This window comes from Pleurodeles waltl, chromosome 3_1 (assembly GCF_031143425.1).
Source record: "Pleurodeles waltl isolate 20211129_DDA chromosome 3_1, aPleWal1.hap1.20221129, whole genome shotgun sequence".
NCBI lineage: Eukaryota > Metazoa > Chordata > Amphibia > Caudata > Salamandridae > Pleurodeles > Pleurodeles waltl.
This window is the reverse complement of record NC_090440.1, coordinates 200,560,983-200,633,071: the sequence shown is the minus strand read 5'-3', so window position 1 is coordinate 200,633,071 and position 72,089 is coordinate 200,560,983.

The window sequence follows — 72,089 nt, the reverse complement described above, 5'->3', positions numbered from 1 at the left end:
CCACCCACAGCACTATAAAACACACACACACATCACCCACAACCCTTTACGAATACAAATCATTGCCACCAGACTGACATCAAGACCACTGTGACAACTAGACACACACACCCATACATCCCTCACGCACCCCACTTTGCACACCCAACCACAATACCCAACACCCACACACTTACACACAACACCCATGTCCCCACAAATGCACCCCGTTTCACAGATGAGGAGTTGCTTGTCTTGGTGGAGGAAATAGTCAGGGGAGAGCCACAGCTGTTTGGAGCACAGGTAGGCCAAAAATCCATTGCCAAGAAGATGGAGCTATGGCGGAGGATCATGGACAACATCCACGTACAAGGGACGACATCAGGAAGAGGTGGGATGACCTACGGGGGAAGGTACATTCCAAGCAAGCCACCAGCTCGCCATACAGATGACTGGCGGTGGACCCCCGCCTCCTCCCCCACAGCTCACTGCATAGGAGGAGCGAGTCTTGGCAATACTGCATCCTGAGGGACTCACTGGAGTTGCAGGAGGACTGGACACTGGTGAGTCAACATTTACTACTTATCACCCCCCATTACATGCACGCCATCTCACACCCCTATCTTCACTCCCATCACTCCACTCCATCCCACAAACTGCACCTACACATATGAATAACCCCAATGCCAAGCCCAGCATGCTATACCACTGCATGGGCAGCCCTCCGAGCCCTGCATGGACACCCATCACCAAAGCATGCACAGAATGGAGAACTAACAATCACACAATACATCACCATACACAAACAAAGGTGGCAGGGCAACAACAATGATAGAGGGGAAGTTAAGGATGTACAATATGTCACAGACATGAAGCATAGCACATCACTTACATCCCCACAGGTGCCCCAGCCAATCTCAGCTGAGAGGAGGTGCCATGACTAATCAGTCCCCCAGCAGAAGATGCCCCCAGTGATGACAGTAACTCTGGACTTCAGGATCTGGCTGAACTACCTGGCCCGTCAGTCAGTCACCCCAGCCCACTCACAGTCAACCACAGAGCCTCCCCCATCTGTATCCAACACCACAGCACCCACCCAGCGTCCCCACACCTCTGTCCCCAGGACATGACAATCAGCAATGTGCCCACTTGTACAGGGACCCAGTCCACATCTCACACCAAAGACAATCAGGGACCTGGGGTCAGTGGCAGTGGGCACACCATTCAGGGGACACAGGCACAGGGCAACAGGGACACTGGGAGGACAGCTGTGCGCCGGGGGAGGACAGGCCCAGCAAACTGACTCTCTGGGAGGCACTCACCAATGTCCTGGTGGCCTACCAACAATACCAGGACACAATGGGCCAGATCCTCAACAACATGCAGGAGAACAAGCAGCTGCAGGAGGGACACCATCAGGAGATCAGGGAGGACTTGCAGGGTCTCAACACCACCATGATCTCCATAGCATGAGTGCTGGCCAACATGGTCAACATCATGAGGGAATGGACAGCACACCAGCGGGCCCCTTCCACTAGCCAGTCTATTGACCAGCCGTCCACTTCCGCTGCAGCTAGTGGGCAGGAGAACACGCCACAGGACCAACAGGCCACCAGCACCTCTCCCCCTGCAGAAGGTGAACTACCCCGCAAATGTTTCCTGCGACCCAGACAGAAGCCAGAGACACTTGCCAAGACCAAGACCACCGCCAGGAAATGAGACTCTCCTGATTGTCCTCCTTATGTCCCACCCCGTCACCTTGTCCACTTTTAACTTCCTTTGCTCCCATTCCTATGGCCCCTTGAACATTGGGCCTGTGCTACAAACAGAGTGGTGACAATACCCTGCACTTTCATCTACCATCACCCCATTCCATTGCAATTGCACTTTTCAATCAATTATTTACATTACAATAAACACCCTTGAACACAATATGAGTGACACCGTTTTATGTGTTGAAAATGTGCATTTATGGGAACAATCACATCTAGCGCAAATGATCTGAACATTGTGATAGCATACAAATAATGACCTGTAGCTGTCTGCAGTAAACACATCAGGACACTGTTGTCATATCATCATTATCTGTAGAATGACAAGCCATAGGTGACAGTAAGTTGAGATGCAAAGGACGTGAATACCTTCATGCTACAGCCACCCAGAAAACATCAATAGTCAGAGTAATGGTCAGTTGCAGTCTCACCTGTGTCTCATTGGAAGGATTGATGTATAACTGATGTTCTTTTGTCCACATATTCATCCTCTGCCTCCTCATCCTCACTGTCCTCAGGGTCCACTGCTGCCACAGGGGCATCTCCAGTCCCCTCCTCCTGCAGAAAGGGCACATGTCTTCTTACGGCCAGGTTGTGCAGCATGCCACTACTATCTGGCAGACCTTCTCGGGTGAGTAGCATAGGGATCCACTTGTCAGATGTAGGCATCTGAACCAGGCCTTCAGGAGGCTGAAGGTCCTCTCAATTATTCTCCTGGTTCACCCATGTTCATCATTATAATGGTTCTCAGCCCCTGTCCTGGCATTCCTCACAGGGGTCAGGAGCCACAATAGGTTTGGGTAGCCAGAGTCACCTGCAAATAGTGAGGGACAAAATTTAGCATTACACAATCCTATGGGTATAGCACTTGAAGGCATACACTGACATACAGTGGGTGGGCACTCTGGCTCACCTATTAACCACACCCTGCGCCTCTGTAGTTGGGCCATCACATTTTGGATGCTGCTATTCCTCAGAACTAAGGCATAATGCACCGACCCAGGATACTTGGCAGTGACGTGGGAGATGTACTGGTCTTCCAGACACACCATTTGCACATTGAGTGAGTGGAAACTCTTGCGATTCCTTAACACCTGTTCATTCTGGCTAGGGGGGACGAACGCAATATGTGTACCGTCAATCGCCCCAATAATATTGGGTATATGTCCCATTGCATAGAATATGGCCTTCACAATGGCCAAATCATCCACCTGGAGGAAAGAAATGTAGCTGCACATGTGTTTCACCAACGTAGACAATACCCTTGCCAGCACGACTGAGAACATTGGCTGTGACATTCCTGCTGCCAAGCCCACTGTCACTTGGAAAGAACCAGTTGCTAGGAAATGGAGCACAGATAGAACCTGCACAAGAGGGGTGACCCCAGTGGGATGACGGATAGCTGATATCAGGTCAGACTCCAATTGTGCACACAGCTCTGTGATTGTGCCCCTGTCCAGTCTACAGATGAGTATAATGTGACTGTCCTCTAGTGTAGCCAAATCCACAAGAGCTCTGTACACAGGGCTTTGTCTCTTCCTCCTATTCATTTGCAGTGATAGGTATCTAAGGGACACAAGAGTGAGTAGGCAGTCAAAATTTGGACAATGAAACCGCCAGCTCAGTGTGCATACAGCATTAATGTGATGGGACAGTCGGAATGGCATTGTATGTGCAAATGGCGGCAATGAAGCAGTTAGGGAAGATCTGTATGTAGTCCACTACCATGAAATGGTGACCTCCTGTTCTGTACCTAGGGACAGCTGGAAGTGAGGTAACTCCGCTGACGTTGGGCGTTGTGGCGGAAGTCGGTCTTGCACCGCTGTGCAATTCCTCATTGGCTAATATGGGTCTCATTGGAGTACAGTTGCCAATGGGGATCAGCGTCAGCGGTGACGTTGTACACCGCCACAGATGTGACCACCATTTTCTGTCTATAACCTCACTTGATTCCTGACTTTCCACAGGAGAACACCTACACTGCGTGTGCTGCTCTGACCTGTGTCTGGAACCTACCATGGCCTGTGTGACTGGGGAAAGGGCCCCTGCCTTCACTTCAGAGGAGTTGGAGCGCTTGGCGGATGGGGTCCTACCCAAGTATGGACAGCTGTATGGGCCTTCAGACCAACAGGTGAGTACACCTTGGGCACAATGCATGTTGGAAGGTTGCATGGAGATGTGTGTGCAGACATCATGTCATTTGAGGGGGATGTCTGTAGGTAGAGTATATGGTGGGCACTGGGAGATGTGTGTGCCAATGGATTTGGAAACGAGATTTGTGGGCCATATGTGTGACAGGCTGGATTGTATGTGTAATGGTGTCCTCCTGTCTGCATTCCCTCTGCAGGTCTGCGCCCATCAAAAGAAGGGATTGTGACGTGCCATCACCAAGGACTTGCGGACCCTGGGGGTCTACAGCAGGGAGAGCACCCACTGCAGGAAATGGTGGGAGGACCTGAGATGCTGGACAAGAAAGACCGCGGAGGCCCAGCTGGAGATGGCCTCCCAACGAGGAAGGGGTGCCCATCGGAACCTGACCCCCTTGATGGCCTGCATACTGTTGGCGGTCTGCCCAGAGATGGATGGGCGCTTGAGGGCATCACAGCAGCCACAAGGGGGTGAGAACAGTGGGAATTACTACAATAACACAGGTGGTGCATGTGAGTTAATGGGTGCCCCTTAATGCCAGGCCAGACATTGCAGCGTGATCCAGCTCAAGGGTAATTGGTGTATGGCAAATGCAGGTAACGTAGCTCGTTTGCATTCCATGTCAGTTAGGGCTTTGTGGGTCCCAGGAGGTGTGCAGTTGGCGGTGTTTGGCCCTCATCTTACTGTGGCATCTAGCCAAATCAATGCCAGCGCAATGCAGAGTTCTTAATCCTGATCCCAGTGTGTGACTGTGCTGTGTTTGGCAACTGTGGTGTTGGTGCTGTAACTGACCCAGTGCTCCCTTTCTCTCCCCCCCTTTCTCCTTCTGTCATCCTGTCCATGTGTGCATTAGCATCATCTGGCGGAGGAGCAGGGACACCTGTAACAGAGGGAGATTCATCCCACAGGACCCAGGAGGCAGAGTCAACCGACGTTGGGGGAACCAGTGGGATGGAGGGCGAGGGGAGCACCATGGCAAAGACAGGAGGTGACAACACTGACTCAGATACCTCCTCTGATGGAAGCTCCCTAGTAGTGGTGGACACCTCTGTGACCTCCAGAAAAGGGAAGGGTCCCACGCCAGCAGCCAGGAAAGGGGAGGATCCCATTTCACCAGCCAGGAGAGGTAGGGTTCGCACTCAACCACCAATGCAAGAAAAGGTTCCCACGCAACCACCAATGACAGGCAAGAAGCCCTCAACTCCAGCTGGGAAACACGTTAAAAAAATCCCTGTTTTTCTGAAGATGAGTTAAGAGTCATGGTGAATGAAATCATAAGAGTATGGCTAAAATTGTTTGGAGCACAAATCCAGTACACTCCTCTCTGTAGAAAAATGGAAATGTGGAACAGGATTGTCGAAAGAGTGAATCCTGTAGGCACTACCCTGCGCACAAAGGAGGACATTAGTAAGAGGTGGCAAGGGCCATTCCCTGGCCTCTGGGCACCAGCTTTAGGCCAAAAAGACTGGTGGTGGCCCTCTGAGTGACCCATTAATACTTTTTCCATGGGAGGAGAAGGTCTTGGTCATCCTGCATCTTGAGGGCTTGACAGGAATACCTGGGAGAGTAGAGTCTGGTAAGTCACGCATGCCCACAGCTCACCTTTACCAACTATCTTGTTCATGTACCTCCCCAACACTCAATACCCAGAGATCTGAGTTTAAACACTCTCAATGTGTATCAGTGGACCCACCATCACAGTTACCAAGACCAATCACATGCAAGGATCTATTGCACGTCCCAAAATGACAATGTGTGCTCAAACATAAATGCAGCCTGCATACAGAAATGTAAAACACAACAGTTGTCAGGTATTGGGGAGGGGTGGGAGTGACCTGACTGCAACTCCCAGGAGGCACTGTTTCAGCAACTCCAACCGCCAGCCCAGTGTTCTCTTGTCCAAGTTCCCCTGTCTGTTAACTCACATACAATGTTCACTCACCTGGGGGGGATAACATTTGTATAGTGTGTGTGCAGTATAGGTAGTTACCAGGAGACACTGTTTCAGCAACTCCAACCACCAGCCTAGTGTTCTCTTGTCCAAAGACCCCTGCTTGCTAACTCGCAAATGAAATTCAATCACCTGGATGGATAACATTTGCCAAATGTGGGGAGTATAGTTAGTAATCTATCTGCAAAGCACAATAAGCTTGGTTCCAATAACTCCAACCACCAGCACAGTGGTCACATGCCCCAATGCACCTGTTTGGTAACTCTCAAATGAAGTTTACTTATGTGGGGGAATAACATTGGCCAAGTGTGCGTGGTAGACAGAGTACTTGACTGCAACTCCCAGGAGGCAGTGTTTCAGCAACTACACCCACAAGCCCAGTGTTCTCTTGTCCAAAGGCGGCTGTTTGTTTACTCACAAATGAACTTCACTTACCTGGGGGATAACATTCGGCAAGTGTGTGTAGTAGAGACAGTGGCCTGATTGCAAAGCACAGTAGGCCCTGTTCCAGTAACTCCAACCACCAGCACAGTGGTCACATGCCTCAATACATCTGTTTGTCAACTCTCAAATGAAGTTCACTCACCTGGGGAGGGATAACATTGGTCAAATGTGTGTAGTAGAAAGAGTGACCTGACTGCAACTCCCAGGAGGCAATGATTCAGCAACTCCTACCACCAGCCCAATGTTCTCTAGTCCAAAGACCCCTGTTTGACAACTCACAAATGAACTGCACTCACCTGGGAGTGATCAAGCACAGATCATGCTCAAATCAGAGATGTATCTGTCTACCTAGCTCAATCTTGACTTGCTAACCCAAGATGAAACTTTTGAGGACAGGAAGGACAGCTTACAGAGGGTGTGCAAAAAGTACTCCTAAGATCCCAAGATGCGTCACCAGATTGGCAGCAGCAGCAGACGCATTGAAACAGCACTGTGCGGATGATGAGTCCAGTCACATATACAACAATGTCCTTGGTCTGCCTGCATCCCACTCAACTAGTCCTCTATAGGGTCAAAGCCATTTCTTGCACATCCACTTGTGTTGGCTGCACTGGTGGCAAGATGTCATTTTCAGACCATCTTCACAAGTGCAACTGATCCGCACATCTCAGCAGCTGCTTGAGTCTCAATGAGTTGCCATGCTTCACACATGTCATGTCAATTCACCCAATACCATTGTTACCTGGCATAATTGGATTAACTACAACTTCACTTTGTACAAGGTCTCTACTTACAGTAACTCTAAACTGTTGGAGGTAGATGTCACAATACAACAAGTAATATTTTATGTTTTACATCAACAGGTGGAGCTGCTGCTGGGCACACAGAGGCCACAGAACAGACTGCCACTACCCTCCTGGATGAAGCCTTCATTGATGACAACACTCCTAGATATTTGGATGTGGAGGACGGTTCTGGACCATCTGGGCTACCTGATCAGACACCTACAATGAGTCTCACTGTGCCGACGACGTCTTCTCCCAGACCTGTTGCTTCAACATCACAGGCAACCATTCGCCCCCAGCCTGTGACCAGAGCTCAGTGTCTACCAATTTGTGCTCCCAGTCCTTGATCCTGAGGTGAAGTGCAACACTTCGGACAATGTGAGTCTAGGACCCAGTTGAAGGGGGCACCCTGTGGCAAGGGCACAGGCCTGTGTGGGTAGGGTGCATGGGAGGGATGCTGTGGGCCAACGGGGTGGGGCCAATAGGGTGCTCTTGGCCAGGACACCATCAGCCACATTTTGAGGGTCTATCAGTAGTCCTAAGGGGTAATGGGCTAGTTGTTGACCGAACTCTGGGAAATCTAGGAGTTCCAGAGGGACACGCGTAGGGACGTGCGGGAAAAGATGAAGGCCCACAATACCAACATGGCACCCCTAACAGCGCTGTTGTGAGCCATAATACTACCCCAAGCAAGGCTTTTCAACAGCAGTCTACCCCTTCCTTTGGGTAATCAACAGCAGGCCTAGCAACCTCAGTGCCAGCCACTGCACTGTCAGGGAGGACTTTCCAGAGGAACAACAAGGCCCAGACACCTCTGCCTCTGTAGCAGCAGATACCTCCCTTCCTTCATGCAAGATGAGAAGTCCAGCAAAGAATCCAGGAGGTGCAGATGGCAAGACACTCACCACTGCTAGTAATAACCATCTTCCTTAAGGACCTCCTTTGTGTGTTACACATTCACTCTGGACTGATCCTGAGCCACCTACCATTTCCAATGAGAGGAGTACTCTGGGCTGTTGACTCTACTCCAATGATTTCATTCACCGGGACTGACCCCTTTGCATTTGATTTTGTATTTGGTCATGTCACATATATTTTGTTTTAGTCATTGCTGCACAATAAAATCACCCTTCACTGACTCTTTGTCTGCTGATTTTGATTTCATATTTAGCCATGTAGATATGTCAGAGCATGTGAACCACACAATGATGATCCAAGCTACTTGTTCAAGATGGGATATGTTGCTTGTACACAGTGTCCAGCTAAGGATTATAACCCTCCCACACAAACACATACAAACAGGTGTATGTTCAAACAAAAAAAATAATTACAGTGTTCGGAACATAGACTGTCAATCTGTCAGGACTATTTGAAATAAAAAATTATTGACTCATACTGAGTAAATGAACATGTTGACAGGTACAAACCTCCAGACCACGGAAGGAAGGGATTTGTCAGACATTATCCTGTAGAATAGGCAAACCTTGATGTTGTTGAAGTCAGCAGCTGAGCTTTATCACATACCACACCAAAGTAATTCAAACTCATGTAATCCAAGATACAGACATATGGCAGTACAACAGTCCCTGATCACAGGGCCATCATAATTCAAAACCCATGCATCTGGTGATATGACACAAACATATGGCAGTGTTGTGGCACATGCACTGTGGCCTACACTGATGAAACACATCTACAGCTACACACAGGTCATACAAAAAGAGTGTTTAGCCAATGTGAAGGAAAAATGACTTGGTTGTAAGTTTGCACTACATATTGTATGCCCGCATGATGACACACATGATGCATCAGGCCCACCACAATAGACAAAACAAGTCCAATGGGAGCTTCTGAACTTCCACCCAAACACTGTACAAGCTGTCTTGGCACAGGTCTCATGCACCCAAACTCTGTGACCTACATTACCTGGAACAATCCATGTCCACTTCATATGTCATAACAGCATCACACACCTGCCAATGTCACTACTCTGAAATGCACACATGAAGATATCATGGTGAAGGTAGCTGTACAACAATCAAAACAAGGAGTATAGGCTTTAAACCATACATATGACACAAGTCATATAGCACGCATCTGGAAACCAAAGTAAATTGCAACGAAAGTGACACAAACAAAACAACATCATTAAGGTGGGGATGTTTCAAAAGCTGTGTCATCAAGCAGCCTTTGGCTGATTATTACAGAGATTTAGCTCCCTAGCCATTTCCAAAACACTCAACTGAAAACATTCTCACTACTACAGTTCATTATACAGTCGCAGTCATGACATCACAAGACATACTTACTCATGAGAAGTGGCTGTGGCAAGTCAGCTCCCTCCTCTTCACCACTGTCATCCTACGTTGGCATTTCAGGATTCTTACCTGGTGACACTGCAGACTCACCCTCCTCTGGGATGTACAGGATATTCCTCTGCAGGGCAACGTTGTGGAACATGCAGCATGCCACAGTGATCTGACACACTTTTCCAGTTGAGTAGAAGAGGGCTTTGTCAGTCCTGTCCAGACTCTTAAATCTGGCCTTCAGGAGCCAAAAAGCCGGCTCCACTGCCAGCTGTGTTCTTCCATGGGCCTCATTCAAGAGGACTTCACCTGACATAGTTGGATTCCTCAGTGGCGTCAACAACCAAGGATGGTCTGGATATGCTGAGTCTCCTGTTAAGGAATGGGACATGAGCGAATCAATGGGTCCCTCACTTCATGATTGTAGCACCTGACATTGATCACACACACACTCAGGGCAGACGTGACTTACCAACCAGCCAGGTCCCCTATGGGTGCAGTTGTGACATCAGCTGGGGTTGCTACTGTTCCGCATTATGAAGGTATCATGTGCTGATCCAGGATAACGGGCACACACATTTGAGATGTTGAGAGCCGTCAAACAGACAACTTGCACGTTGATGGAATGGAAGTTCTTTCTGTTGTGATAGACTTGTTCAGTGGCCTGCAGTGGCACCAAGCCAACATGTGTGCCATCAATGGCCCTCCACATGTTGGAGGAGGGTGTCAGAAGATTACCCATTAAATCAAACTTCCACAGGAGCAGATGCCATTTACGAAACTCCCTCCAACAGATGCGTGCTCAGACTTTAACTGATTAACTGAGCCCTGCATCCGCTGCGGGGAAAGGAGAATGGGAATAGAAAAAGAGAGACCACCTCCAGATCCAGTTCCAGACTGTGTTTCCCACTTGAAGATAGGATATTCAGTGTGTGTCTCTGAAAACCTGCACCTTTCTTCTTATTGGGGTTTCTTTAAAGGAAGGACCTGCAGTCGGGTGATAAGAGCATAGATAAGTACATTCCTACCGCGCATTCAACTGTTCAGCCATTCACATACAACCACTTCTATCATTCTCCTAGCCTGGATCTTTTGAGAGACTAGCCTCTCTCTAAGAGAACAATGTTTACTTAATATATTCTTTTCTCCAGGAGTCAGAGGTTTCCAAGTTTCTCTGGAGAACCGTCCAAAAGTTCACAAATATACAAACTACTAATGTCTTTTACAGGAAACAAAAACTCCTTCTCAAGGTTCAGTTTTCTCAATCACAGTCTCTAGGAATTAGTCTGAGCATTGAGGTTTGTCTCTAAGACTGACAAGTCTGCAGATCAAAGAGTTCTTGAATATATATGTACATATATATATTGGCAAGTCTGGAAATCATGCAAAAGGATTCCTTACTGCAGTTGGATCTGTTAAGCCATAACAAATTCTCCTCAGAAAGCTGATAGCCAGTTGTTGGAAGAAGGAAAAAATTCAGCTTCTTCAAAAGGGAAAAAGTAGCTGGTGTGCACACCGTAACAAGAAAAAAAATTAAATACTCAAAACTGGAAGAATTCTCTCTGGAACGAAGTGCCTCAGGAACACTGTTCATTCTCCTCAGGGTGACAGTTGAAGTGCAGGGCTCCCAGAGAGAAACAGCTTGGAGGGAAGCTTCAGCAGGAGACTAAGGTAGAAACACTACAGTGCTGGCCTCACTAGGATTTGCAGCCACCATCTTGAGTGGCAGTTCAACCCGAAGAAGCTAGTTCTAAGAACACCCTCCGCAAAAGCCATCAGGAGTGAGGACGCCGCTGAAACCAACGTGGGTACAAGCAAAAGGGAAATCGTCTTTGCTGAGGGAAGAACTTAACAACCCTGCAATAGTTTTTCTGACAGAGGGCAAACCATTCACATTGGCTAAATACTCATGTTGGGGGAACCTGATTTAGCTCTCAATGTGCTTCAGCATTGCTGAGAGGAAGTCCTTCAACACCAGACTGAACATAGGTTGGGACATACCAGCAGATAGCGCACAGTATGTTGAAAGGACCCTGTGGCCAGGAAGTCCAATACTGACATGACTTGTACAATGGGTGGTTTGCAGGTTGGTTTACTGTTAGCTGGCATCAGATCTGGCTCCAACTGATGGCATAAGTCAACTGTTGTTTGCCTATCCAGGTGGTATAACATAATAATATGCAATCGCTCCATGGTCTGAAGGCCTGTCAGTGGACAGTAGACATGAGGCTGTCGCATCCTCCCTCTCCCAGAGTACCTATTTGTGACAAGACATGATTTGTAACATTAGCTAGTGTGTCAACAGCAACATACATGATGCATGACAATTATATCATATGACAAAGCATGTCTGACTGGACAGACATGACACACAGTACACATCCCAGCTGGCAACTAAACAGCTGTAACATGTGGGTTAATTTCAGACACTCGTCCAGCTAGTAATATTACAGTTCATATATTTCACAGTATATAATCAGTATTCATTGTAAGCAATCTCATTGTTCAATCCTCTATACCAATATATATTATAACTACTATTCACAAGCGTCTGGTCTTATTATACCACCCCTACAAGTTGTTTCATGTAGTTTTTATTGTAGTTTCTCACAGTCCATATACATGCCCATGTGGCATCCACAATGATCCTTGTAATTTTTTGAGAGTCCAACATAAATCCTTTAAGTATCCATCCAAATTCAAATCATATAAACTTCACGTTAAATCTCCATGTTACATCAGCCTTATATTCAACAGATCAGCCAACACGTGTTTCGTCTGGGAAATCTCCCACTAGACTTCATCAGGGCTGTGATAATATATAACATAGAATTCAATTAATGTAACCAATATGTAATGTTACTAATTTAACTAACCACGCGGTGTTCAGCGAGTGACAATCGGATAAGTCCAATATTTTTGTTGAAAATATATCTGTGAAATATTCCCTCTGTGTAGACTCTATGTTAAATTACAAAATAATGAGTGCTAAAAGGTGGTTTTATTGCTAATATCTTAATTATATTGTATGAGGCTTATACTAGTTTCCATACACTTATTTGTCCTGTTTCCAAATTAGTAATCACCCTGTGTACATGCACACACCTGTGAATATTGCCATGTTTATTTATAATATAAACTGACCTTCATTAGTTATTAGATCCCTTATTTCCAAATGGTAATCCTTATGCTGTCGTGAATTCCTTGTTCATAGTTGATTGGCCACCATATTCTACCAAAGTTTATTCTCCATAGTTTATATGACTTTACATTATCTATAATTTGCTCAGAGTCCTAACTAATGAATCAAAATTTAAATGTAAATCGATCTGTCACCATCGAATTTAAACATAAATAAAGTAATTTAGATCGTTATATCCATAATACCACTCGTGTTTATGGAGCCTCTCCAGGTATCCACATTAAAGTATGTAATCATTTTAGCCCCTCAGTATGATTCCAAATCAGTCTTAAGGGTTATGCTGCTAAGATTATATTTATGGTTCCCTCAAATTAATCATGAATATAATTTCTAGCTGGTTACATCCCTTTTTTTGCTCATGTAATTTTAGAGCCATTCCAAATGCCCAAATTGAAGTATGCGATCAATTTAGCTTCTTAGTATAGTTATATCCCAGTTCCAAAGCTTTACTGCTAAGAATATATTTATGCAGCTCCAACCGCTTATGACCAATATCCTGTCATTTTACACCATGCGATGCGAGTACGCTCATCAAACGAGCGCGATAAACACCTGATGTTTAAATAACCGTTTGCAAGTGTTACGCGCGTAAGCTGGCACCTAGCTTTGCTTTGACCTACTTCGATTTCTTTGTCTTTCCACCAATCATGACAGCAGAAAGAGGACTAGATCACGTTTCCTCTTCATGTGTACTAAAATTATCTGTCTCACCCGTACATAAATACATTGACTATTGCCACAAGTTTACATCGCAAACCAAAATAGTCAACTGTTCAAGATAACGATATTAACGATATTTAGTAACTGTGAACAGTAAAATTAAATATAAAATGTATTATCCTTTGGATTCCTACTGTGATTCATGTGTATTATTCTGTTGCCTACTCTAAATCATGTTACCAAGAAAATGAATTCAATAAAAATTATTGAATAAATATATTTCAAAATATACAGTAATAATCTTGTTTTATTCTATTTCATGTATCTGTTACTACAATGGCTAATGCCTGCAGGCATTAATGATAGTGAATATTGACCTAATCTAGATATATTAATGGTGCATATATATTGATTATGACTACAGATTTGGCTAAGATAAGGAATGTGTGTGCATGTGTTCTGATTGACTTAAAGTATGGGATTTTTTAAAAATCCTGCATTTCTGTTCCCAAGAAATATTCCAGCTCATGGTCTGTGTTTAGACCCACCTCCACCGCTTGTAGTTTCATAATCCATAATGATTCCTTACATCTTAACTGTAATTCCCTGTTACCTCCTCTGGGGTCCATAGGAATATATTCTAAACCAAAGAATTTTATATTTGCAGGGGTATTTTGATCAGTGCAAGACAGTATATGTTGTACAATTGGATATCTCTCATCCATTTGTTTTAATGCCCTCAAGTGTTCACCAATTCTTACTCTCAATGGACGTATCGTGCTGCCAACATATATACGTTCACATTTACATTTGATGATATATATTACATATTTTGTGCCAAGGGTCATATATAATCTTAGTTGATATGTATTTCCGCTATAATCGACATATTCTGTTATGCCATGACAAGCCCATTTACACACACCATAATGACCATGCCAGCCCCTTCATTGTCACTCAAGGTGATGTCTATACTATGGAAGTTGCCTGTAGGGACTCTATGCAGAGAGACATGCTCGCAGAGTGTGAATGTGTTGGTCCATTCAGGCCTAAGGAGTTTATCCTTCAGAAGCCACATATGTGTGTAGAGTTTCATTGTGGTCACATCACAGTACAAATTTCTGAAGCATTGGCTGCTTGATGTGAGTCGGCGTGCTTAGTCATTGTAGTAGGTCAGTCTGTAGATGGATACAAATGCCTGTAGTTATGTCCTGTACTTACTGGCTTGTGTGCTTTACTCTTGTGGAGTGTTGACAAATTGAACATTTTTAGCTTGGTGTTTCTGATGTGTGTGACACAACCATTTGTGCAATAACTTGTGATTGTAATCACCTGACTTGTCTCTTGCATCCATACAGGTAAATGCCCATCAGAAGAAGGAGATATGGAGAGCCATCGCCCGGAAGGTGCAGACCCTGGAGGCCCACAGCCAGCAGAGTGTCTACTGTCACAAGAGGTGGAATGACTTGAGACGCTGGGCCCAGAAGATCACGGAGGTCCAGCTGGGGCTGTTCTCCCAACGTGGGCGTGGCATGTTGGACCATTAACTCCCTCCCCTACTGGCCCGCATTCTGGCAATGGTGTACCCAGAGGGGAGCACAGCAGCCACAAGGGGGTGAGTACAGGACATATTCCTGCCTGTCACATTGCCAAGTTAATGTGTCAGGTTCTTACATTCCCCCTTGATGATTGGAGATGAGCCATGTGTGACACAGTAGATGAGTAACTGTGTAGATATGTCATGTGGTGCATAATGATGTGCCTTGCCTATTGGCCCAGGGACGTAGGACACAACTGGGTACAATCCACAAACAATTTGCTCTCCAGGGACAGCACATGGCTGCGTACATCGATCAATCAAGTAATGTTTGTTGTTTGTTGTTGTGGGTGTACAATCTATGCTACAGACCACTACTCCTCAGAGTATAGGTCAAAGAAAATGAAGTTATCGATCATTGTCCTTAGCTATGTGTCTGGGAGAATTAGTATATTGTCATCTGCTCCCCCAGAGGCTACTTGTCATAAGTGTATTATGAGTGCTGGTGCCTCACTATTGTCTGTGATGTGAAGAAGGCCATCATACATGTGACAGGGCACACGTTGTTATTCGGCTCAGGCACAGATTAATAATTTCCCTTGGTGAGTGGGGAATGTCCATTGACATGATTTGTGTGCCATGACTTCTGCCAACATTCCTTGTGCCTACATGTTAGCATGTGTCCCTTTCTCTTTTGACAAAATGTTTACACTGCTGTTTCATGCATGGTCTACCTGTGCCATGGGATGATTTATATATTCCCTCACATATATGTGCATGCCAACCTGTGTTTGGAATAGGACATTTGAAATGGGGGTACATTTTGTGTGGTGTCACAGACAGAAGTGTGCACCCATTGATTGTTGGCTGGCACATACCCTCACCCGTCATTGCATGTAATTTGGCAAGTACAACATAGGTAGCAATGAGGAACATGACAAGTATGACTAGATGTTTTAGCTACAATGTGCATTCCCATGCAATTAATGTGGCATCATGTGGAAATGTACACTGCACATGTGTAATTGGGAAAGTTTGCAACCTGAATTTTGGCATGGATCATGGAGTGACTTGCAATTATGTTTGAATCATATGTGTTTGGGTACAATCATTCATCCACAGACATCTGGGTTTGTAGGACCAAAATGGAGACAGTGATGTAGCTTCCCACTGGGGAACATGTTAAGAGCCTTCTACTAGTACTTGCAACTATCTGTGCCTCTCCAACATACAAAGGGCTTATGGAGTCTACTGATGCAACCAGGGAATGTCATTGTAAGGGGTGCCAGACATTAGTGGTGATTTCTCTGGGGCTTGCTGATTCATTGTGTTGGGGATTTCATGGGCATAGTTCCCTGACATTTAGCACATTTTGTCTACAGTATCCAATTCCATGTCAAATGTGTAGCACATCTGAGCAACATTAGTACGACCTCCATTACCCCATTAGGACACATTTCACATGGTGAAATGTGCATTGTTGTTATGTTTCCAGTGTTACATGTCACCTTCTCCAGGCTACTGTACTGTTGTTAGCAACATGGCATGTTGATGGCATAATTTCTTATTGTTGTGTTATTGCGTGTGTGACAAATAAATGTCTGCATGACCTTGCGTGGGATCTGTGGGAATGAAGTTGTGATTGGGCTACTATTGTATGACAACAGGTAACTGAAGTATGCTCCATGAGGCGAAGCATTGAAGGTGATGTGGTCTCCTACTTGTTCAATGATTACTGTGATTGTACAACTTCAGCCATGCAATTGTAGTTGTCTGAGATTCAGATTTTCCTGTGGGTAACTGTTGACAGTTCAGATGGCATGCATGCATATGATATGTTACATGTAGGAGCCACTTTGATGCCATTTGTTGCTGGGGCCTTCTTGATGTCATGGTAATGTTTGCTAATCACAGCTGCTGTTCAAGTGTGTTCAGAAACATGTGGTGACCCTATTCCTCTTTGTAGTTGCAGCATCAGCCCAAGCATGCAAAGGAGACAGGGCACAACCAAGTGGGGAATCATCTGGCCACGGTACCTTTGGTGATGACACCACCAGCACGGAGGGACCCAGTGGCCTGGAGTGTGAGGAGAGTGCCACGCAGGAGACAGGATCAAGTGCTCATCATCAGATTCAACCACCAGTGGCCACCTCCTAGTGGTGGCTGACCCATCGGGACCTACTCCTGAATCATGTTTGTTCGCTACCCCCAGTTCTATCGCCACCCTCCCTGTTGTTTCCCACCCAGTTGGCCATGCCCTCTCAACCAAGATGGTGGGCATCTCTTTTGCCACAGGCAACTCCGTCACAGCCCCTGTTACCCCTGTTGCCCTGAGTGAGAAGGCTATTGACCTCCTGAGGAGCATCTCTGTGGGGTAGACTGCCACTGTGAATGCCATCCAGGGGTTGACCAACCAACTTCAGCAGACCAATGCTTTCCTGCATGTCTGGCTTACAGAGATCTTTTCAGGCTCTGGGCTCCTCACTGATGGCAGCCAGTCACCTCCTACATTCCTCCCCCTCCACACCCCTCTTCCCAATCCAAATTCTGCATTCCCCTATCTATCCCAAGCACACTGACACATCTGCACGCACCCACCTCAAAACCCAAGCAGCACACATTGACACAAACACTACAAGATACACCTGCACACAAGCACTCAACATACATCCACAAGTACATCAGCCACCACTTCACCAGATACACTCATCACCCCCACTGACCCACACACCACATCCAACATACCCACACAACAGCCAGTGACACATCCACCACACCCACCATGCATGCCCAGCACAACACACACAGACACATCCACCACCTCCAGCATACCCACAGATACCACCCCAACACACACACAAACATCTACAACATCCAGTGTACCCACAGACACCACCCCACCAGATACACACACATCCACCACTCCCACATCACCCAGCCTCTACACCTCCCAGCCCCCCAAGACACGTATACCCCCACACTCAAACATGCAACCGACACCACCCAAACAGAAGCATACCTTACACATGCGTAACCCTAAGACATCTACATCCACACACCAGACAGCCACTCCCTCAACTTTCAAGTCCCCAGCCCCTTCTGCAGACTGTCCCCGTGTTCCCAAGGAGAATTTCCTTTTCAACCTTGCCCTTTCCCCTGTTAGCTCCAAACCCCCTCCCAAACCCGAGGCCCCCACCCACATCCCAACCCATCCCTTCCACATCCAAGTCTTTCCCTGACACACCTGCCCCCGCAAGCACCCATACCCTTCCTCCCCAAGAAGAAGCCCACCCCTCCAAAGAAACAGTCGACCTCTCCCAAACTCACCCATCACAAATCTGACCCCATACCATTCAAGGATGATCCCTGAGGTACCTGCCTGCCCACTTTATGCCCCTTCCTGTGGGGGTTCCCTGGCAGTGATTGGAGTCAAGCGTGGGGACAGTATGGGCAGAGACTTTCAAGTGGACCAGCCAATGGCCTTTGATTCTCATTATTCTGAATTGAATAAACCCAAGTTGTTGTTTTTTGGGGTACACATTTGTCCTGAAATTCCTTTTCTACCTTCATGTTGTTCCTGAGTATTGTATGTCTACAGTTGTGGGTGTTTCACCATGATTGCTGATCCATTTGCTGTTGTTTGCAATATCTGACTTTGTGGGTAGTGTTGGTGTCCCCCAAGACAAAGGTAGATGATGACTGTATGGCTATGTGAGTGTTAATACAAATGGGGTGTTGCTGCATTGTGTTATGTTTGGTATGGTAAGTATTTCATCTTGTGTGGTCCAATGTCAGCATGTATGGTGTTAGACGTGTCCCCCTGATACGGATTGTAGATATGTCTCATGTGTGGAAGCTGGAGTTTTGTTTGTCTACACATGGAGGGTGTTCAATTGTGCTAGATTCCTTTGCATTTGACTGCGCATGTGTCCATGTGTACCTCGCAGCTACTTTATCTAGATATATGGCCCATGTTGTTGCATTTGTATGTGTTTTTCTGACTTGCACTTCCACACTATGCAGATGGGCATGCCAATTGCCCTCTAGTATTGTTTGTCCCTGAGATACCTTAAGGACCAGTTCCTGTGCACATGTTGTTTTAGGGGCATGTGCAAAGTGTAATGTGTCCCAGGGTAGCATCCTTCCATGATTGCTCCTGATGCCCCATCCCTATTGTGGATGTATTGTTTGCGTAGTGATCTTTGGATATTTGTCTATGTGATTATTGCAATAAGGGTGATGTGTGGATCCACTGCAGGGCTGTTTCAATGGAGGGGTGTTTGTGTTCCATGACACATCCATACATATGTGTGTTCAATCTGACGACAGTCCGTGGCATGTGTGCAATGTGAGGGGGTCAGATGTATTGGTAGACATAGGCCCTCATTATGACATTGGCGGTAAATCCCACTTACCGCCATGCCGACTGCCGCCATCATACCGCCACCGCTGCGGATATCCGCCAACCATATTATGACACACACATTCCAATCCTTCACTATACAGCCACACACCCAAGTCCGCATCCCAAAGGTCAGTGATAAACTGGCGGTATCAAAACCCACACCGTTACGCCAACAGAACATGGCCCACAACATTATGACCCACGAATCACCAATGGCGATAAACTATTGGCGGTACATACAGCTGCGCTCAAAATACACACACACATACAAAACAACACTACATTGGTCAATTCAAACTACACACTCCTGACACACATACACACACCACACTCACACACCCACACCACTATAAAATACACACCCACATTATCCACAACCCTTTAACACTACAAACAATTGCCACCAGAGAGAGAGAGACAGCAAGAACACTCACACAACCAGAGCCACATACCACTATCACCTATACACCACCCAAGTACCTCACAACACACACCCCAACACATCACCCTACACACCTTCACCCACACCACTCACACCACACTCATGGCACCACAACGACACCCCAGGTTCTCTGAGGAGGAGCTGAGGGTCATGGTGGAGGAAATCATCCGGGTACAGCCACAGCTATTTGGATCACAGGTGCAGCAGATATCCATTGCTAGGAAGATGGAGCTATGGCAGAGAATCGTGGACAGGGTCAACGCCGTGGGACAGCACCCCAGAACAAGGCATGACATCAGTAAGAAGTGGAACACCCTATGGGGGAAGGTGTTCCATAGCAGCATGACACCAACTCTCTGTACAGAGGACTGGTGGTAGACCCCACCTCCTCCCCCACAACTAACAACATGGGAGGAGCAAGTCTTGGCAATCATGCATCCTGAGGGCCTGGCAGGAGTAGAAGGAGGACTGCACTATGGTCAATTTCCTATTACTGTCACCCCCCCCCACCTGCATGTCATCAGACACCCCCACCCTCACCCTCACACCTATCACTCCACCTATCACCACAGCATGCATACTACAGAGAATCACCTAGCCCACCAAATAACAACTCACACAAGGCAAAGCTGCCAGGGCAATAACAACCATAGAGGGCAACACACCCATGCACAATATGTCACCCGCAGAAACAATAACACTGCATTTACATCCCCACAGGTTACCCACCAATGTCACCGGCGAAGAGGTGCCAGCAACATCCAGGTCCCCCACAGCAGACGCCCACAGTGATGACAACAGCTCTGGTCGTCTGGTACTGGATGACCAACCTGGCCCATCATGGACCTCCGGACAGTCATTTACCCGGGCACACTCTCACACCACCACAGAGCCTCCCCCTCAGGAAACACCACCACAGCACCCACCCAGCGACACTTCAATCAGCAGTGTGTCCACCACTACAGGGACCCAAAGCCACCCCACAAACACAGAATAATCAGGGACTTGGGGTCAGTGGGCACACGGTTCAGGGACAGAAGCACAGGACAACAGGGAAGCTGGGAGGACTGCTGTGCGACAGGGGGAGGACAGGCCCAGGGAACTGACCCTGCAAGAGGCACTCGCTGCGATCCTGAGAGCATACCAACATTCCCAGGATACGCTGGGCCAGATCATGGACAAGTTGCAGGACAACATGCGGCTGCAGGAGGGACAGTACCTGGCCATCAACACCACCCTGGTCTCCATTGCAGGGGTGCTGGTAGACATGGCCAACAGTATGAGGGAGGCAGTGGCACACCACCGGGCCCCTGACACTAGCCAAACCACTGAACAGCCCTCCACCTCCACTGCTGCTAGTGAACAGGAGGTCCAGCCACAGGACCAACAGGCCACCAGCACCCCTCCCCCTGCAGAAGGAGAACCACCCTACAAACATCCCCTGTGATCCAGGCAGAAGCCAGAGACCCCCGGCAGGAAATAAGACTCTCTTGATTGTCATCCTTGTGTCCCACTCTGTCACCCTGTCCACCTTGAACTGCCATTGCTCCCTTTCCTATGACCCTTTGGACAATGCACCTGTGATACAAATAGACTGGACTCTAACCTGGACCTTCCTCCATCATCACCCCAGCCCATTGCACTACCCCATCTTCTTCAGAGCACTGCAATAAATACACTTTGATAAAACACAAGTATGGTGTATGTCAATTTGTTTCAAAATGTATTTGTTTAACCAGGTTCAAACATTGCAATTCAACTGTACAGTAATGTTTACATAGGAAAGACCTGTAGTTGGTTGCACTGAACACACCAGGAGCAACAGTGGGGCACCGACATCTGCAAAAAGGTATGCCAAAGGGTACAGTGAGTGGGCATAGAAGTAGGAATACACAGCCTGCTAGTGACAATGTCACACATCAAACTGTCAATTATATGTGTATGAACACTGTCTTACCTGTGTCTCATTGGAAGTATTGACAAATAATTGCACTTCTGTTGTCCTCATCCTCATCCTCTGCCTCCTCATCTTCACTGTCCACAGGATCCACTGCTGCCACACGGCCATCTCCTCCTCCTGCAGAAAAGTCACATGGCATCCCAAGGCAAGGTTGTGCAACATACAGCATGACACGATGATCTGGCAGACCTTCTTGGGTGAGTAGCACAGGGATCCACCTGTTAGATGGAGGCACCGAAACCTGGCCTTCAGAAGGCCGAAGGTCCTTTCTCTAATCCTCATTGCCCCATTGTAACGTTCCTCTGCCCTTGTCCTGGCATTCCTCACAGGGGTCAGTAGCCATGAGAGGTTGGGGTAACCAGAGTCACCTGCAAGTATCGAGGGACAACTGTTAGGCACACACTCATCCTTAGGGCCCACACCATACACCAACATCCACTGGGTGGGAACCAGGGCTCACCTATTAGCCACATCTTGTGTCTCTGGAGTTGGCCCATCACATTTGGGATGCTGCTATTCCTCAGGATAAAGGCATCATGCACCGACCCAGGATACTTTGCATTGACGTGGGAGATGTACTGGTCCACCAGGCACACCATCTGGACATTCATGGAGTGAAAACTATCAATTTCTGAACACCTGTTCATTTCACTGGGGGGGAGCAAATGCAATATGTGTTCCATCTATAGCCCCAATGATGTTGGGGATATGTCCCATTGCATTGAAGTCAGCTTTCACTGTGGCCAAATCCTCCACCTGGGGGAAAACAATGTAGCTGCACATGTGTTTAATCAGGGCAGACAACACGCTGGTCAGCACTATTTAGAACTTTGGCTGTGACATTCCTGCTGCCAAGCCCACTGTCACTTGGAAAGAACCAGTTGCCAGGAAATGGAGCACTGATAGCACTTGCACAAGAGGGGGGATCCCGGTGGGGTGACGGATTGCAGATATTAGGTCAGGCTCCAAATGGGCACGCAACTCTGTGATTGTGGCCCTGTCAAGTCTATAGGTGAGGGTAATGTACCTGTCCTCCGTTGTTGCCAAGTCCACCAGGGGTCTGTACACGGGGGATGTCTTCATCTCCTATTCATCCGCAGCGGTTGCAATCTATGGGGCAAAAGAGTGAGCAGCTGGTCATTATTTGTACATTCCAACCACTACAGTTCAATGCATATTGTGAATGTAACATTATTTTGGTGGGATATGTCCAAATTGTGAATTTGTGTACTGTGACACAGTTAGAATCCATGGCCTGCACCCCCCATGAAATGGCGTTCGCCTGTCCTGTATGGAGGGACAGGTAGAAATGAGGTAATTCCGCTGACGTTGTGCGCTGTTGCGGGAGGCAGAGTTCACTCACTTACTACCTGACCTTCAACAGGAGAGGACCTACACTGCAAGTGCTGCTGTGACCTGTGCCTGGAACTGACCCGTGTTACTGGGGAAAGGGCCCCTGCCTTCACCTCGCCAGAGTTGGAGTGACTGATGGATGGGGTCCTACCTCAGTACTGACTGCTGTATGGACTTCCAGACCAACAGGTGAGTACACCGTGAGTATGATGCATGGGACGTGAATACATGGAATGCTGTGTGTGAAGGCCTCATGTAGGGAGGGGTTGGTGGATGGGCCCTGGGCAGCGTGCAGCATGTATGCTGGACCATGTCTGTGCTAATGCGGATGGGAAGGGGCATGGCGGGCCATTAGTGTAACAGGCAGGATGGTCTGACTAACACCTTTCCCTGTGCCTATTTCCCTGCAGGTCAGTGCCCATCAAAAGAAGGGTATATGGCGTGCCAGCGACGTGCGAACCCTGGGGGTCTACGGCAGGCGGAGCACCCACTGTCGAAAGTGGTGGGAGGACCTGAGACGTTGGGCATGGAAGATGGCGGAGGCCCAGCTGGGGATGGCCTCCCAACAAGGAAGGGGTGCCTGTCGAACCCTGAACCCCCTGATGGCCCGCATACTGGCGGTGGCCTATCCGGAGCTAGATTAGCTCTTGGGGGCATCACAGCAGCTACAAGGGGGTGAGTACAGTTCCCATCATTACAACTTACACATGGTAGGGTGGTATCTGGGTGGCGTGTGTGGACACTGTGGTTGCCCCTAGGCCAGGCCTGGCATGGCAGAGCAGGTCCCATGTTGGGTAGGGTTCTGATGTGAAAGTCCTCCAAGCAAGCTAGTAGGCATCCACTACTTGGCAGGGGTCTGTGGGTCCCAGGTATGCTGCAATTTGCGCTATAGGGCTGGCGTTATTGTCACCAGCCCTATCCATGGGCTGGTGACTACCATTGTGACTGGTAGTGCATTGCCTAATGCGTAGGACTGTTCCCTGTGTGTGAGTGTGTTGTGTACGCCAGCGGTGGTGTTGTTGCTGCAATTGACCAAATGTATCCTTTGTCTCTCTCCCCCCCTTTCTTGTTTTGTCATCCTGTCCTTATGTGCATTAACATCATCTGTCGGAGGAGCAGAGGCACCGGCGATGGAGGGAGCTGCATCCCACAGGAGGCCGAATCCACCGACGGTTAGGGCACCAGTGGGACAGAGGGCGAGGGGAGCACCATAGCGGAGACTGGAGGGGACAGTTCGGACACAGATACCTCCTCCGATGGAAACTCCCTGGTGGTGGTGGACACCTCTGTGCCTACCCCAGCTACAGGTACAGCCGCCACCCCTGTACCAGCACTGCCCTCCCAGCAGCCCCTCAGTGAGTTTCTCGTGCCCACTCATCCAGGAGGGTGGGCATCTCCTTTGCCCCAGGCACCTCAGGCCCTGCCCCAGTTAGCCCTTCTGCCCTGAGTGAGGAGGCTGTTGACCTTCTGCGATCCATCTCTGTTGGGCAGTCAACCATTGTGAATGCCATCCAGGGGCTGGCAGCCCAAATGCAACAGTCTAATGCATTTCTGGAGGGCATTCACACTGGCCTGGCGGCCCAACAGAAATCAATCCAGGCTCCTCCTCTCTGATGGCAGCCATTGTCCCTGTTTCCAGCCTCCCCTCTCCAACTTCCTCTTCCTCTTCCCAATCCCATTCCCCTCAACCCCAACCTATCCCAAGCACACAATCAGAGGAGCAGACACCCAGGACAACACACAAGAGTGGACATGACAAACACAAGCACCACACTTCACCCACAGACACTCACACAAACAACATCAAGAAGCAGACATACCAACATCCACTGCCTCCACTGTGGCCCCGTCCTCCTTGTCGTCCACCTCCCTCCCAGTAGTGTCTCCACGAACACCTGAATGCACTACATCCTCATCCACTACCACCATCACCAGCACACCTATCAGTACACACCACTCACTGGCAGTCACCACCCCCACATCCATGCACACGTCCCCTGTGTCCTCTCCCACTGTGTCTATGCCCACTCAACCCAAAGTACACAAACGCAAGCACTCAGACATCCAAAAGCCACCCACCTCACAACAGCATCCAGCCCATGCACCTGCACCTTAACACAGTAGACTGACACCTCCTACCACCACTCTCTCTTTCTCCACTCCCAAACCATCTCCCTCTTCCAGCCCCAGTGTTCCTAAGAAGCTTTTCCTCAACACCATTGACTTCTTCCCTAGACCACCCCATCCCTCACGTCAGACCAGGGTGGTCAAAACCCAGGCAAGCACCTCAGCCACCCAGTCCACGGGCACACTAGTGTCCCCAGCAACTCCAGGTGGGAAAGGATCCCAGCTACCAGCCAGCCAGACCGAAAGGGTGCCTGCCCCAAGTTCTTCAAGAAAGGGCAAGGAGCCAGCCCCAGGTGCAGGAAGGAAGGGCAAGGAGCCAGCCCCAGCTGCAAGAAGGAAGGGCAAGGTGTCAGCCCCAGCTGCTGGACGGAAGGGCAAGGGGCCTGCAACAGCAGGCAGTAGAGACAAGGGGCCTGGTGCTGGGACTCAGTCGGAGCCCCCACCACCAACCATGGTGGTGCAGCCATCCGAGGCTGCAGGGGATGGGCTGGAGCCTCCCCCCACCACTTTAAGTGCCACCACCAGCACCGCCACCTGCCCCAGTGGGCAGTCGTTCGAGGCTGCAGGGGATGGGCTGGTGCCTCCCCCCACCACTCCCAGCACCGCCACCAGCACTGCCACCTTCCCCAGTGGGCAGCCATCCGAGGCTGCAGCGGATGGGCTGGAGCTTCCCCCACCACTACCAGCACCGCCACCTGCCCCAGTGGGCAGCTGTGCGAGGCTGCACGGGAGGGCTGGAACCTCCCCCCACCACTGCCAGCTCCACAAGCAGCACTGCCACCACTGAGCAGCTGTCATCGCTAGTGGACTGTGTGTAGTCCTGCGTCCATGGGCTGTTGTGCAGCCTGGCCCCTGGAAATCCTGTGGGTCCGACACCCAGCTGAGAGACTGTGACCTTGCATCTTCATGATCTGTGTCACAGGGCACAATGCCCCCTCCTGAACCAGTGGAGAAGCCATCCACTCACCCCATCCTCCCCAGGATGAAGCTCATTGGGCACGATGCCCCCTCAAGAACCAGTGGTGAAGACATCCACTCACCCCATCCTCCCCAGGATGAAGCTCACTGGGCACAATGGCCCCTCCAGAGCCAGTGGAGAAGACATCCACTCACCCCATCCTCTCCAGGATGAAGCTCACTGAACACTATACCCCCTCCAGGGCATGTGGGCAAGTCACCCACTTGAGAGACTGTGGCCTTGAACTCCCCAGGATAGAGAAATGGGCATGTTGCCCCCTCCAGGACCAGTGGCGTTGTACCATCTTCCAGCTGAGGTGCCCCCCATTCCATGTCCCCCAGAGGTGCCTGGCTATTTTCCACCTTATGCCCCTGCAGTGTTCTCTCCGTGTTGTTGCAGGAGTGAGGTGGGGCCTTGGACTTTGTGATGTAGCTCTGTGGCCCACGAACATTGAGGACTGGGCAGTGTCCATTGATTTGTGGATATGTATATACCTTTTAATTTTGATGCACGTATTACTACTATATTTATCTCATTACACTCTTTTTACTCTATTATAGTTGTCCTTGCATTATTCCTGAGGGGTACGGGGTGAATATGTTATGTTACTGCATCTGCTTGTGTGTATGGTGTTGGGGGTGGGAGTATTGCGTGTGTGTTTCACTCTCTTTTTCCTCCCCCTCCCCTGTGTGCTAGGCGGCAGTACTCACCGTGGTCGTCTTTGCCATTGTTGGTGTTCGTAGTGGAGCAGGACGTAGAAGAGCATGGGAAAAACATGCAACTCGGGCTCCATGGCCTCATGGTTGTTCCCTGAGTCTCCAGAGGTGAGTTGTTTCCCTTCTGTGCAGTGTTTATGCCAGGCTTTTGATGTCGTTGGTAGCGCCCCAGAAAAGGTGGTGGATTGGTGTCTCATAATACAATGGGCAGAACATTGTCTTCCGCCTGGCTGTAGGCGGTTACCGCTTTGGTGCCTGTTAATTCCGCCCTGGAGGTCGTGTGTTCAAGTGGCTGTCTGTCTGAGTGGTTTCCGCCGTGGTCATAATTTCGCAGTTATTACTGCCGTCCTGTTGGCGATATTACCGCCACTTTATCACCGACTGCCAGGGTTGTAATGAGGGCCATAGTGTTGCTGTGGTGTTGTTGTTGTGTGTCACAATGTTCTGTACCCTTCATTGTCCCTATGCCTAAGATGAGCAGATTTGTGCTTTTGTGTTGTGTGGTTAGTGCAGTGTGAGTGACCTGCCCACAGGGAGCGTTTAATGGCTGTGAATGTGTCATTGTTTGTAAATGACCCTGATTATGGACACAATGTCATGTGTGCTTGGTGACTGTAGCGTGGGCCCCATACCATGTGGACGACGACACGATGATCTGTTGTTAAAGTTAATGACTCAGGCAGGTGTGTTTACTTACCATTGGTTGCGTCCATGGCAGCATGTATTTTGGGCACCTTCGATGAGCAGCGGAAGGGCGTGTGATGGGCTCCATGGTGGCACAGGATGTGTAATGGTGCATGCAGGTGAGTTGCTTCCTTTATGCTCTCCATTTCCGCCAGCTTGGATGTGGTGGTTGGACTGCCACTGGCATGTTGGCGGTGTACAACATCATAATGAGTCCGGCGGAAACACTGTCTCCGTTGCCCTGTTTTCCTGCCTCATGACAGTGGCTGACTGTGCTGTCTGGTGGTGCCGGCGGAACCACTACGGTCTTTGATCCATAGGCCCACCAAGATCATAATACAGTGGTCTTTCCGCCAAGCTGATGTCTGTCGGACCGCCACCAAGGCCATGGAGGTACATGGACTGCCAAACTGTTAATCAGGCCCTAAGTACGGTTGCACTGGTCATCTTTTCTTTCTATTTAAATTACTCCTATAGGTTCTTTAATCCTTGTCCCTGATATATAAGGTGTTCCATGTACTATGCTTGTTTGTCCTTTGAACTGGAGTGTTAATAAAAGCCTACTCATGTGTTCCAACATATTGAGTTATTAGTTGAGGGGAATAGTACCCACCTCAAGAAAAAATCACAATACTTGTCAGGGTAAACCACTGAAGTTACTAAATAAACCTGAGCTCAACCCCATGTTAGCTATGTTACAGAGCAGACCGGCTTAACTTAGTGGCAATGTGTAGAGTATTTCCACACAGCCAAAACAGTAATAAAGTCAAAAAACAACATAAGAAAAATCTCAGGTTTCACAATTCTTTAGGAAAAGTAAACTTTCACACCAGTCAGTCCAGGTTCCAGGACCTTCAGGACAGCACTTGGGTTTCATTGCACACACAAGCAGAGGACAGCAGTGGGGTGCAGGGCAGGTCTAGTTGAAATTGGTCAGCTGGGCAGATGGAGCAGCCAACCTTCCTGCTGTGAAAATAGCTTTTGGGCCTATGTTGCTTTGTAAACCTAACATTTTAAATGTCTTACTTTTCATACCACATATACTGCCTCATGGGCAATAAGGCTGATTTAGGAGTTTGTCTTTGTTCCTGTAGCTCAAGCAGGATGTTAGCCTTCTGACCCTTGGAGGCCATGTCTTTGTTCTAGGTACAAGGGAGAGCAGGTCCTGTCCTTCAGGGCACTTCATAGTTTAGAGACAATAGGTTTTTGCCATCTTGACCTCTTCCACAGTTCAAGAAAGTATTAATAGTAGGATATTGTGAGTGCCATATTTTTGCCTGGCACCAACCTCTGGGTGACCATTCCATAACCAATGTGGGTAATGTTTACTTGGTTGCCCCTAACCACTTTTGTAGCATTTCCTATGTGAACTAATACAATAATCTCACAGTGCCCCTCTCTCCCTAAATACCCAACATGGCAGAATTGTTCTTCCCATGTGCACAGTTCCTGTATGTGTGGCCATAGAAATTAGCTGCCCCTCTTCAGTGGTCACTCTAAACCAAATCTGGGGGCTGCTCCTCTCCCACTGGGCTTTCTGCCAGCCTGACTAGGGGAATGAAAGAAGGGGGCAGGCCCAGGTTTTAGCTACATCTGCCTTGGACAGTGCAGGGCTCTTTGAAGTTTATCAAGTAAGTGAGCACAGTCCACAGGTCATCCTGTCAAGGGAAGTACAACACTAGGGCCCACACCAAAGGCATTTTGTCAATGTTCTGGGAGCAGTTTAAACCTTATCACAGGGATACATTCAATTGCTATTTGACAGCTAAAATTCAAGCAAACTGGTCTCTAGAGTCTTTAAGTAGTGAAAACCTAAGTTTCTACAAGTACCTTTTCCTTAATACGTCTATCAAAATCTATTTTGACATTAAATTAGATTAGAAATAACTCATAAAAGTCCTTATATTTTAGCCTCTGCTAACTTAAATTAGCATTAGTAAAAGTAATATTGTAACCTAGAGTTTTCCTATGGAGCAGCCAACCTTCCAGCTGTGAAAATAGATTTTGGGCCTATGTTGCTGTAAGTGCACGTGTAAGATTAACATTTTACATGTCCTACATTTCATACCACATACACTGCCTCGTGGGCAATAAGGCATACTTAGAGTTACTTATAAATATTTCTATAGTCAAAGTGAGTTTTTTGACAGGTCATATTTGCAGTTTAAAACTCCAACAGCTAGGCTGCAAATGGTAGAACTGCAGTCATGTCTCAACTGCTACTGCAGTGGATGGCACAATGTGTGGTGGAGGCCACTGGTGACATTTAATATACAGGCCCTGGTACACTTTGTATCAGACACTAGGAACTTACATGTAAGTCAAATATGCCAATTGGGTGTATGCATATTTTATCATGTCTAAATAGGGAGCAAACTTTACCTCTGGCTCTCCCAAGGCTGAGGTTGGATTCCAGTATGCTGTCCACTCGCCAACACATCATCCACTTGTTGCAGTGCTTGGACTGATCCCGGAGCTGTAAAATTAAAAGAAAGTCAAAGGTCTGTAACAATTTGAACAAGACCTTGCTGAGAAGAAACATTTAGTGATTGAATCAGATACATTGTTGCAGTGCTTGGACTGATCCCGGAGCTGTAAAATTAAAAGAAAGTCAAAGGTCTGTAACAATTTGAACAAGACCTTGCTGAGAAGAAACATTTAGTGATTGAATCAGATACATTACATTGGCCCTGTTTAAGCTAGAATGTTTGTCCCAAAGCCATGTTTGCAATGGCCTTGAGTTGTATTCCACAAAACCTGCTGCATTATGGTATTGTTTCTATTTTATTATTGCCTGTCAAAACATAGGGCCTGATTACGACCGTTGCGGAGAGGATTACTCCATCCCAAACATGACGGAAATCCCGTCCGCCGTATTACAAGTTCCATTATATACTATGGAACTTGTAAAATGGCGGACAGGATATCCGTCATGCAAGGGACGGAGTAATCCCCTCCGCCAAGGTCGTAATCAGGCCCTTAGTCCCGTATACTGGTGTTTACTAATTCAGTAAGGGCCAGATGTTCAAATATGTTTTGCGGTCGCAAATGGTGAAATTTGCCTTTTGTGACCTCAAAATGGCCTTGTAGCATTTACCATCCCTATTTTGCGAGTTTGTAACCTGGTACCGACTCCCAAATTGGGATTGTGACTTGCTATTAGGAAGGGGGGTGCCAAGGGTGTCCTTTCCTAATTGCAACTTGAGGGCCCATGTATGATTGTTTTGTGACCATGAATGCGGTCTCAAAACAATTGCAGTTACTACCAATTTCAAACTGGTGGTAATCCATTTGCACACCAGAAGGGGTCCCTGAGGACTCCATCCCCTTTTTAAAATTGTGGCGCCAACAATGTTTCAGAGCAGGCAGTGGTCTCACGGACCACTGTCTACTCTGAAAAAATAAAACTGAACTGTTTCATTTTTATTTTTGTCCTTTAAGGAAAACGGACTGCATTTAAAAAAAAAAAATGCTTTATTTAAAACCCTGTCACAGACATGGTGGTCTGTTGGCCCCAGCAGGCCACCGTCCCTGTGAGTGCAGTCATTCCCAAATGGGTTGCAAATTGCGACCTGCCTCATGAATATTAATGAGGCAGGTCCCTTGCGACCCATTTGCGAATCGCAAAAAGTGTGTTTGACACTGTTGTACATTTTGTTTTGCGACTCGCAATTTGTGATTCACAAAAAATCGCAAGTTGCAGGTTGCAAAAAAAAATGGTCATATATCTGGTCCAAAAATTTGGCAAATATCAATATGCAATAACTACTTTGCTCTTTGGATGTCCACTAGAGGTTTATGACTGTTTAGCATGTGTAAGTACGATCTTGTTATACAAAAATCCAAATACTTCTATTTCACTGACTTATCCATTTGACACGTCCTTGGAAAGGGAAACACTGTTGCCTCTTTAATCAAGTCACCACCTACCCTGTAGCAACTCAGGCTGCTCCAGTGGCCCTGGGAAGGGTGACTCATCTAGCCCAGTTCAGGACAACATAACACATACCACCATCAACAGAGGGGAGAAATAACTGTTTCCTGTGAGTGGCAACAACACACATTTATCCACATTATTATCCCACTTGATAATTGACTCAAGGTTATATGTTTGTTGGTAATACTGTTGGCTCAACCATTATTCTTCATTGAACATAACACTCACTGATTGTTTCTGAAATATATATCTTTAAGTTTATCTATTTGTAGAAATGTTCAAGATTCAAAAACACATTTCAGAATTTAGAGAAGGGAATAACCACACAACAAATAAATCAGTCTTTTTTTACAGAAAATAATATTATTATTTTTAGGTTATGTATGTCCTTGTAAGGTGTTTGTAGCACATCCTCATTTACACAAACACATCTAACAAGGGAGACTAGAAATCCAAAGAAAAGATCAATGACTTACCAATCTGGAAACCTGTCATTCTGCTGACAAAGGTTCACAACATCACCCTAGGGTTCTCCTTGATAATCATCATCAGATATGAAAGGGAGTTCCCTCCTCAGGACAATGTTGTGCATCATAAAACAGAATAACACTATTTTGCAGACTATCTCTGGAGAGTGGAGGAGGACTCCACCAGGCCTGTCCAGGCAATGGACTTAGGGCCTGACTTGGAGTTTGGCAGATGAGTGACTCCTTCATAACTGTGATGGATATCCCATCCACCATATTACGATCGCCGTAGGCTATTATGGGATCGTTATACGGCGGACGGGATATCCATCATATTTGCGATGGAGTAACCCCCTCGCCAGACTCTAAATCAGGCCCTATGTCATTATGAGCCAAAAAGTCCACTTCAATGGTCTCCTAGTTCTGAGGTGTCCCTCACTGAAGGAGACTTCCCCTGATGTTGTGGGGTTTTGAAGAGGAGTTAGTAGCCATGTAGCACTAGGATATGTAGAATCCCCTGAAAAACAAATAAAAATGATTGAATTACACAAAATCTTGTCATTATTATATATTTTTTCATTTTAATTAATATCGTTTTGGTCAAAATACATGGTTGTAAGCTAACCAACGAGCCAGGTCCTCATTGCAGCCAGGCATTCCATCTGTTGTGGTATTCTGTTGTTGGATAGCACTAGTGAGCCATAGGTATGGTACGGGCATCTTGCACACACACTTTTTTTTAAACCTTTTATTTTCATTTTCAAAATATAACAAGCATTAGCATTGACAGTGGCATACATATTTCTTCACATATTATGTTTGTAATCTCTTTAGCAATGCATCACCCTTCAGGAATATAATCATTTGACTCCAGCTGTCAGAGAAAAACTTCAGATTACATTTTTGTCCTGGACATCCCACTTACATCAGTGGCGCAGTCCTATTCTCTCTTTAGTATGTCACACTACCTGGTCATGCAGAATCATTATCACTCTCGGAAGACTCCGCATCTGCACATGGTCCCAAGAAGGATTCACACACTGCCCTCCAGGCCACCACATCATCTCCCAATCTTTCATCCCTCCTGTTTTTCTTCATATGAGTCTCCTCGGCTAACGCCCATTCCTCCACCTCCCTGCGCCAATGTGCGACCGCAGGTGTGCGCTGCCCCATCCAAGTAATGGCCACTCTGCATGCACACACACTTCAAATGTTGAATCTGGTAAGCAAACAATCTGAAATTAATGGAGAGGAAATTGTTTTATTACTAAAGATTTCCTCACAGTCATAAGGTGTACCCAATGCTATGTGTGTTTCATCAATGTCACCAACTACATGTGGGATACCTTCCAAACCATAGAAGTCTGCATTGATATTATTTAATGTTGCAGTGTCACATGGATGTAGTCATTCATATGTTGGAGCATGACAACCAAATGGGACTGAGAACAGCTGAAACAGTTGCTTTGGACATCTCATTGGAGTAGATAACATTGGTATGAGCCAGTTGCAAAAATATGTAAGACAGAAATTATTTTCACAATAGGAGTGATAGATATTGGATTCTTTAGTTATTGCATCAATTCTCCTTCACAGTGTTGACTTAAAGCTTTAATAGTTGCCTTGTTTAAGGAATATATTTTGATGATCTGTCTCTCTTGGTATTCTGATCATGAAGAGGTTTGTAGACTCTTTCTCTCCTTTGTTTTTGTCTCCACTGCAGTGCTCTATGGCCATATCTGTAGCAAGAGAAAGTTTCTTTTTTACAAAAATATTAAAATGCACAAAATCAACAGTCAATTTTTTATTTATTTTATAACACAAAATATAACTGATATAATTTATGTGCATACATTATCAAACATATTAAAACATTCTTAACAATACTTTCTGTGTGAAATATCTGTGCCTCAAGGTTGCTGAAAAAGAAACATAAGAATGAATCAGAAAACAAACACTTTAAAAACAATTTTCATTAAATCAACTAGTATCTAACATTGCATTTGTATGTAATGTAGTTTATAACTGATTCACCTTTCAACATGTATGTGCATTAGGATATTTACTATGATCTCATCACCAAAATATAATCATTAAATTAAAAAATGATTTACGCTTACTCCACACTTTGATCTGGTTGAGCGTTGCAGTGTTTGTGTCACACCGCTGTGTTGTTTGTAACTCTGCCATTACCTCTCCTGGGGTGCCAGATGTCCCTTATACCCCTAACTCCCTTCAGACACTTCCTCCGGACTCTGCTTCGATGGGGAAGAACCCCCACTATGAGCCCATACTCGGGCAGATGCTCAAAACCTACGTGTCTTAGCCCTTGGGCAGCTCTTATTTTCATATCAGGGACCCCCCCTGACCCTGGTGTCACCAGGCCTGTAGACCTCTCCGTGTCTCTGGACACAAGCTCGGGCGAAATCTCGCAATATATAAGCCACACCCAACATGCAAGCAGTGCTTGACTTTCTTTATTTTGAAAGTCTCTTCTCGCATGCAAAAACTTACCTGCTCCTGCATCCCAAGGCTGAGGTTGGATTCCAGTATGCTGTCCACTCGCCAACACATCATCCACTTGTTGCAGTGCTTGGACTGATCCCGGAGCTGTAAAATTAAAAGAAAGTCAAAGGTCTGTAACAATTTGAACAAGACCTTGCTGAGAAGAAACATTTATTTCCTCAAAAGAGCCTTTGCGAGGGTGTGGCTTGATAACCCTGTTGAACCAATATTTTGGCATACTGGAGAAGTAGCTTCTAGTATTGTATCATTAAATCGGATCAACCATCATTTGTAGAGCTCCAACCCAAAAAATCTGGACTACAAATCAGTAAGTCAAGCAAATGTAATGATCCCTCCTGTGTGCTACGGAAGGAGTGATTTGGTGTGCATAGTTCATTAATACCTTCCCGGGCTAAAGCCTTTTGCTATCTTCGTATCAGAAAGTAAAACGGTGCACAGAAAATGTTTCGAATAGTGTAAATTACAGAAGAGGGAGTTTATTATAATACTGAAAGAGAAATGTAACTGACGTACTTGTTTGGTAGATAATGTGGTTGAGCATTTCAGGAGAACTGAAGGATTATGCCATCTTTGAACAGACAGAAAATGCAAGTATCATCCCAACCCCCTTTCCTCTGGGCAATGCACACACAGCAGCGTACTAACGTGTTGTAGGCATGTCTTATGGGGGTATTGGTCTGATCTATATCGCTCCTGCAATTCTTGCCTCCTTTGGCAAACCAGGTTAGTTCTGGACAGTTTGTAGTATTGGTCTGCGTAAAGGCTAATAGGTACTTGAGTCTATCCTGTCAATTGTGAGTCATATTGTCAGGCAGTAATAGGAGGACTCCATAATATTGATTTTACCTGGCAGATGACAAGCAGTGGCATTTTTGAGTGACAAAAATAATTTTCTGGTTTAATAAAATCATAAAACATTTTTCTGGAGCTATTTATTTTGGATACATTTTATGCTCAGCTGCCAATATATTTTATATCATAAGAGTGTGCCATAGTTAATTTGCGCTTGTTTAAAGGCAAATATTAGTTTGAAATGTTTATTGCCTGTTTCGTACTTTCGTTTTGTAGATGTAGACAACTACCTCTTCAAGCACATTACTTTTTGCAGCATATGCGTTTTGTTTTCATAATACTGCATTTACCAATTTTAATGTACATGCATTCTTGCAAAGCAACACATATTCAGCTTGTCACAATTAATCATCAATACAAAAAACGTAGTTTTTTTTTAATCATCCTATTTACTATCAACAATAAAAATGTATTTAACTATAACTTTTAAATAAATATTTAGGTGTGATTATTTTGTTACTGGATTTCAAATAAGAACTATTATATTCGTTGTTATAATCATTATTTTTATGTTGTGTCATATTTATAAATAAACCTAATGTGACTTTAATAAATCAACATAATTATTTACATGCAGGATTGTTATTGATTTAATTGTAAATAATACTACATAAATATTTAAAATAAAAATAATGTAATACAACGTAAAAATGTTTACAAATAAATTTTACTTGAGGTATTGTACATTTTATTTGCAAGGATATAGACATGCATGTTGGCTGCACACCAATGATTTAAAATAAACACCGATGTAAACTAATAACATTAATGTTTTGTTTAATTTGAACTAAGAAAACAGTCTAACTTTACTTGTATTAGGTTTAGACTTTTGGTCTAAGTTTAGACCAAAAGTCTGAACTTAGGCAAAAAGTCTAACTTTACAACAAGTAAAGTTAGACTTTTGGTCTATGTTTGGGTCAAAATTTAAACCAGAAGTCTAACTTTACTCTGAGTAAACTTAGACTTTTGGTCTAAACTTAGACTTTTGGTAAACGTTTACCTTTGTGAATCGGGACCCATATTTTGTAATAGAAATGTTGTTTTCTTAGTTCAAATTAAACAAACAATTAATGTTATTAATTTACATCTGTGTTTATTTTAAATCATAGCTGTGCAGCAAACAGGCATTTCTGTATCTTTAGGTCTAAACTTAGACGTTTAGTCTAAATTTACTCTTTTGGTGTAAGTTTACCTTTGTGACTCGGGCCCTTGATCTTTAATATAATAACATTACGTAAAATAATAAATTTTATTTTTTTCAAAAACATATACATTACCATTTGTTAAATATTTGTCAGTGTTACTAATTCACATTATTCACTATAAGGATGATGTTCAATCAACCTTTCAAACTTTTTAAAATTCATAATTCTCAATAGGTCAGGCTTCAGCAGACGAAGAAAATCTGGCAGGCGACTACCAGGGAAGTACATCAGGTGGCATCTATAGGTGCTGCACCCTGTATTGCAGGAAGAGGTGGGAGGACCTTCATGGAAGGACCCACATAACTGCTCTACAGAAGAACACAAGGTCCTCCAAAAACAGATGTGTGTTCGGCAATCCATGATCCCCCTGGTGTTATGTGTTTTGGAGGTGGCCTACCATGAGTTGGCTAGGATCATGAGGGCCATGGAGCAACAACAAGGCTCTAGGTAACACTGTTTTAACCAGTTTGATTTTTGGTTAAAAATAACATCACTGATACAAGAAGCCTAGCATTACATCTGATTCATAGGCCTCCAATATCTACCAGCTTATTGTGGTGGCAGAGCAAGACAACACTGATGAAACATCAGTTCCATTATCTGCCACCACAAGCAGAAACATCTCCACCCTTTCACACCAGTCAGTCCAGGGTCCAGGACCTTCGGGACAGCACTTGGGTTTCATTGCTCACACAAGCAGAGGACAGCAGCGGGGTGCAGGGCAGGTCTTGTTGAAATTGGTCAGCCGGGCAGTTGGAGCAGCTAACCTTCCTGCTTTGAAAATAGCTTTTGGGCCTATGTTGCTTTGTAAACCTAATATTTTAAATGTCCTACTTTTCATACCACATATACTGCCTCATGGGCAATAAGGCTGATTTAAGGGTTTGTCTTTGTTCCTGTAGCTCAAGCAGGATGTTAGCCTTCTGACCCTTGGAGGCCATGTCTTTGTTCTAGGTACAAGGGAGAGCAGGTCCTGTCCTTCAGGGCTCTTCATAGTTTAGAGACAATAGGTTTTTGTCATCTTCACATCTTCCACAGTTCAAGAAAGTATTAATAGTAGGATATTGTGAGTGCCATATATTTGCCTGGCACCAAGCTCTGGGTGACCATTCCATAACTAATGTGGGTAATGTTTATTTGGTTGCCCCTAACCACTTTTGTAGCATTTCCTATGTGAACTAATACAATAATCTCACAATGCCCCTCTCTCCCTGAATACACAACATGGCAGAATTGTTCTTCCCATGTGCACAGTTCCTGTATGCGTGGCCATAGGAATGAGCTGCCCCTCTTCAGTGGTCACTCTAAACCAAATCTGGGGGCTGCTCCTCTCCCACTGGGCTTGCTGCCAGCCTGACTAGGGGAATGAAAGAAGGGGGCAGGCCCGGGTTTTAGCTACATCTGCCTCTGACAGTGAAGGGCTCTTTGAAGTTTATCAAGTAAGTGAGCACAGTCCACAGGTCATCCTGTCAATGGAAGTACAACACCAGGGCCCACACCAAAGGCCTTTTGTCCATGTTCTGGGAACAGTTTAAACCTTATCACAGGGATACATTCAACTGCTATTTGACACCTAAAATTCAAGCAAACTGGTCTCCAGAGTCTTTAAGTAGTGAAAACTTAAGTTTCTACAAGTACCTTTTCCTTAATACGTCTATCAAAATCTATTTTGACATTAAATAAGATTAGAAATAACTCATAAAAGTCCTTATATTCTAGCCTCTGCTAACTTAAATTAGCATTAGTAAAAGTAATATTGTAACCTAGAGTTTTCCTATGGAGCAGCCAACCTTCCAGCTGTGAAAATAGATTTTGGGCCTATGTTGCTGTAAGTGCACGTGTAAGATTAACATTTTACATGTCCTACATTTCATACCACATACACTGCCTCGTGGGCAATAAGGCTTACTTAGAGTTACTTATGAATATTTAAATAGTCAAGTGAGTTTTTTGACAGGTCATATTTGCAGTTTAAAACTCCAACAGCTAGGCTGCAAATGGTAGAACTGCTGTCATGTCTCAACTGCTACTGCAGTGGATGGCACAATGGGTGGTGGAGGCCACTGGTGACATTTAATATACAGGCCCTGGTACACTTTGTATCATACACTAGGAACTTACATGTAAGTCAAATATGCCAATTGGGTGTATACATATTTTATCATCTCTAAATAGGGAGCAAACTTTACCTCTGGCTAGAAGATATAATAATTAGTGATTGAATCAGATACATTACATTGGCCCTGTCAAGCTAGAATGTTTGTCCTAAAGCCATGTTTACAATGGCCTTGAGTTGTATTCCACAAAACCTGCTGCAATATGGTATTGTTTCTATTTTATTATTGCCTGTCAAAACATAGGGCCTGATTACGACCGTGGCGGAGAGGATTACTCCATCCCAAATCCCGCCCCTGTATTAAAAGTTTCATTATATACTATGGAACTTGTAAAATGGCGGCCGGGATATCTGTCATACAAGGGACGGAGTAATCCCCTCCGCCAAGGTCATAATCAGGCCCTTAGTCCCGTATACTGGTGTTTATTAATTCAGTAAGGGCCAGATGTTCAAATGTGTTTTGCGGTGAAATTTGCCTTTTGTGACCTCAAAATGGCCTTGTAGCATTTACCATCCCTATTTTGCGAGTTTGTAACCTGTTACCGACTCCCAAATTGGGATTGTGACTTGCTATTAGGAAGGAGGGTGCCAAGGGTGTCCTTTCCTCATTGCATCTTGCAGGCCCATGTATGATTGTTTTGTGACTATGAATGCGGTCTCAAAACAATTGCAGTTACTACCAATTTCAAACTGGTGGTATTCCATTTGCAAACCGGAAGGGGTCCCTGAGGACTCCATCCCCTTTTTAAAATTGTGGCGCCAACAATGTTTCAGAGCAGGCAGTGGTCTCACGGACCACTGTCTACTCTGAAAAAATGAAACTAAACTGTTTCATTTTTATTTTTGTCCTTTAAGGAAAACGGACTGCATTTAAAAAAAAAGAAACTGCTTTATTTAAAACCCTGTCACAGACATGGTGGTCTGTTGACCCCAGCAGGCCACCATCCCTGTGAGTGCAGTCATTCCCAAATGGGTTGCAAATTGCGACCTGCCTCATGAATATTAATGAGGTAGGTCCCTTGCGACCCATTTGCGAATCACAAAAAGTGTGTTTGACACTGTTGTACATTTTGTTTTGCGACTCGCAATTTGTGATTCACAAAAAAATCGCAAGTTGCAGGTTGCAAAAAAAAAATGGTCATATATCTGGTCCTAAAATTTGGCAAATATAAATATGCAATAGCTACTTTGCTCTTTGGATGTCCACTAGAAATGTATGACTGTTTAGCATGTGTAAATTCGATCTTGTTATACAAAAATCCAAATACTTCTATTTCACTGACTTATCCATTTGACACGTCCTTGGAAAGGGAAACACTGTTGCCTCTTTAATCAAGTCACCACCTACCCTGTAGCAACTCAGGCTGCTCCAGTGGCCCTGGGAAGGGTGACTCATCTGGCCCAGTTCAGGACAACATAAAACATACCACCATCAACAGAGGGGAGAAATAACTGTTTCCTGTGAGTGGCAACAACACACATTTATCCACATTCTGTTTCCCACTTGATAATTGACTCAAGGTTATATGTTTTTTGGTAATACTGTTGGCTCAACCTTTATCCTTCATTGAACATAACACTCACTGATTGTTTCTGAAATATATATCTTTAAGTTTATCAATTTGTAGAAATGTTCAAGATCCAAACACACATTTCAGAATTTAGAGAAGGGAATAACCACACAACAAATAAATCAGTCTTTTTTTGCAGAAAATAATTTTATTATTTTACTTTATGTATGTCCTTGTAAGGCGTTTGTAGCACATCCTCATTTACACAAACACATCTAACAAGGGAGACTAGAAATCCAAAGAAAAGATCAATGACTTACCAATCTGGAAACCTGTAATTCTGCTGACAAAGGTTCACAACATCACCCTAGGGTTCTCCTTGATAATCATCATCAGATATGAATGGGAGTTCCCTCCTCAGGACAATGTTGTACAGCATACAACACAATAACACTATTTTGCAGACTATCTCTGGAGAGTGGAGGAGGACTCCACCAGGCCTGTCCAGGCAATGGACTTAGGGCCTGACTTGGAGTTTGGCAGATGAGTGACTCCTTCCTAACTGTGATGGATATCCCATCCACCATATTACAATCGCTGTAGGCTATTACATCTGACTCATAGGCCTCCAATATCTACCAGCTTATTGTGGTGGCAGAGCAAGACAACACTGATGAAACATCAGTTCCATTATCTGCCACCACAAGCAGTAACATCTCCACCCTCAGTCCTGTAACAACAGTAGTTTAACCACACCCAGTCAGTAGATGGTCTGTTGTCTCCATTGCTCTAAGAACATCTCCAGCTACCCAATGTGATTATCCCTGGTCTTGGCAGAAGTACTTGAGATTTTAAGAAGCCTCTCTGATAGTAAATGTTCTATTTGTAACAATGTAATGCATTTAGATGAATAATAATACTTTAATATAAATACCTAGGCATCTTGGTCAGGAAATACAGCAAAACCTGGTGCCCATTCTGGAGCTCTTTGAGGCTGATGTACAACACTGGAGAGCTTTACCACTCTCTCTTCTGGGATAAGCTGAAATGTTCAAAATATGACACTGCTGCAGAAGATATGTCCACTGTGAACACCCCCCATTTGGTACCCAAGGACTTCTTCCTCAAAACGGAGTTCTCCTTGCGGCTTCTGATCTGGGGTAACTACCTACTCTCATAGCCCTTCAGAAATTGAGGCATATACAATGGAGTTCATCCATTTTATATGCCCTGTGATCACCAGTTAACATATAATAAAGATTTCTATGTAAGTAAACTTTTGGAATCAGAGTTATAGAAATTGCATCATGTTTATAGGAGGAGCACAAGTACTTTAATCCTGGTTAAAACGAGTAAAGGACAGAGTGATTTACAGAAAACATATTTCTCTAGTCTTAAAAATACAAATATAAAATATTAAACAGTTGGTGATTAGTGGATAATGGAAAATGATGGCTTCAGTTTAACCAAAAAGTATAGACAAACTTTACACACAACTTGAAACATCTACGTTCGACATCTATAATTCGACCATCTAACATTCAACATGTTTAAGAAGCTCCAGAGTACTGGCACAAACCGAATTGGTGTGTCCAACCTGCACTGCATTAGAATTAAGGTATGTCTAGGTTCCGATATGAAACTCACATTATTAGTACCTAAAAGACAACAACTATAATGTACTTTCAGTTTTGAGGTTGATTGGCATGCTCCCCCTCTAACATAATGAGGTAGAGTCTGATGCCTTGCAGAAACAGTGTCCTGTTTGAAAGCTGTTTTCACCTTTAACTGGTGTTCACCAAACTTTTCCAAAGATTTTGCTTTTCAGACACAAATTCTCAAAGTGAGTGTTTGTTCCTGAAAAAACAAAAACTAATGACCCCTTTACCCTGGGAATTTTCACAATAGGTGTGGAGGTCATAGATGTTTTTATTCTATCCCTCATCATCAGATTTTTCCTGGCAGTGACAAACAAAAGAAAAAAGATATTATGTCATGCACCCTAAATAGGACTGGGAGTGTAGGGTCCTTCTTTCAACATCCCCTGCTTCATCTGGCCAGCTGAGGAAGCTTTCCATCAATGGTGCTATTGGGACTGAAGAGCTGTCCATCTCTAAATGAGGTGGGAATACTGAGGGCTTGGTGGGCAGGATAGTTTGTCACATTTTCAGCAGAGAACCCTGTTTGCCGAACTATAAAACAAATGCAAAAACAACAGAAGATGGATGGAATGCAGAGCAAATCAAATATTCACCCTGAGTCACAGATCTGGGTTTAATCCATCATTTTCTTTGCTTGCCATGACATTCCAGTTTGGACCCAGCCATATGCAAATCAGTCTTGACCCTGTTCCCCATCATCCTTTTGTGTTGCTAAAGTTGCCCTAAGTGGCAAGGGCATACCCAGACATGGGTCCCTTGCTCACTGTGCCACTGGATTCAAGCTTGCCTGGCTGATGAAGGGTGATACCCTGAAACTGTTCCCAGGATGCTTGCTTCCAGCCCACGGAGGACCTGACCTGGCAGTTCAGGCTGTACTGTTCCCATGGGGAACAGGGTCAAGACTGATTTGCATGTGGCTGGGTCCAAACTGGGATAGCACGGTGAGCAAAAGAATGATGGATTAAACCAAGATCTGTGACTGTGGTGAGTGTTTGAAAAGTTTCAACACTCCGTCCATCATCATTTTGTGTTGCTAAAGTTGAACTATAAAACTAGCCCCATGATATGAACTCTATGTTGGAGTCATCTTGTTTGGAATTGGTAGATCCGACAGTCTTACGTGGTCTTTCCCTCAACTTTCTGCCTACCTCCCCCATTTTTCTGATCTTGTTTTTGCTGGATTTAGGACTCTGAGCACTTTACCACTGCTAACCAGTGCTAAAGTACATGTGCTCTCTCCCTAAAACATGGTAACATTGGCTCATGCCCACTTGGCATATTTAATTTATTTATAATTCCCTAGTAAGGTGCAGACTTGCCACTGCAGAGCCTGTGTGCGCAGTTTATACTGCCATTTTTGACCCAACAAGGAAAATCTCTTGCCAGGCCTAAACCTTCCCTTTTCATACACATATATCACCCCTAAGGTAGGCCCAGGCAACCTTGAGGGAAGGATGCAATGTACTTAAAAGATAGGATGTGTACTTTTAAGCTTAACATATCCTAGTAGTCAAAAACTCTTCAGTTCGTTTTTCACTACAGCAAGGCCTATCTCTCCCATAGGTTAGCATGGGGATTTCCATATTACATTCCATGAATGTGATTTCCAATTGAGACGAGTTAGATATTTCGAGTTTGGTGTCCCTGGACTCACAATTTAAAATCGCAACTGATGGTGAAGTTAGATTTTAAGTTGCAAGTCTAAAAATGCCACTTTTAGAAAGTACTCAAACCATTCTGTGCCTTCTTCCTGTCTCCAATACATGCCTGGGGTGGGTGACAGCTGGGCTGTGTGTCTTCCCTCCAGACAGCTACACACTGAGAGAGCTTAGGTGTGCTAGATGGGCCAATACCAGGCTGATGGGTCTTCCTGGGCTGGATGGGAGGTAGGAGCTGAAACATGCACCTGAAAGGGCTGGGCGTGTCCCCACACAATGAGCTTCACTCCCTCCTGTAGTGAGTCTGGAGCCAGGGCAGGATGAGCAGGGACCTCATGCACTTCAAAGCTTTTCTTTGACATCTCCCGTACTTCAAAGGCACCACTGAGTTTAAGTGCTGGACCCCTGACACCACCAACTCAGTACACTTTTGAAACTGTGACTGTTCTGCAAGGAAGAAGAACTGCTGTGCTGAAAGGACTCTGTTGGACTGCTGCGTTGCTAAACTCTGCCTTTCTGTGCTCTTGCCTTGCTGAGCTGCCCTGCTGCCTGCTGTTCCCTACTGGGTGAGAAGGACTGGACCTGAATCACTTGACCCCAGAGTGCCCAGAGTGTCTCAAAGGGCTTACTGTGTTGACTCCTTTTGCCTAAGTCTCAGGGACGCAAAAGACTTAGAACGTTCCTGTTCCATCCCTTGGGCTCATCTGCTGGTGAGTCTATCCTCCCAAGTGGTGTTACCTCAGCCCTGGACCCTTAGAAGTGGACCCAGGGGTTTGCTCCAGTGGAACCAATGCATTCTCTGTTGCAAGAGCAGAATGAAAGCATCAATGCTGTTGTGGGAGCTGGATGAGCACATTGCACTCAGAGCCACTGTATCCAGCCTGCGATCCATCCCAGGCAGCTTGAACTCTTGCCTTTGTCCTGGTCCAGCACAACCAAATATCTCTTTGAGCAGTATTTACTTCTAAGGGCTATACTTGCCTTAAACGTTTTAAAAAATCATATCTCATCTTTTGCTGGATGGATATTTGTAGTTTTTGTCTTGTTGTATTTATAAAATCACAATTTATTTTTCTAACCTGGTGTGGAGTCCTTCTATGGTGTTTTTGCTGTGCTATTGTTTAAGTATTGCACAAATACTTTACACATTGCCTCTCAAGTTAAGCTTGACTGCTCTACTCTAAGCTGACAGAGGGTGAGCACTGGATCATTTAGAGGTGTGTTGTGTCTTACCCTAACTAGGATTGTGGTCCCTATTTGGACAGGGTGCATACCTCTGCCTACTAGAGACCCAACGTTTAACAGGAATCCTGAGCTCTATCTTGTTTAAAATGTGTCCTCTTTACTGGAGTTAACTTGTTTGGGAACACAATTGTACATGAAAGTCAGCTTGTTTGAGAGTATAAACTATATGCTGAAGGCATCTTGTTTTGGATGACGAACTGTATACTAGGGCCTTCCTCCTTGATGTAAGAAGTATTTTGAATAGACTTTATTGTGTTCACTTGATTCATATATGGTATCAAGGTATTACCAGGGGTAGGGAAGTTAGTACATAATGTTAATTTTAATGCATTAAGTTCCAGGTGATGAACTATGTTAAAGGTTGTACAATTTACAGATGTAACTCCTAAACTGCTGAAGGTAGTCATATGAAATAGTATGTTTATTAGAGTTCATGTTGATCTGTGCAATATTTCTAACAGTAATTCCTATCCAGCAGCTCTAGGAAATCAGCAACCTCAGAGAGTGGAGTAGGCATAGATTTTCATGATGTATAGCATTTGACATAATAGAAGTAATTAAATATAACCTTGTTGACCAAAACCTACAAGTGAAATCTTGTGTGGGTATCCTTAACACAACAGTGCAGGTTGATACCAGCAGAACAAATGTTACGTGAAGGTATCCGCTGTCTCTGCTTAACACTTTCTTGTCCCATTACCCATTCTTCAAATCACCAGCTGGCTGACATATACATCCGTTGCGTGCTCATCAGTGAGTTCAGGGAAGTGAGCATCTTAGCATTGCTTCAGTTTGATCTAAATATCTAGGTTACTGCTACCTCGACAATGCCTTTGCCTTGTTACTGACAGCAGTAGGTGTCTTCTCCAGAAATGCAGCATATCGTATTCTGCTCTTTTCCTGGATCTTTGCTCTCTAACACCTCCAACAAAAACTGCCCCAACAAATACGCATAGTGAGTATTTAGAAGCACTTCTCCGAATGTTATATTTATAATTTGAGACCTTTTTGTTTGAACTTCATTAAGGGATCAAATCAATCAGAATTATAAAGAAAAAGCTGAAACCTCATTGGTTGCAACACAGACAGAGAATCCGTTCTGAAATGTGCAGTCCTCAAAATAAATCCTTTCATCAATAGGTAGTGATCTGATTGTCAAGATCATACATCTGCAGAGGATCACCTTTAGGAGATAAACACACATTTTGCCAAGGTCACATATCTACAACTTGCAGGTAGGAAATAAAGACATTACTCTAAAATATCTCAACTGCATGCTGCAGATGTACATTATAAATCATGACTACAAATGTGAACCTGAACGCACTCATGGGCACGTGAAGATGTAACTAAGATGAAAGACATACAAAGGGTGAATGGTTCTCAAAGTAGCTTTGCATGAGATGTAAATGAACATGCACACTGAAAAATAAAAGAATATGTAAAATTATTTTCAAAGAGGTAAACCATAAAAATATATAGAACTTGACAGGAACTCTGGAATTGAAATAATACTGAACTACGTCCTCATGCAAGAAAATAGGTATTAATATTACTGGAAGCACAATTTTAGGCGATAAAGGTCATGGGAATTAATAGCTTTTTCAGATGAAAATCAGGGTGGAGAAGGCAAGCTTATGTTAAAAAAAAAAAAAAAACTAGGTTGTCGAGAGGACCATAAAGATAGACTGCTCATAGAACATCAATGGGGTAATAAAGGACACAATGAACATCATTATTTTTGAAAAACAGAAAAGCAGAATATATTTACAACTGTTACATTGCAGTCCAGTTTGGTTCATTGGTAAATATGATGCACTATTAGTATTGGCAGATAGGCAGCAACAAGCTAGTGGCCAGTAGAGCTGTAAATAAACAAGTAATTAGAGACATAACAACTTATTTATTTGAGATATTAGGTGATATAATGACTCAAAGTAGCCATTTATGCATGCATCTCAGCATCTTTACCTATGCATGTGGAACTATCTGGAGTTTTAAAATCTGCTTGTCTCACCAGCTCAATATAAATATATTCATATATATATATATATATATATATATGTATATATATATATATATATATATATATATACATTCACTGAAAAAAACAAAAGTTGCAGGGACGTTTTAATTAGGTTCACATTTAACCCACACAAAAACATTGAAATTCATCAGTTCTAGTTATAGTTTTGCTTATATTAAGAACCTATAACTCAAGTTACTTAATGGCACGAGTTATAGTTTCTTCAGATAACAATAACTATAAGTATACCTATTACTGCTTTTAACTCAGGATAGATTAATTCAAAGTCAATAGTATATTTTCTTCCCACTAATAACAATCATATTTTTCTGTGATGTGCATTAAAACTAAAAAGCATGTTCTATAATTGTTCTAAGTACACCCACTTATGAGACAAACGTCAAGGAAAGGTTCTTTTTCTTATTTAAACGTCTTATTGCAAGTTTATATATTCTTTTTTTTGTAGCACATACTTTCAATAAAGAATAAACAAGTGCTAGCATTGCTTCTGCTTGGCTCTGCCAATGCTTTTATGCATAAGTACATTTCTTAAATGTCCCCACATTCTTTAGTGTTGCTATTTTCTTGATGGTGTACAATCAAACTTATTTTTGTTGTTTATATCTGACTTTATAGTGTTTCGAGAAAGGAGTTTGGAAGTGTGGGGAATTGGAATGTTGGTTGTGAGGGTGAAAACCTTTCTCAAGCAACAGCCACGATTCTTGTAAGGATGAATTGCTGCCATAGTGGCAATCAATCAATCAATCAATCAATCAGGGATTTATAGAGCGCACTACTCACCCGTTAGGGTCTCAAGGTGCTTTAGGGGGGAGAGCTACTGGTCGAAAAGCCATGTCTTGAGGCGTTTCCTGAATGATAGGAGGTCTTGGGTCTGGCGGAGATGGAGCCGTAGGGCGTTCCATGTCTTGGCGGCTAGGTGAGAGAAGGATCTTCCTCCGGCGGTGGTGCGACGGATGCAGGGGACATAGGTGAGGGCGAGTGGAGAGCTCTTTGATGATGCCGAAGAGCTCTTTGCTGTTGTGAGCACTGGTGACAATGCAGTTTTTGAAGTGGGTCCTTTGGGTGGTGCAGATCAGTTGGTGATGTTTGCGTAGGGCATTCTTGAAGGCAATGTGATTGGAGTTGGTAGGTGCCAGGTTTTTTCCATTCTGCGACATAGCTGTTTGGATTCCTGTAGGTCTGGGGTAAACCAGCTGGCCTTGATTCTGTGGGGGGTGTTTGGTTTTTTTTGGAGCAGTGCGAGGGTGTTGGCGCAGTCTTCTATCCAGCGATGCAGGTTGGTGGCAGCTGTGTTGGGGTCCGGGGGGGGGTGGAGGTCAGTTGATCCGTTGATATTTTGCTCCAGTTGCGTCAGGGGGGGTTGTGTGCAGTGGTGGTGAGTGACTGGTTTCTAGTAGGAGAAGTGGATGCATCTGTGGTCTGTCCAGCTGAGTTTGGTGGTGTGGCTGAAGGAGACGTGGTTGCTGGCTGAGAAGATGGGATCGAGTGTGTTGCCTGCGGAGTGGGTGGGTGAAGTGACGAGTTGCTTGAGGCCGAGGTTGGCAAGGTTGGCAATTAGGTTGGTGGTGTTGGCATCGTTGTTATTTTCCAGGTGGAAGTTCAGGTTGCCGAGGAGGATGTAGTCCGTTGAGGCGAGGGCTTTGGGATCTGATGATGTCGGCGATGTCATCGCAGAACTGCAGTCTATGGCCAGGGAGTCTGTAGACCAGTGTTCCTCTGAGTGTGTTGTTGGTGTTGACATGGATTTTGAAGTGGAGGTGCTCGGCGGATTTGATGGTGTTGTCGGAGTTGGTGGTGTTTTTGTGGACTATGGCGATTCCTCCTCCTGGTTTGGTGCTGCAGTCTCTTTTGGTGATCATGTAGTTTTCTGGTATGGCTATGGCTATGTCTAGTTCTGAGGCTGAGTTCATCCAGGTTTCGGTGAGGAATGCGATGTCCGGCGAGTGTGTGGTCCCTGCCGGACCTATTAGTAGTTTCCTGCTAGGCTAGCAGACAGAAAATGAAGTTTCTGCCCATCAACCTAGCGGTAAACAGATGGAAGCATTGCCTCCAGCTTGAAATGAAGCCGGCAGCAATGCTGTCACCTGCAGGGTGCACCAGCACCCTCACAATTTTCACTGTCTGTATAGCAGACAGTGAACATTGCGAGGGTGCTGGCCAAGGGGACCCCTACACTGCCCATGTCAAGTGCATGGGCAGTGCAGGGGCACCCCTGTGGCTCCCTGCACCTGTTCTCCACCAGTCTGTCTGGTGGTGAAACCGCCATCAAAAGGCCGGCGGAGAACGAGGTCTGCCCTGGTGGATTGCGACCTCCACACGCCGTAAACCCATCGAGATCACCAATCCCAGCGGAGATGGCTGAACCCTGGGGGTCTGACCGCCAGGGTCTTAATGTGGTGGTCAGACCGCCACAGCAGCAGCGGTCCTGACCGCCACCATAAGGCTGGCAGTATTAAGTCCACAAACCTCATAATGAGGCCCCTAGTCTCCCTTTGTCTCACTGTCTGGGAGCAATACATAAAGATTAACTGCTAGCTATATCTAGTCATGTGACTCAGGATACAGACTGTGGGCGCCAAATGGTTAGGACAAGAAAATACCAACTTACTAAAAGTGGCACTTTTTTAGACTCATGACTTAAAATCCAACTTTACCATTAAATTAGGTTGTAAATTATAATTCATTAGACACCAAACTTGACATTCTGACCTGCTCCTTATTAAATGTAATCAGCTAACTCAATGTAATGCCATGGGAGAGGGAGGCCTCGCAGTAGTGAAAAAATAATTTAAGAATTATTCACTACCAGGACGTATAAAAGTACATGTCTAATTTTTTAACTACACTGAACCCTGCCCTTTGGGCTGTCTGTGGCTTACCTTAGGGGTTGTTTAGAGGTAGTAATAAAAAGGAAGATGTAGGTCTAGCATAAGTTTATTTTGCCTGGTGGAACTGGCAGTTTGAAAACTGCACACACAGGCTGCTATAGCAGGCCTGGGATATATTTGCAGGCTACCTAAGTAGGCCCATTAGTAGCAGCTAATTTACAGGCCCTGGGTACATGTACCGAAGTGCAGGGACTTACATGTAAATTACATTTCCCATTTGGGTGTATGCCAGTTTTACCATGTTTAAAGGAGAGACAACACACAGTTTAGCACTGGTTAGCAGGGGTAAAGTTCACAATGTCTTAAGGCCAACAAAAACAAGATCAGCTAAAATGGAGGAGTAAAGAGAAAGGTTTGAAGGAAGACCACCCTAAAGCTCACAGGTCTATCAATTATTCTAAGCCCTCTTTTTGCCAATTTCTTTAAAGGAGTTTGTCTAAAATAAAGCACTGCCTGTCTGTCTTAGACTGTGACCTTCCTGACTCCGTCCCAATGACCCCCATCCCCTTTTTGCCCACTACCCATAATTTATTAGTTCTTAAGTAAGTTACTTCCATTTTCATCACTGAGTGCAAGTAGTAGCAAGTATCATTAGACTCCTGGCGTTTGAACACATTGTCCAATCCCTTGCCTTTAACAATAATGAATTTCCTATCAAAGGACAGGGCAAGAAATAGAAGCGCTACACAGCTCCAGTGTCCATCTGGCATGCTGAAATAAACTTGATTTAAAGCATAAGCATGCCACTCAAATGGGCATATCCAGGAAACATTTGAAGGTGCTCTAGAAAGGGACCCTGAACAAAAACTTAACATACAGTGCGAAACAGTAATAGACTGTGGAGGGATAGTTCACTAAAGGGCTATGCAATAAAATGGTAATTCTTATGCAGTTGTTCTGAGTGCACAAGCACAGAGCTTCACACTTGCCACTATGTGCACAACGATGCATTTGTACAACAATCACTAGTCCCATTAGTTTAAAACAGGCTTCTCCAATGAGTAGCTTAGAAACGTCTGGTAGATATCCAGGTACCTGTAAATAGCTCTCCTGAGTGCATCCCAGCCTACTAAATTAGAGGTTTTGCCTTGGCTGAATTAATAAAGAAAAAAGGGGGTATTTTCAGAAACCTTTAGAAAATCTGTTGAATTCCTAAATATATTTAAAGCTGATAATTCAGTGATAGATTAGGTAACATTGGGGAGAATTTCTAATATTATTAGATCGGTGACAGAGACATGTAATCTTTGGCTTTTATGTATTACCCATGTAAAAGCATTCCAAATTGACAAAGCTTTTTTTGGATAACTGTAGTCAAACCTGCCTGAAACACTGAGGTGATTACTGCTGGTAATCTTGCATTAGGTGGCCAGTAATACTTCTTTTTGTTCACCATAACATCTTGAAAGAAGGACCTGCAGCTCAGAGCAGAGAAATGCAGATGTGCGCCTTTGAAATGGAGATGCCTTGTGTAGGTTTGTGAGGGGGAAACCTACCTGATTGAAATACAAAATTAAACACAGGTCTATGACCAACTGGGAAAATAAAAATAAAACTCTTGTCTTACATTGCAAAACAAAGAACAGGTCCAGCTGTTGCACTAGTTGTGGCCCCCAGCTGACCTCTTTCTCCATGGATTACCTCACTATCACCCTCCAAGGGTACCACTCATCTCTCCATAGCTCTTCGCTCACATGTATTTATTTGATTTCACAGCACCACGCATACCAATGTATTGTGTCAAAGCACTTTATATCATGCACACATTATACAGAGACAATGAATCATGTGGTAAATCAATGTACAGGAAAGGTGACATAAGACAATGTGGATAACAAGCTGTCAAGGGTCAGTTGTTATCCATATTAGTAGGCACTATATTTTGAAAGTGCTTGGACTCGGGAAGTACAAACCTGGGATTTCAAAAGTAATTCAGTGGTTGAAGCTTTACTGATACAAATTTATTTCAAACCAAACAAACTCTTTTTTTTAGCAAGGAGAGACTAGGGAAAAACACAAGGTTCTAAATCTATGGCTTTCAGTTTGCATGCAGCTCTTTGATGACAGTTCATAGCTCATGTGATATTTTAGAAGGATTTAAATTTACAAACTGCAAGTAACTAAAGGATCTCTGTGACAAAAGTAGTAATCAACTGACCTATCAGCATAAAATACAATTCTTTGATCTACCCGGTACAGATTGTTTGCAGCAGGCACATTAACTCTCTGCTGTACTTTATGATGAGTCAAAACTTCCACTAGACAAACTCAGATCTCTCCATCAGGTTCATTTATCACTAGAGTTGGTGTTTGGACAAAATATCAAGTTGTAAATCTTGAGAGACAGAAAAGTCAGAAATATAATATTGTGATACATAAATATTGTAATACAAAAATACTGTTGACAAGAACAAGGTTTTTGAGGTAAATAATATTGTTTTAAAAATAATGTTTTTAGTATCATTTTCAGTAATATAGTGCATATAAATATCATGCTTTAATAATTTTTATGTGTTTTGGTTGATACGTTAATTTTATGTGTCACTGTTGTTTATTATTTTCTTTTAACTATTGCATGTAATAATAAGTGGTTTAGAGTTTTTGATTTATTTTTGAATAATAATTTATAATGTTGTAGCGTGTTGTTGGGTTTGTGGGTGATAGGGTGGGAAGTTATTTGGGTAATAATTAACTATCAGTTATTTAATACATTTAATTTAATTTTATGATTGGTATTTATTATGTAAATTGTATGACTGATTCATTTCTGTTATATGTTATTTGCAGGCTGTTAGGTTGTTGGGGTATAGGGTAGGGATCTCATTAAATAACAATTAATTAACAATCCATTATTAACTGGTTTATTATTTATCCAGTTGAGTTTGAATTATGTAACCTATGGCATTCATATTTTGCTTATTTTTTAGTTGTGAGCTGCTAGGTTTGTAGGTGTCTGGGGTGAAGTAAATTAAGTAATAATTAATAATGTGTTAATTATTAGGTAATTATTTAATTGATCTTCAAATATGTAAGATATGGACTACTAATTTATTTTACTTATATTGTATTTGCAGGATGCTAGGTTTGTAGGGGTCTAGGGTAAGAACTTAATTAGATCATAATTAATTAACAATTTATTATTAATTTTTATTTAATTTATTTTAAATATGTACATTATGGAATACTTAATTTTAGTTATATTTTAGGTGTGGGCTGCTAGGTTTACAGGATTGTAGGGTGGGGAGTTCATAACTTTCTAAATGAGTAACAATTATTAGTTCATTGATAAATATTGAATTGTAATTATGTAAATTGATTAATTGTTTATAGTTTGTTTTTAGTTAATATATATGTTTTTCATGATAATTAATATATTTTTTATTAAGAATTGATTTTTTTCCACATTTATGAGGTTACTTAGATATGTAATGTGTTTGAAGTGAAGTACGTTCCCTACTATTGCTTGGTGTTAGTCTTCCTCAAACAAGGTGGTTGAATGCTGATCATTGCACATTTGGCAACAGTGAAGTCTGAAAACATGGTTTCACATGTACAAAGTTGCCAACCTGGTGCGGAAACCCAACCACCACGGGTTTCGAAAAATGCACAGCCACATAGGCGGTGAACAAACCGGCTACGTAGTGTGCTGTATATAACAATATGCAAAATTCAGAAAGAGCAACCAGGGCACTCCACAGTAAGTGTCAGTAATTTAATCCTTAGTGTTACAAGAAATAATCAGACATAGTAGGAAAGTACAAGTCCATATAAACAGTTGAATATACGTGAGATCGGTGACAGCCAACACGTGTTTCGTCCTCGCGGACTTCTTCAAGGCTGTGAACGAAGACAGATTGGAACTCTTTACAAAAAAAAAAAAAAAAAAAAAAAATTTCTATACCATTTGTCGGTAGATGTATATCCAAGGTGTGCATTAGCACATCATCTTAGATTTAAATTTTATAATTAAAATACAATAAAACAAATTGCAACGATTGTCAGAATAAGAGATACCCATCAGGTTAAAAAAAATGTAAGCCATAATGGAATCCTTGTAAAGGACGTGCACCAGTATACATGAAGAAAGTGAGAGAGAAAAATTCGTTAATAGTAGTAAGTGGGAGAGTGTCCAGCCACCACGAGAAAATAAATTAAACATGGGTGCTTATGTAAATCCAGCAAAGGTGTATAGTGTGCCTGCACGCGTGTTTGAATTGTACAATTGTGAAGAAATAAAAAAAGGGGAGGAAATGAACCCGTGCATATCTTAAAATACCTTCAAGAATAAATGTATTCAGGATAGCTTAGTATTCCTGTGTGCAGTAATTCAGCACGGCCATATCTATGAAGGGAATCCAGAAAGAAAAGGGGAAGAAAAGCGCATTTGCATTAAGAAAAATGGATCTACAGGTACTACGCTGATGCTAAAGGAGAAAGGGGTAAAAGCAATGACCTACCAGAAAAATTGAGTATTGAGTCTCCAGGTAGGGGAGGGTCCCTTGTTATAACAGGGACCATTCGTTATCTCCGGGGCAGACGGACTGCCCTGTATGTTGTGTACCCGTAGTAACAGGAAAACACCCTTCGTCTGGGGTCTAAGTAGACCCAGTCTGTGGAATAGAGCAGAGACAGAGGAACTGAATGTCATGAAGAGAGAAGAAAACAAACGTGACATATATAGATAAATAGAAACGCCCATACGAGGTAGTTTGAAAATAAAAGATATGGTAGTGCCATGGATTGGGTCCTGTGTAGCACACACCCCATATGGGATATCTAAAACTCCAGTTATACTGTCAAAGGACACAAGGTGTGTGCACGCAGAGGACAGACACCGACGCTGCCATTCTGCATCAGTTCATGAATTCGGAGTACCAAGTGCTACACACATGGAGTGCGCATGACAAACAGAGAGAAGAAAAAAGAGAGGTTCTAGTTCTGGGCTTAGAGATTAAAAAGTTGAAGGTACACGTCTGATGAGACCAACAATGAGAACCGGTGTTTAATTAATGTAAAAACTATCCCCTGTAGTGCAATCACATTCACCGCTAGAGCCACACAAGAAAAAGAAAGAGTCATTCGATAATGTACGCTCCCCCATTACCGCTTCCTGCTGAATATAGTCGCGTATGAAAAAACTACAAAGGCTCACAAAGAGAGGGGAGACGGCGTTCCTTCTTACCGATAATTCCCCTCGATCCGGGAGAGCCAATGTGCGGTTGCCTCCTCGTGGCATTTTATTAAGCGAGTCAATCCCATGGATGAGGATATCCAAAACCTCTCTTTGCCCATGGGTTTCATTATAATGAGTCGCAAAGGGATAGTTTGTGTTAGATGACCGGATGGCTCTCAAATGTTCTTGGATTCTCTCCTTTAGAGGTCTGATGGTGCTTCCGACATATATAAGCCCACATGAGCACACAATGCAATACACCACAAAGCTAGTATTGCAGTTAATGAAATGTTTCAATTTATGTGTGATCTGGGTGTTATACTGAAAGCTTACTGCCCTGTCTTTGATGTAGTTACAGATGTTACAGTGTCCACATTTATAGGTGCCCACTGGCGGTCTATTGTATTTTAATTATAAAATTTAAATCTAAGATGATGTGCTAATGCACACCTTGGATATACATCTACCGACAAATGGTATAGAATTTTTTTTTTTTTGCAAAGAGTTCCAATCTGTCTTCGTTCACAGCCTTGAAGAAGTCCGCGAACATTGCTTGGTGTTAGGTTTGCTTCTGATGTTCTCCTATGCTATGTTGTAGCAGTTCTGAGTTTTCTTCCAGTCATCATAATTACGCGCTTGTTGGGGGTCATTCATCACCTTACAAGGTGCGGAGGAGTCCCCTTGTATGTATATCCCCCCAGTCCAGTTTGTTAGACCTCGTCCCATCTGGACTTTCACTCTCCATTTTGGGGAGTAGGTTTTTCTTCTGTGGTTCTACCTTTATTATACTTTTTCTACTTTTTCCTTCCACCTCACCTTGCCATGTGGTCCTCATCCCAAGGTTTGCAAACTTTTGCACTGGAGGATACTTGCTGGCGCTTCTCACCCATCCACTTTCCATGCTTGACTAAGTTTACTTTACCATCTTGAATGGGATGTCTCTTAACACCAAAGGCCTCAACCATCATGTGCAATGTAAAAAGATTACTGAATATTATAAAATGTTTGAAGGGGACTTGATATTCCTGCTCAGATCAGGCATTAAAAGGGGGATTCCATTATTTATAATGGGCCCCTGTGTACTCTGCAGGAGTAGCGCCAATATTTTGGTGCTACTCCTACAAAGTACATCAATCGAGTCAATAAAAATTACACTGTTGCCCCCTACCCTGTGCCATGGTGCACCACATCTTAGATATAGCACACACAAGGTGTCGGTAGGGGGGCGCTAATGGGTGCAAGGAAAGTGGCGCTGCACAGATTACCAGTACGGCTGTCCTGGGACAGCTGTACCCGCGGTGGCGGTCCAACTGCCAGATTACGAGGATGGCTGATGGACTGCCACAAAACTACAGCAACCGCCAGGATCTTTTATCTGGCAGCAGTGGCGGTGAGGAAAGCTGTGGTCAGTTGTGGCAGTGCTGATGCCTGCACTGCTGTGCTGATCACGATCTGCTTTTCCGCTGAGCTTTTCATCGCTGGGACTCCATCATGAAAGACTCAAAAGAAAGGCAGGGAAGGGGCCCCAAACAGTGACCCAGGGGGATTTTGCTCATTGGGCAGTGTGGCTGGGGGCACATGTTGTGCCCCCTGTGAGAAATGGGGTCTCTAGTTGGCAGTCAGTTTGTACCCTGTCCAAGTAGGGACCCTCACTCTAGTCAGTGTAAGGGAGATACAGACCTCAGATAACCCCTTCTTACCCCCATGGTAGGTTGGCACAAGCAGTCAGGCTTATCTCAGCCGCAACGTGTAAAGGATTTGTACCAACACCCAAAATAACACAGTGAAAACACCACAAAAGCACTCAACACTGGTTTAGAAGAATAGCCAATATTTATCTGAGTAAAACAACAAAAATCCAACATATACAAGCAAAGATACGAATTTTCAAAAATTAAACTTCAATATAGCACTTAGAAACACAATAGCTCCAACTGGGGCTATCGCAACGTCGTTGACAGAGTCGTTCCTAACAATCTGACACCATTCGTGAGCAGGGCGGTGCAGGTCATGAAGTTTCATGGACCCCGAGGTACAGTACCTTTGGTAAATGAGGAAACAAGCCAGTGCACAGAGTCCGGGAGGTGAGACGTCACTGGATCTGGGGCGGCATTGGTTCCTTACTGCAGAGCAAGGGAGGTGATGCAGCGTCGGTGCGAGGCATGAACCGGTGGGGTTGATGAACCGGTGGGTCACACGCCGCGCGGCTGCAGGCACCGCAGTAGAGTCAGGTGACACAGACGTCGGTGACACAGCACTTCAAGATTCACAGTCGCGGAACTTCAGTGAGTCTGCAGCATTGTCGGGCCTGCGGTGTCGGTCGGAGTCGTTGCACCCCAGCGGGGACCACAGCTTCGGGGTGTAGAAAGCGGCACAGGGTCGTGCAGCGGCACCGGTTCTGGAGTCGTCTGGAGTCGGGGTGCCTGGATCTTCTTCTTATCTCACCAGAACTCACTTCCAAAGTCCAGGAGCTGGATTGGCACCACTTGGCAAGTCAGGATCCTCAACAGGAGTACCCAGGTGATGGCAGGTGAAGTCTTTGATGTCCCTGATATTTCTTAACAGGGGGCAAGCTCAGTCAAAGCCCTTGGAGAAACTTCACAAGCAGGATTTCAGAAAGTAAAGTCCAGTCCTTTCCTCTTAGAGACAGAAGCAGCAACATCAGTTCAGAACAGCAAAGTAACAGGCAGAGCAGCAGGTCTTCCTCAAGCATCAAGTTCTTCTCCTTGACAAAGGTTCCTCTTGATCAAGAAGTAATCTAAAAGTGTGGGATTTTGGGTCCACTATTTATATCCATTTCTGTATCTGAAGTAGGCAAACTTCAAAGGAAGGTCTCTGTTGTTCACCAGATCTTGCCTTGGCCAGGCCTGGCCCCAGACACAGTCCAGGGGGTTGGAGCCTGCATTGTGGGAGGACACGCACAGCCCTTTCACGTGCAGGCATCAGCTCCTCCCTCCCCACTCTAGCCCAGGAGACTCATCAGAATATGCATGACACACCTCAGCTCCCTTTGTGTCACTGTCTAAAGGGAATTCACAAACAGCCCAACTGTCAGTCTGACCCAGACGTGGATTCCACAGGTGGGCAGAGGCACAGAATGGTTAAGCAGGAAAAGGCTCACTTTCTAAAAGTGGAATTTCCCAACAGGCAATTTAAAAATCAACTCTATCAAAAGGTGTATTTTTTCATGGTGAGGTCACAGACCCCAAACTCCTCATCTATAGCTGCTCCCAAGGGGAAACTCCACTTAGGAGATATTTAAAGGCAGTCCCCATGTTAACCTATGAGAGAGATAGGCCTTGCAATAGTGAAAAACAAATTTGGCAGTATTTCACTATCAGGAAATGTAAAACACACCAGTACATGTCCCACCTTTTAAATACACTGCACCCTGCCCATGGGGCTACCTAGGGTTACAAGTAGAAAAAAGGAAGGTGTGGGCCTGGCAAGTGGGTACACTTTCCAGGTCGATTTGGCAGTTCAAAACTGCACACAGAGACACTGCAGTGTCAGGTCTGAGGCATGTTTACAGGGATAATCAGGTGATTGCCACAATCAGTGCTGCAGGCCCAATAGTAGCATTTGGGTCCAGATGTAGCAAAAAGCGATTTTGCGAATCGGAAATTGCGAGTCGGTGCGACTTGCAATTTTCGATTCGCAAAATAGTATGCAGAATGGCGTCTCAGGCACCTTCTGTGAATCTCAAGGGGGTTGCAAGGACCTACCTCATTAATATTAATGAGGTGGACCTCCCTGAGATTCCCTGCACTCACAGGGATGGTGGCCTGCTGGAGACAGCAGGCCACCATGTCTTTGACTGCTTTTTCAATAAAGCAGTTTTTTTTTTTTTTATTGCAGCTCGTTTTCCTTAAAGGAAAACGAGTTTCAATACAAAATAAAAATGAAACTATTTGGTTTTGATTTTTTCAGAGTAGGCTGTGGTCCAGTGGACCACTGCCTGCTCTGAAAATACATTTATAGCGACATTCACAACGGGAAAGGGGTCCCATAGGGACCCCTTCCCTTTTGCAAATGAGTTAGCACCCACTTCAAGTGGATGCTGACTGGAATTGCTTTGCGACCGCTTTTGCGGTCACAAAGCAATTCTGCATCGCGGTGCGAGTCGCAAATAGGAAGGGAACACCCCTTCCTATTTGCGAGTCGCATTCCCATTTTGCGAGTCGGTACCGACTTGCAAAATGGGAATGTGCATTGCGATGGCCATTTTGCATGGCGCAAACTGCGATTTTCGCAGTTTGCACCATGCAAAACGGTTACTACATCTGGCCCTTGATGTATAGGCACTGGGCACACATAGTGCACTTTACTAGGGACTTACCAGTAAATCAAATGTGCCAATCAATTACCAATATCTTTTAGACAGAGACCACTTGCACTTTAGCACTGATTAGCAGTGGTAAAGTACCCAGAGTATCAAAACCAGCAAAAATGAATTACAGCACAGGGTCCATAAACAGGGGGTCAGAAGCAAAAAGTACAGGGAAACCACACCAAGAGCTGCCAGGTCTAACACCCTGTTGGAAATGGGGTTTCTGGTTGGCTAGGGTATGCACCTAAGCCTGGCAGAACCCACCCACTCTAGTCAGGGCAAGGGAGTTACACACCCAAGATAAACCCTGCTCACCCCCTTGGTCGCTTGGCAGGAGTAGTCAGGCTTACCCCAGAGGTCATGTGTAAAGCTTTTACACAACACAAGTGACACAATAAATATACCACAAAGGAAACACAACAACAAAGTTATATAAAATAAACTGTATTGCATAAAACATCATTAGACCAAATACGACATGTATCAGTATTATCCTGCTACACAAGCAGTTGTCAGAACATCACACAGGTTACTAGTACTCTGCGAAGATAAGCAGTAGTCAGGTAAACATATAGGCCCTCATTACAACCTTGGCGGTTGGTTATAAAGCGGCGGTAATACCGCCAATTGGCCGGTGGTAAATACTGCCAAATTATGACCATGGCAGAAACAGCTCAGACAGACAGCCACTTTAACACACCGACCGCCAGGGCGGAATCAAGAGGCACCATGACGGTAACTGCCTACAGCCAGGTGGAAGACAATGTTCCGCCCACTGTATTATGACACACCAATCCGCCACCTTTTCCGGGGCAGTACCAACGACATCAAAAGCCTGGCAGAAACACTGCACAGAAGAGAAACGACTCACCTGTGGAGACTCAGGGAACAACCACACTGCCATGGAGCCCGAGCTGAATGTATTCCCAATGCTCTTCTATGTGCTACTCCACTACGAACATCAACGATGACAAAGACGACCACAGTGAGTACAGTGGCCTAGCACACAGAGGAGAGAGGGAGGAAAAAGAGAGTGACACACACACGCAACACCCCCACCTCCAACACCATACACACAAGCAGATGCAGCAACATAACATATTTACCCCGTACCCATCAGGAATAATGCAAGGACAACTACACTAAAGTAAAAAGAGTGTAATAAGATAAAATAATAGAAATATGTGCATCCAAATCAAAAAGTACATTCATATTTACAAATGTAGGGACAATGCCCAGTCCTCAATGTTCGTGGGCCACAGGGCCACATTTCAAAGTCCAAGGCCCCACTTTACTTCTGCAACAACACAGAGAGAACACTGCAGGGGCATCAGGTCAAAAATAGGCAGGAACCTCAGGGTGACGGGGGACGGGGGCACCTCAGCCAGCAGATGGTACAACGCCACTGGTCCTGGAGGGGGGAACATGCCCTGTGCTTTGTCCTGGGGAGTGCAAGGCAACAGTCTGTCGAGTGGGTGACTTGCCCACATGCTCTGGAGGGGGTAACATGGCCTGTGCTTGGTCCTGGGGAGTGCAAGGCCACAGTCTCTCGAGTGGGTGACTTGCCCACATGCTCTAGAGGGGGCAACATGCCCTGTTCTTGGTCCTGGGGAGTGCAAGGCCACAGTGTCTCGAGTGGGTGACTTGTCCACATGCTCTGGAGGGGGCAACATGCCCTGTGCTTGTTCCTGGGGAGTGCAAGCCACAGTCTCCAAATGGGTGACTTGCTCACATGCTCAACAGGGGGCAACATGCCCTGTGCTTGGTCCTGGGGAGTGCAAGGCCACAGTCTCTCAAGTGGGTGACTTGCCCACATCGTCTGGAGGGGGCAACATGCCCTGTGCTTGGTCCTGGGGAGTGCAAGGCCACAGTCTCTCAAATGGGTGACACGCCCACATGCTCTGGAGGCGGCAACATGCCCTGTGCATGATCCTGGGGAGGATGGGGTGAGTGGATGGCATCTCCACTGGTTCTGGAGGGGGCATCGTGCCCTGTGAGCTTCATCCTGGGGAGGATGGGGTGAGTAGATGGCATCTCCACTGCTTCTGGAGGGGGAATCAAGCCCTGTGAGCTTCATCCTGGGGAGGAGGGGGTGAGTGGATGGCATCTCCACTGGTTCTGGATGGGGCATCGTGCCCTGTGATGCAGATCTTGGGGAGTGCAAGGTCACAGTCTCTCAGGTGAGTGTCACACCCACTGGATTTGCAGGGGGGAGGCCGCACAACAGCCCATGGATGCTGGTCTGCAGAATGTCCTCAGGCAGTGATGGCTGTTCAGTTGTGGCAGTCGAGCTGCTGCTGTTGGTAGTGGTGGGGGAAAGCTCCAGCCCATCCCCTGCAGCCTTGGATGGCTTCCCACTGGTGCTGGTAGTGGTGGTGCTGCGGCTGCTGGTAGTGGTGGGGGGGACTCCAGCCCATACCCTGCAGCCTCGGACGGCTGCTCAATGGTGCTGGTGGTGCTGGTGGTGGTGGTGCTGGTGGCGGTGCTGCTGGTGGAGCCTCGGACGGCTGCCCACTTGTGCTGGTAGTGGTGCTGCTGCTGGTAGTTGTGGGGGGAGGCTCCAGACCATCCCCTGCAGCTTCGTACGGCTGTCCAATGGTGGTGGTGCTGGTGGCGGTGCTGCTGGTGGAGCCTCGGACGGCTGCCCACTTGTGCTGGTAGTGGTGCTGCTGCTGGTAGTTGTGGGCGGAGGCTCCAGCCCATACCCTGAAGCCTTGGATGGCTGCACCACCATGGTTGGTAGTGGGGTCTCCGACTGAGTCCCAGCAGCAGGCCACTTCTCCTTACTGCCTGCTGGTGCAGGCCCCTTGCCCTTTCTTCCTATAGCACTTGGGGCTGGCTCCTTGCCCTTCTTTCCTGAAGCACTTGGGGCTGGCTCCTTGCCCTTCCTTCCTGCAGCACTTGGCGCTGGCTCCTTGCCCTTCCTTCCTTATGCACTTGGGGCTGGCTCCTTGGTCTTCCTTCCTGCAGCACTTGGGGCAGGCTCCTTGCCCTTCTTTCCTGCAGCACATGGGGCAGGCACCCTTTCCATCTGGCTGGCTGGTGGCTGGGATCCTTTTCCACCTGGAGTTGGTGGGGACACTACTGTGCCTGTGGACTGGGTGGCTGAGCTGCTTGCCTAGGTTTTGACCACCCTGGCATGACATGAAGGACAGGGGTAGGGAAGAGGTTAATGTTGGAGAGGAAAAGCTTCTTAGGGACATTGGGGCGGGAAGAGGGAGAAGGTTTGGGAGTGGAGGAAGAGGGAGTGGTGGTAGGAGGTGTCATTCTGCTGTGTTTGGGTGCAGGTGCATGGGTTGGATGCTATTGTGAGGTGGATGGCTGTTGGGTGTCTGAGTGCTTGAGTTTGTGTACTTTGGGAAGAGGGGGCACAGACACAGTGGGAGAGGACACAGGGGACGTGTGCATGGATGTGGGGGTGGTGAATTGCCAGTGAGGTGTGTGATCTGACAGGTGTGCTGATAATTGGGGTAGTGGATGATGATGTAGTGCATGCAGATGTGAGTGTCAACGCAACTGAGAGGGAGGTGGACGGGGAGGAGGAGGGGGCCACAGTGGATGTTGGTATGTCTGCATCTGGATGGTGTTTGTGTGAGTGCCTGTGGGATGAAGTGTGGTGCTTGTGTTTGCCATGCCCACTCTTGTGTGTTGTCCTGTGTGCATGTTCGTCTGCCTGTGTGCTTGGGACAAGTTGGGGTTGAGTGGAATAGGATTGGGTAGAGTAAGTTGTAGGGGGGAGGGTGGAAATAGCGACAATGGCTACCATCAGAGAGGAGGCCAGAGCCTGGATTGATCTTTGTTGGGCCGCCAAGCCAGTGTGAATGCCCTCCAGAAATGCATTGGAATGTTGCATTTGGGCTGCCAGCCCCTGGATTGCATTCACAATGGTTGACTGCCCAACAGAGATGGATCGCAGGAGGTCAACAGCCTCCTCACTCAGGGCAGCAGGGCTAACTGGGGCAGGGCTGGAGGTGCCTGGGGTGAAGGAGATGCCCACCCTCCTAGGTAAGCGGGCACAGGAAACTCGCTGAGGGGCTGCTGGGAGGGTGGTGCTAATACGGGGGTGGCGGCTGTACCTGTAGCTGGGGTGGACACAGTGGTGTCCACCACCTTCAGGGAGCTTCCATCGGAGGAGGTATCCGTGTCAGAACCGTCCCCTCCAGTCTCTGCTGTGGTGCTCCCCTCGCACTCCATCCCACTGGTGCCCTCATCGTCGGTGGACTCGGCCTCCTGGGTCCTGTGGGATGCAGCTCCCTCTGTCGCCGGTGCCTCTGCTCCTCCGCCCGATGATGCTAACGCACATAAGGACATGATGACAAAACAAAAAGGGGGAGGAAGAGACAAAGGATATACTTGGTCAATGGCGGCACCAACACCAACGTTGGAGTACACAACACACTCACACACAGGGGGCAGCCCTACGCACTAGGCAATGCACTACCAGTTACAATGCTAGTCACCAGGCCATGGGTAGGGACACATACTGCCAACTGCAGCATACCTGAGACCCACACACCCCTGCCCAGTAGTGGATGCCTACTAGCTAGGTTGGAGGAATTTCACATCAGAACCCTGCCCAACATGGGATCTACTCTGCAATGTCAGGCCTGGACTAGGGGCACCCACAGGCCCACATCCCCCACCGGGATACCACCCCCCCCAGGAGTAAGTTGTAATGAAGGGCACTGTACTCACCCCCTTGTTGCTGCTGTAATGCCCCCAAGCTCCCATCCAGCTCCGGAAAGGCCACGGCCAGTATGTGGGCCATCAGGGGGGCCAGGGTTCGACGGGCACCCCTTCCTCGTTGGGAGGCCATCCCCAGCTGGGCCTACGCCATCTTCCGTGCCCAGCATCTCAGGTCCTCCCACCGTTTTAGACAGTGGGTGCTCCGCCTGCCGTAGGCCCCCAGGGTCCGGACATCCTTGGTGATGGCACGCCATATACCCTTCTTTTGATGGGCGCTGACCTGTAGAGAAATACACACAGGGAAAGGTATTAGTTAGACCGTCCTGCCTGTTACACTCATGGCCCACCATACCCCTTCCCATCCCCATTAGCACAGATATGGCCCTGCATACATGCTGCATGCTGCCCAGGGGACATCCACCACCCCCACTACACGAGGCCTGCACACACACCACTCCATGCATTCATGCCCTATGCATCGTGCTCACAGTGTACTCACCTGTTGGTCTGGAGGCCCATACAGCAGTCAGTACTGGGGTAGGACCCCATCCACCAGTGCCTCCAACTCCGCAGAGGTGAAGGCAGGGGCCCTTTCCACAGCCATACGAGCTATGGTAGGTTCCAGACACAGGTCACAGCAGCACATGCAGTGTAGGTCCTCTCCTGTTGAAGTTCTGGTAGCAAGTGAGTTAACAGATATAGAATGGTGGTCCCGTTGGCGGCGGTGTGTACTGTCACCGCCACCATACATCACCATTGGCCACTGTAACCCATAGGGCCCAATGATAACCAATGAGGAGTTGTACGGTGGTTCACGACCGCTTCCCACAACTACCCACAACGTCAGCGGAATTACCTCGCTTCCACCTTTCCCTCCCTACTGGACAGGCGGACACCACTTCAGGGGCATCACAGTTCACATTTTCACATTCTGGACATATGCCACCATAATATTGTACGAATCACAATATGCATTGACTGTAGTGGTTACAATATACAGATAATGACCAGCTGCTCACTCCATAGAATGCAACCGCTGTGGATAAATAGGAGATGGAGACACCCCCGTGTGCAGATCCCTGGTGGACTTGGCAACAATGGAGGACAGGCACATTATCACAGAGCTGTGTGCCCAATTGGAGCCTGACCTGATATCTGCTATCCGTCACCCCACTGAGATTCCCCCCTCTTGTGCAAGTTCTATCTGTGCTCCATTTCCTGGCAACTAGTTCTTTCCAAGTGTCAGTGGGCTTGGCAGCAGGAAGGTCACAGCCAATGTTCTCAATAGTGCTGACCAGGTGTTGTCTGCCCTGATCGAACACATTTGCAGCTACATCGTTTTCCTCCAGGTGGAGGATTTGGCCACAGTGAAGGCTGATGTCTATGCAATGGGATATATATCCCCAACATCATTAGTGCGATTGATGGGACATATATTGCATTTGTCCCCCCCTCCCACCTCCGGTGAAATGAACAGGTTTTCAGAAATCAAAAAAGTTATCATTTTATGTATGTGAAGATGGTGTGTTTGGCGTACCAGTACACCTCCCATAGCAATGCTAAGTATCCAGGCTCGGTGCATGATGCTTTTATCCTGCGGAATAGCAGCATCCCAAATGTGATGGGCCAAACTCCAGAGGCACTGGGTGTGGCTAATAGGTGAGCCCTGGTTCCCACTCAGTGGATGTTGGTGCATGTGTATGGTGTGGGCCATATAGAATAAAGTGTGTCATACGGTTGTCCCTCGATAATTGCAGGTGACTCTGGTTACCCCAACCTCTCATGGCTACTGACCCCTGTGAGGAATCCCAGGACAAGGGCAGAAGAATGTTACAATGAGGCACATGGACGAACAAGAAGGATAATAGAAAGGACCTTCGGCCTCTTGAAGGCCAGGGTTCGTTGCCTCCCTCTAAGAGGTGGATCCCTGTGCTACTCACCCAAGAAGGTCTGCCAGATCATCGTGGCATGCTGTATGTTGCACAACCTTGCCTTGCGACGTCATGTGCCTTTTCTGCAGGAGAAGGAGGCTGGAGATGGCCGTGTGGCAGCAGTGGACCCTGTGGACAGTGAAGATGAGGGGGAAGAGGATGAGGATGAGGACAATAGAAGTGCTGTCATTCGTCAATACTTCCAATGACACACAGGTAAGACAGTGTTATTTCACTTTTCATTGACAGTTTGGTGTGTGACATTGTCACAGGCAGGCTGTGAATTCCTATTTCTATGCCCATTCACTGTATCCATTGGCATCTCTTTTTGCAGATGTTGGTGCCCCACTATTGCTCCTGGTGTGTTCAGTGCAGCCAACTACAGGTCTTTCCTATGTAAACATTACTGTACAGTTGAATTGCAATGTTTGAACCTTGTTAGACAAATACATTTTGAAATCATTTGACATACTCCATACTTGTATTTTTTCAAAGTGTATTTATTGCAGTGCTCTGACGGAAAGGGGGAAGTGCAATGGGCTGGGGTGATGATGGAGGAAAGTCCAGGTTAGAGTCCAGTCAATTGGTAGAACAGGTGCATTGTCCAAGGGGGCATAGGAAGGGAAGCAATGGCAGATCAAGGTGTACAGGGTGACAGAGTGGGACCCAAGGGTGACAATCAGGAGAGTCTTATTTCCTGGTGGGGGTCCTGGCAATAGTCTTTGAGTTCTGCCTGGATCGCAGGGAACGTTGGCGGGGTGGTTCTCCTTCTGCAGGGGGAGGGGTGCTGGTGGCCTGTTGGTGCTGTGGCGGGGCCTCCTGTCCACTAGCGGCAGCAGAGGTGGAGGGCTATTCAGTAGTCTGGCTAGTGTCAGAGGCTCACTGTTGTGCCTCTGCCTCCCTCATTCTTTTGGCCATGTCTGCCAGCGCCCCTGCAATGGACACCAGGGTGGTGTTAATGGCCTTCAAGTCCTCCCTGATCCCCTAGGTACTCTCCCTCCTGCAGCCAACTGTTCTCCTGCATCTTGTCCAGGATCTGGCCCAGCGTATCCTGGGAATTTTGGTATGCTCCCAGGATCACAGTGAGTGCATCCTGGAAAGTCGGTTCCCTGGGCCTGTCCTCCCCCTGGTGCACAGCAGTCCTCCAAGCTTCCCTGTTGCCCTGTGCCTCTGTCCCCTGAAACATGTGCCTACTGCCACTGATCCCAGGTCCTGTGTTTGTAGTGTGCCCTAGGGTCCCTGTAGTGGTGGACACACTGCTGATTGACGTGGCCTGGGGACAGAGGTATGGGCCGCTGGGTGAGTGCTGTGGTGGTGTTTCCTGAGGAGGGAGGCTCTGTGGTGGTGTGAGACTGTGCCTGGGCACTCGACTGTCCGGAGGTCCCTGATGGGCCAGGTTGGTCATCCAGATCCAGGCGACCAGAGCTGCTGTCATCACTTTGGGCCTCTTCTGGGGGGGACTGAATGTTGCTGGCACCTCTTCTCCGGTGATATTGGTTGGGTTACCAGTGGGGATGTAAATGCAGTGTTATTGTTTCTGTGTGTGACATATTGTGTAGGGTGGAATGCCCTCTATGGTTGTTATTGCCCAGGAATCTTTGCCTTGTGTGAGTTTGTATTTGATGGGCTAGGTGATTGTCTCTGGTGTGCATTATGTGGTGATAGGTGTACATGCAGGTCTGTGACTGGTGTCCATGCATTGGTAGGGCATGCAGGGCTTGGCATTGGGATGAGTGGGTTGTGATGGTGGTGTGTGTGGGAGGTGGTGGGGTGATGGGAGTGAGGGTGGGGGTATGTGATGGCATGCAGGTAGGGGGGTGATAGTAATAGAGAGTTGACTTACCAGACACCAGTCCTCCTGCTACTCCTGCCAGGCCCTCAGGATGCATGATTGCCAAGACTTGCTCCTCCCATGTTGTTAGTTGTGGGGGAAGAGGTGGGGGCCCACCACCAGTCCTCTGTACAGCGAGTTGGTGTCTTGCTGCAATTGAACGTACCTTCCCCCATAGGTCTTTCCACCTCTTCCTGATGCCTTCCCTTGTTTTTGGGTGCTGTCCCACGGCGTTGACCCTGTCCACGATTCTCCACCATAGCTCCATCTTCCTAGCAATGGATATCTGCTGCACCTGTGATCCGGATAGCTGTGGCTCTACCCAGATGATTTCCTCCACCATGACCCTTAGCTCCTCCTCAGAGAATCTGGGGTGTCGTTCTGGTGCCATGGGTGTAGTGTGAGTGGTGTGGGTGAGGATGTGTAAGGTGATGTGTTGGGGTGTGTGATGTAAGGTGCGTGGGTGGTGTATAGGTGATGGTGGTATTTGGTTCTGGTTGTGTGGGTGCTCTTGCTGTCTCTCTCTGCTGGCATTTATTTGTTGTCGTAAAGCGTTGTGAGTAATGTGGGTGTGTGTTTTATAGTGGTGTGGGTGTGGTGTGTGTATGAGTGTCAGGTGTGTGTCATTTAAATTGTCCAATGTGGTGCTGTTTTGTTTGTGTGTGTGTATTTTGAGCGGGGCTGTATGTACCGCCAATGGTTTACCTCCATTGAATGTCCGCTGTGATGATTCATGGGTCATAATGTTGTGGGCGTTGTTCTGTTGGCGTAACGGTGTAGGTTTTGCTACCGCCAGTTTATCACTGACCTTTGGGCTGGCGGATTTGTGTGTGTGTCTGAATAGTGACGGATTGGTGTGTGTGTGTGTCATAATATGGTTAGCGGATATCTGCCGCCGCCGCCGTATGTTGGCCGCAGTAAGCATAGCAATAAGTGGGATTTACCACCAATGTCATAATGAGGGCCATAGGTTACTGGTATTCTGCCACACAAGCAGTAGTCAGGTTGTCATTATCACCAAGAATGCACATGTCAGAATAAATATAAGCTCAACGACACCAGGACATCCTCATAAACGAACATAACATGAAACATTCCCCCAATAGCAAGCCATAATTATTACCAACATAAATATACAAGGCATGCAAACATTTCCTCAGGGCATAAATCATCAGTGCCCACGGTGATGCATAACATGGAGTTCCTAGAAATATATGTGTTCCTCCAACTTAGAGAGCCCACAGGCATAGCTCGGAGGGTAGGAAACATCTCTCATAAGGAGTCTGCTGTGCTTTAGGGCTTCTGTTTGCAGTAATAGGGGCAGCTACACAGGCACAGGACCTCCGTCGAGGTTCTCTCCCCATTCTCCAGCTGCACTTATTCTGCCAAACTCCCAAATGCCTCGCGGGTTGATCTTTGAATTTCAAGATCCCCCTCATGGTATGGCAATCTAGGTCGGGGGTGAAAGGGGGCCCTCGCACTTACTTCATTGGCAGGGGAGACCTCCTCTGGCCTCCCACCCGTCCAGTGAGGGATCGGCTGATTGTCCCAAAGACCAGGTTCAGACTCCGCCAGGGCTTCGTTTCAAGCCCTTACTGCACCAGCCATCCGGTTTGCCCAGTCCTAGCTCCAGGTCTGCCTCTGGACCAACTCCTTCTCCTCCCCCTGCTAGTGGACCTCTATGCTGGGGTGGGGGGAGAAAGCATGTGCCGGCAGAAGAAGACAGCAGGGAGACCTCTGGGGTCTATGTGCAAAAGGGATAGTCACAGAGCGGCTGTGAGCTTCCTCACAGCAGTGCTCCTACTGTCAGCTGCTCACCTCTGGCAAAACGGTCCCAGTCTCATCAGCGGAACCCCCTCTTGGGTTTGCTTCAGTGAAGGAGCTGATTTACCCGGCCACCACAGCTCAGACTGCGGTGGTGATCCTTCCGCTGGGAGTTGGTGCCTGCGGGTGCCCGGGGGGCACTGGAGGGAGCGCGCTCATCCATGCTGGCTCCCAGCCCTCGCAACCTCTCCCACATTGGAGGGGTGGAGGGAAAAAAAAACATGCACAGGGTGACCCAGGCACTTCCTTTCCCAAGCCGGTCACAAACTCAAGGCCAAAGCGCTCTTCAAACGCTGAAGTAGAAAAAGGGAGCGCTCCTTGGGCTCCTAACTAGCATATCCAGAGTTTATCTCATATTGGGGAAGTGAATCATACAGTGCCTTTCCTGTGCATGAGAAAGGCAAAACATGTAGGGGGGAAGGGGTGCAACCCACCCAGGCCCTGGAGAAAGGATGTGGGGGCACAGAGTGGCAGGGTCCAAGTAAGCAGACCACCACAAGGGACTAGCGTGAGCAATGGCAGTCCTTCTTTTGACCTAGCAGGTCACGGGTCAGCATCACAGCAAGGCAATCTCAAGGCGGTTCCTGGCAAATCCTTTCAGCATCTGGTGCAGGTCCATGCAGTGTATCACATTGTGGGGGACAGCCCCCTGTACTTATACTCATTTTGCGCAGCATCCACAAAGGGAGAGAGAGGGTTCCAACCAGCAGTAACTAGTACTAGGAATGTCCACTCTCTCCTTCAGCACTGGCTCCAGACATCAGATGGGGGTAAATAAGCTCTTTGTTTGAGGCCAGGGCACAGCCTTTACAAATGTAGGTATGCCCCGCCCCCTCCTCTCCCAGTCCAGGAAGACCATTCAATATGCAGATGCACTCTTGTGATACCTCCACCCTCCCTGTGTACAGGCTGTCTGAAAAGTATACACAAAGCCCAGCTGTCACTGTGCACCAGACGTTGATTGAGGCAAGCTGCAAAACACCAGAATGATTAGCACAGAGAAATGTTTTCTTTCTAAAAGTGACATTTCTATAATGGTAATAAAAAAATCACCTACACCAGTAAGCAGCATTTCTCACTACCATTCCAACCATACCAAACATGCATCCGCCATTCTTCATAGATTAAACAATACCACTTGGACATATGTTAGAGCATTTCCAAGCAATCTTATGAGAGAGGCAGCACTCACAATAGTGAGAAACTAGATGGGGTGTCACTACTAGGACATGCAGTACATAAATACATATGTCCTACCGTTTACATGTACAGCACCCTGCCCATAGGGCTAGCTAAGGCCTACCTTAGGGGTGACTTATATGTAGTAAAAGGAGAGTTCCAGGCCTGGCAAGTCAATTTAGATGCCAGGTCCCTGTGGCAGTAAACTGCGCAAGCATGCTCTGCAGTAGTAGGCCTGACATGTCTGAAAGGCTATTTCTGTGGGTGGAGCAAGCTGGCCTGCAGGTCCACTCGTAGCATTTATTTTACAGGCCCTGGGTATTGGGATACCACTGTACAAGGGACTTATAGGTACATTAAATGTGCAAATCAAGTGTAAGCCAATCATACCAAGTCCAGAAGGGAGAACACATGCACTTTAGCACTGATCAGCAGTGGTAAAGTGCCCAAAATCCTAAAGTGAACCAAAAGGGTGAGAAAAAATTGGAGGAGGAAGGCAAAAAGTTTGGGTAGACCCTGTAAAAAGGGCCAAGTCCAATACACTCCTGATGCCTGGAGTGTCGGGTGCACACTCGGGTGCATGGCAACAATGCACCCGAGGTTCAACTGACTCTGAGCTGCGGGGGCATGTGCTTCAATGTAGGAGGATGGCCTAGTTTGTAGTGGGTACCTATGGTACTTACACCTTATACCAAGTCCAGTTATTTCTTATTAGTGAAATGTAGGCAGTGTCTAGAAGCCAGGCTCTCTAGGGGTAGCTGTAGCTGAGCAGCCAAGGCTTCTCTAGGAGACATGCAAAGCTCATGCAATGCCACTGTAGTCACACAGTACTCACACACATGAAAGAAAATACTCACTGTTACAAAAATAAAGGTACTTTCTTTTGGTTACACAAATGCTAAAAATACCATAGAAAATATACTCCCTTAGGAGGTATGCAATACACAAATTATATACACTAGTATGCAGAAATAGCTGTACAAACTGTTAGAAAACAAAGCAAATAGTGAAAATCACAATAATTAGAAATGGGCCTGGGCCAACACAAACCATATACTAAGAACGCGGAGTGAGAATGTTGGTTTCCCACGTAGGCAAGTGTAGTGTGTAGAGGGACACTGGGAGTATTAGAAAACACCAAAGGTAAAAAATAGAACCCACCCCAGAGCCAAGGAAAGCAGGAGTAAATCACAGTAGCTTTCCTAGAACACACAGGAACACAAGAAAGAAGATAATGCAAGAACCAGAAGAGACTGCAAGACACCAACAGTGGATTCCTGGACCTGGAGACCTGTGTAAAAAGGGGTCCAAGTCCAAGAAGCACAGAGTAGTACAGGGAGAACAGGAGCTCCTGCTAACCTGGTTGAAGGTGCAAAAGAAGAACCACAGGTGAAGAACAACAGTCAGTACTGCACCCAAGAAGATGGATGCGGGTTCCTGGTTGGTGCAGATGATGTCCCATGCCAGATGGATGATTGTGGTCTGCTTTGCATCGCTGGATTCCACCAACAGGCAATGGGACACACAAAGCTCACGGTTAGCGGAAAATGGCCCTGCCCGGGACCAGGAGGGACCTGGTGGACTCAGAAGACC